This window comes from Oreochromis aureus, linkage group 1, assembly GCF_013358895.1.
Source record: "Oreochromis aureus strain Israel breed Guangdong linkage group 1, ZZ_aureus, whole genome shotgun sequence".
NCBI classification, from domain to species: domain Eukaryota; kingdom Metazoa; phylum Chordata; class Actinopteri; order Cichliformes; family Cichlidae; genus Oreochromis; species Oreochromis aureus.
This window is the reverse complement of record NC_052942.1, coordinates 10,692,677-10,753,624: the sequence shown is the minus strand read 5'-3', so window position 1 is coordinate 10,753,624 and position 60,948 is coordinate 10,692,677. Positions and strand designations below refer to the sequence as shown.

The 60,948-nt window shown below is 41.0% G+C and overlaps 3 protein-coding genes across 4 annotated transcripts; 2 read left to right on the top strand and 1 right to left on the bottom strand.

Moving 5' to 3' along the window:
* Positions 1–1,563: 1,563 nt before the first annotated feature.
* trpm5 (transient receptor potential cation channel, subfamily M, member 5) lies at positions 1,564–20,317 on the top strand. The gene is made up of 26 exons (XM_031751489.2): positions 1,564–1,678; positions 3,352–3,419; positions 4,689–4,845; positions 4,946–5,126; positions 5,475–5,641; positions 5,771–5,948; positions 6,825–6,889; positions 7,317–7,502; positions 7,830–7,929; positions 8,103–8,221; positions 9,390–9,737; positions 10,534–10,677; positions 12,393–12,516; positions 12,733–12,878; positions 13,526–13,638; positions 13,743–13,847; positions 14,590–14,848; positions 16,640–16,758; positions 16,923–17,055; positions 17,175–17,349; positions 17,529–17,697; positions 17,845–18,023; positions 18,237–18,369; positions 18,514–18,586; positions 18,720–18,810; positions 18,919–20,317. The coding sequence occupies exons 1-26, from the start codon at positions 1,652–1,654 to the stop codon at positions 19,062–19,064; spliced, it is 3,705 nt and encodes a 1,234-aa protein (XP_031607349.1). The 5' UTR covers positions 1,564–1,651; the 3' UTR covers positions 19,065–20,317.
* On the bottom strand, positions 20,096–25,535 carry traf6 (TNF receptor-associated factor 6). 2 transcript variants are annotated; one of them, XM_031751490.2, is made up of 8 exons: positions 25,436–25,535; positions 23,896–24,231; positions 23,494–23,644; positions 22,416–22,574; positions 22,235–22,306; positions 21,832–21,909; positions 21,386–21,718; positions 20,096–21,252 (listed from the first exon to the last, which is right to left on the bottom strand). In XM_031751490.2, exons 2-8 carry the CDS (start codon positions 24,210–24,212, stop codon positions 20,647–20,649), a joined length of 1,716 nt encoding a protein of 571 aa, XP_031607350.1. In that variant the 5' UTR covers positions 24,213–24,231; positions 25,436–25,535; the 3' UTR covers positions 20,096–20,646. The 2 variants fall into 2 exon arrangements, with proteins under 2 accessions (XP_031607350.1, XP_031607351.1); XM_031751491.2 differs by having other exon boundaries at positions 25,331–25,468.
* A 22-nt stretch (positions 25,536–25,557) lies between these two features.
* Positions 25,558–43,536, top strand: ttc17 (tetratricopeptide repeat domain 17). The gene is made up of 25 exons (XM_039605230.1): positions 25,558–25,787; positions 26,356–26,445; positions 26,655–26,824; positions 26,944–27,055; positions 29,403–29,534; positions 29,933–30,042; positions 30,138–30,285; positions 30,716–30,855; positions 31,148–31,308; positions 33,134–33,246; positions 34,175–34,327; positions 34,687–34,802; positions 34,972–35,128; positions 35,269–35,340; positions 35,629–35,853; positions 37,090–37,306; positions 39,285–39,413; positions 39,756–40,051; positions 40,173–40,326; positions 40,430–40,550; positions 40,750–40,909; positions 41,311–41,394; positions 41,871–41,990; positions 42,103–42,246; positions 42,402–43,536. The coding sequence occupies exons 1-25, from the start codon at positions 25,617–25,619 to the stop codon at positions 42,531–42,533; spliced, it is 3,627 nt and encodes a 1,208-aa protein (XP_039461164.1). The 5' UTR covers positions 25,558–25,616; the 3' UTR covers positions 42,534–43,536.
* Positions 43,537–60,948: the final 17,412 nt, after the last annotated feature.

The following is a 60,948-nucleotide window of genomic DNA, read 5'->3' as shown; positions in this document are numbered from 1 at the left end:
GGGCTGATCTGACAGTGAAACCTCATGTTGGTATTACTTGTTAGTAACAAGCTTGGCCTACCGTGAATTACACCCTGCCATCATTCGTCAAAAAAAGAGAACATTATGTTGTTATTTCTATAGCTGACATTGGAAAAACAGGAACTTTTCTCTCATGTAATTGTTTATCTAATAGATAATTACTTTAGTGTAGTATGAATGGTTGTGAAGGGTAGCAGGTGAGGGGAGTCTTTATCAATTGGAAAAGTTGGAAAACTTATACAAATACAGTTACATCTCTGAAAACTATGCACTCCTTCACATTTTCTGAAGCTGTCCAGGGTACTGGATTAGAGTCTAAACTGGGGGCAGCATTCTGGCCCCCAGGCCTTGTATTTGACACCCCTGCCTGGGGCTCTGCTTTTCTCATGGACATCATCTCTTCTGCTATCCTGGGTGTTCAGCTACTAGTCTGTTCTGTACATCACTTTCACTTTCCCAGTACTGACATCACTGCCTGCCTTCTTTTGGCCAATCATCCTCCACTCTGTGTGCCTTAAATCTCAGTACTCTTCTGCCATTCTCCCTATCAGACTCTCATTCGTGCAACCATCCTCCTCCCCATCTCCGCCTCATCCGAGTCGCTCAGAGCCACATCAATCTTCAGCCTCCATCTTCATCTTCAGCACCACCAGTGTCTAGACTCGGAAGAGTCCTGTCCTAAATCCTATCACCGCTGGGATTCTGTTCTGCCATGATGGATCATCGGAGTCTGATCACTAAATGTGTTAATTTATTTCTCTTTCTCAATAAATCATGTCCAGTTCTTCCAAATGATCTCTCCTTATTGAACCTCTTTCAGAAGCCTGAGGAGGCACTTCTGTTTTGGCTTTACTTTTCAGACATGGAGCCCATGTTCATTTTTTAATATACAACCTATACTTGAGTTAGTTGTATTGCATTAGTTGTATTTTGGTGAGAAATATTCACAAATACACTTCAAGTGGACCAGTAAGAGAGGACCACACATGTAATTTCCTGTTCACTGAGGAACTCTGCTAGAGAAACTGGGGGTAATGGACCTTGCACAGCAAGATCAGAATAGTAGTGATAAAGAAGGAACGATTCACACTCCTCATATTACTTTTCCTGATCAGTCTGGTGACCTTTGAGCCCTTCTTCTCTAAACTTGAGTCTGCCACTGACTGGTAGGCATTTTGAGTTACACCCCTGATAAACTGAAGAAAGTGAGCGCAACACAGAGCACCAAAATGAAGGAAATTCACTGAACCTTTGTGCCCATTCGTTTCATATACAACACACACCATTCACTGACCATGTCAAACATATGGAAAGTTTCCATATGGAAATGTTAAGCCCATAATTCTTAAGCAGTCCGAGAACACTGCCCTGAAGTGTAGAGAAACTAGACACAAGGCTGTTCCATTTTGCAAGTAAAGGTGTGGTCCAGATGAGGGTGATGTGCAACAGCTGACCAACATGCAAAGTGATGGTGCACGCCAGTGTCTGGGATTGGCTGGAGGGAGAGCCCCACCTTTGCACTACTTCCTAATAGCCCAGGAGGTTCACCTGAGGCTTGTGGAAGGACACCTGCTGAGCTCTCACAGGTGTGGTTCTGCAGGGGAACGAGAGGGGAACGTCTGTTTCAGCCATGCAGGAGGGACAAGACACACCTCTGGTGAGTATCTAAACTGTAGCTCGTTTCTTTTTTCTTCTTCCTTTTGTTGTCTTTTTTTGTCTGAAAAGCATCATCTCACACACCTTAAGACATGTAATGATGACCACTGGATCACCATTGTGTGTCTGTGTGTGTGTGTGTGGAGCTACATTAATATACACTGGTTAATAATAAAGTAGATAATTAAGGTTTTCAAGTCAAACAATAGATCAGAGAACAAAAAGGTGAAATAGCTCAAATTTGAATCTTCACATTTTACATTTTAGTTTTTTTTTTAAACAGAATATATTTATTAGCCATTCACCAAATCACTAAACTTGGTGAAATGGCAAAGTGTGAGGAAAAAAAATTGCTCAAAATATTGCTTTTGGAACATCATTGTTATTTTAAATGACAAAAAATGCATTCAAAAGAGGCCCCACATATGGGCCCTAACAAAGTTCATATAAATGCTAGACTTCAAGCTAGAAGTGCATGTGTGTGCGTGTGCATGGAAGAGTGTGCGTGTCCTTGAGATACGCACTCCAGCACATACACACACAGCTGCTTGTCCTTTCCTCTACCTTTGCATGTAAATCGTCCTGTTTGCATGCCCAGTAGTCTTTTCCCTCCCAGACCCAGACCTGTAGTCAAATAAAAGCCTCCACAACAAGCTGCTCTCTCCCATTAAAACAGATGGCTGAACACAAATTGACTCTCCGCCTGTATATTAACCATTGCACCACAGTTGCGTTAAAATGCGTGTTCTTTACTCAGAGTAAGCGGGGAGGCTACTGCTGTCGGTCACAGGAATTTGCACTACTATTATTTTTTTGTTTGTTTTAATCGTCTTTCACAAAGCTGCTCAAGTGCCCATGCAAATAAGGCTGGCTGATAAAAGTGTCTGTTTACTGAGGCAAATGGGTAATCTTATCAATATTAAATGAGCCTTCTTTCTGAGCTCAGTGTATTTTGGTTCCTATGAAAAGACTCATCCCGAGATAAACTGAACTGTAAAACAATAGCTCCGTATAAAGAAGGTCACGATGTCAAAAGCAGATCCCCTCCCCATTTTTCTCAAGGTTCTTTCCAGGTTAGGTTGTTCCAGGCGCCTTAGAGAATTTGCCACATTTTTTTCTGCTGATTTATGCTGTCTTAGTTGCATCTTCCTCTTCATATAATCCCAGACTGACTCCATGATGCTCAGATCAGGGCTCTGTGTCTGCCATGCCATCTGTCGCAAGACTCCTTGTTCTTCTAGTTGCTCAAAACAGTCTGTTATGAGTCTTTAAGTATGTTTGGTGCTGTTGTAATGCTGCACAATAAATGCTGGTCTGATCTGATGCATTGACTGTTGTACACAGGCCTAAATATCTAAAGCGCCTAAAATTTTGCACAGGGCTAGCAAATGTTCTCATTTCACAACTTATAAGGGAGGCTTACGTTTAGAGGTTCAGATGCATGCCTGTTTCCCTGCTTCGTGTATACCAGCAAAAAAGAGGGTTTTGTGCATTTGTAGTTCAAACATGGGGCAGGAAGCACTTTGCATATGAAGCGAGAATGAAAATTCTGCCAGCTTTGCATTGACCACATGTACTTCTAAGAAGCTTTCCGTCTGTAGAGCCAGCGGTGAGTGAGTCATAATGGATTTAGCGTTAAAGCGACCTAATATCTGGGTATTCATTTGTTTACAGGGGACACTGCAACCACAGACGCGATGCCTGCAATGTGGGGACACGCTGGAGTGGTCAGAGGAACATGGGTGTGTGTTTGTGTGTGCAGCACTCTGAAACAAGAGAAACTTTTTTTTTCTTCTACAGTAGAATTATCAGCTCTGACAGAAGCTTTTATCTCAAACGAGTAGTGTTCAGAAGCATTCATGACGAGGACGTCATCATCAGAGCAGCTGAAAAGGCCAACGCTTAGGAGGCCTCACAGGAAAGAGTGCCACAGGATGAAACCATTTGCACTGGACTAACAAACATTAACTAAATCCAAGTACAGTTTTCTATTTAAATTATTCATGAGAGCCGGTCCATTCCTGGCTGTGGAGAAATGAATGCTTTCTCCAATATTAAATAAGAAGAAAAGCACAGAGCTACATTTTTCATTTAGCTAATACTGGACGAAGCAGATAAACCATAAAGCATTTAAATCATCTAAATGAGTTCATTTAATGAAATAACCTCCGTATTTTTTATTTCATCTATACATCTTGATCAAATTAAAAAAAAAAATGGTACTGCAGGAAGTTTCAACCCAGTCTGGAAATATTAGGCTTTTACTCAAGTGAAAATGAAAGTGAGAGTTGATGGAATAGCATTAATTACTGATTTCAGTTCACTTTAATAAAAGAAAAATGACATGGGAAAGAAAACAAAAAGAGTGTATGTTAGGGATATTTAAAATATCGATAATGATCAATTCAATGTACAAAAAAATAGAAATGAGTGTGGCAGAATTTCCATAATATAATATTATGTCTGATCAGAATTGGAATCATCTTTATTTGGCAAAGTTTGTGCACACAAACAAGGAATGCATACAAAAAGAAATAAATAAATGGGCAATATATAAATACGCACATATACACAAGAAAAACACAAGTTGCAGAAAGTCTTTAGAAAGTATACAAACTGCAACAAACTACAAATGGGCAGCAATGATACATATAAATAGGCTGAACACAGTGCAGCCTGGATGAATCTTAGATATAAATTTTAATCGTGTTTTAATGTAGACATTGAGGTGTTTTCGTTGAACTTTGACAAGCTTTTTTATATAAAAAAATACATAAACACACATGATAATAAGAAGCAAACCAAATCAAATCAGCAAACAGAACAGTGCAACAGCCTTGGCGGGCGAAATTAACTGTCCTTTTGTAATTGCGACAGCACAGAAAAGTGTTGCTGCATGTTTATGAGGAGCTTTGTGGGCAGGATAAAAATTGAATCTGATTCTTTTTCATACCTTTTCTGTGCTGCAGAAGACTGATGCATATAACAATTTCACGCTTTTTTGCTGTCAGTGTCCTGCTGGGCTGTTCCTGCTGCTCTACAGTAGATGAGACTCTGGAGAATGTAGCCAGGGGACTTGCCAGCAGAATGAAGAAAGAGAAGAGCCACTGGGCAGCTGGCAGAGTTGGTGACATTGACTTTCTTGGTCCAACTAAAACGAGAGGAAAGGTGAGACTGGATGTCATAACGAGTGAGGAAGGTAACATAACAAGAGTGTGCAGTTCAAGCGGTATACTGACACATCACTTTTCCCCTTGCCTTCAATCAGTTTGTGAGGGTGCGCAGCAACACAGACCCAGTGCTGATCTACCAGATGCTGACAGAAGAGTGGGGTCTTGCTCCTCCACACCTGGTGGTTGCAGTAGTGGGAGGAGATGAGCTGGCTCAGATGAGACCCTGGCTTAGGGACACACTGAGAAAGGGACTTGTGAAGGCTGCACAAAGCACAGGTTATAATCAAGGGTGCAAACTGGCCCTGGCCCTGGCTTTTGAAATCAAAGAAATGGAATCTTGTTAGGCTGCTATACTGGCAAGAGAGTGCCTTTTATTTGATATATAAAGTGTTGTTTTTTCCTGTGATATTATGTGTTTCTCATTAATAAATTATATGATTAATTTCAGAATAACTAGCTTTATGATTATATTGGCAGCTACATCAGTTTAATATGCAATCTTGGATCCAACTTTCCAGTTTGATACTCATCAGAATTACAACTTTGCAGACAGATCATGTAAAATTAGACATCAAATGTTCAAAACCTCTTATGTACATATACAACTGCATTGCTGTTCTCTAGGGGCATGGATTTTGACTAATGGCCTTCGCTTTGGCATCACCAAGCACTTAGGCCAGGCGGTACGAGATCACTCCTTGGCCAGCACCTCTTCTAAAGTTCGTGTTGTGGCCATTGGCATTGCTCCCTGGAACATGATCCACAACCGAGAGGCACTACTCACAGCCAAGGTTCCTGTTCACACAAAGGCAGCACAAGGCCAATATTAGTATCCTCCATGAACTAATATTTACATCTCTCGTGTTAATGTGTTGTCGCTGTCCTCTTTCCTGCTGAGTATCCCTTCATATTTTCTTAAGGTTGATGAACCCACAGTGTACAAGCCTCAAGACTTGCCCCATGGATCAGTGTATTCCCTGGACAGTCACCACTCTCACTTTGTTCTGGTTGAGGAAGATCCCAACAGACCCGGAGCCACCAGTGAAATGAGGGTGAAGCTGCTCAAGCATATCTCTCTTCAGCGCACAGGTTACGGAGGTAAAAATCTTTTAGGTCATTGCTGGGAACCAATCTTCGACTTAAGCAGTATGCCGTATGTTAAAGTTGCTTCATTAAAAGTTTATATCATTCCTTTACATGTACCTATGTAAAACTGAGTAAAAATGACACTGGAATGTACTTACGAGAATTCATTGTGACAAATGGTAGCTTTTATGGATTTCAATTATGGATGCATTTTGGCATTCTTTCATTGTGGTGTTGCACATAGTACATGTGGCTGTTTCATATATAAATAGCTTCTTTTTTTTAAAAGAAAAAAAGCATATTCATATTTTATGATGTTTATGAATTCTCGAATTACTTCACAAGCACAATAGCAGTGAATCTAGTGGAATCTATTTTTACCATTTTAATTGTAAATTAAAATTTTCATTGTAATTGTAAATTGTAAAGCATTTTGTGACTTTTGTTCTTGAAGAGAACTGTATAAATAAGCCTTACTTAATTGCTTACTTACTACTTTTACTGCATATTCAAATGTAGCCTGTTTCCATAAATAGTATTTCAGTCAGTTGCAGGTCATTTTCCTTTTCGGGTTTCCAAAGCTGTTCAAATTTAATATCAGAGCAAAAACAAAAACAACATTTGGTTCAACTCTCCACAACTTAGAGACAAAGGGAACATATCACAGAGATATTTTTACACATAGAGCATTCACAACCAATGTAGGTAAAATCAGACACTTTAGCTAATGCTCAGCTCATAAGAACACATCCTATTAGTGAACCTCTTATATTTAACTTGCTTTAGCCTGCCCAGAGCTCCTAATGCTACCCCTGTAAGCTTCTTTGCAACCCACCAACACCCCAGTTTCTCCTTTTTATGCATTTCATTCTGTGAATATACTTCTAGGTGCAGGAAGTTTTGAGATCCCTGTTCTGTGTCTCTTGGTCCACGGGGAACCCAGGATCCTAAAAGTAAGCTTTTTTTTGTGCTACATTAGCTTCTCAAGAACTTTAAAGGCGAAACCACGAAGAGACCCTCTGAAAAGCAGATTTGTTTTGTCATTCAAATGTGCACATTCTCAGTTTGAACGCTGGCTAAGGCTTGAAAATTAGGCTCTGAGTCAAATTTTGGTGGTGCCATCTCCTGAGGCAGCAGGCCAAAGCCAGACTGAGAAACAAATTCTTTCTGTTTTCACAAAACTAATCTCTTCAACCAAAAAGCCCATCAAAGTCACCAATGCATTTGCATAAATAGAGCCATTACTGAGGAGATTATAGACTACAGCTTACACCCAGAAATATAATTCTTGTTGATGTTTAGTTGGGAAGTTATCATCTTTAAAAAAAATACAAACATATCAACTGAAAATTCATCAGAGCACTGTGTCCCTTCTTGCAGAGAATGTATAAAGGCATTGCCAATTCGACACCATGGCTGATCCTGGCAGGCTCTGGAGGTGTGGCTGACATCCTTGTCACACTGATGAATAGGGGCTGCTGGGATACGGACAGTGTTCATGAGCTGCTGCTGGACACCTTTCCAAATGCCCACCACAGCACAGACATCAGTAACTGGGTCAAGCTGGTAAGAGCGATGTGCACAGCGTGGAGGCAGGCACATATACAGATATGCACATCACAAGACTTGAACATTGGCAGAAAAATAGGGCACACTGGGGAAGATTGTGAGGGAAGCTAATGTAGGATTTTCATCATTATCGTCAAAATTTGTATGTGATGACCTAATTAAGAACACAAGGAGGGAAGGCAAGACAACAATTTCGTAACATATTTTTTCCGAGCTGATACACATAGTAAAGGTACTGTGTATACAACACATTAAATACTCTGTAATAAATTGCGTCACTCAAATGATATTTCCATAATTACTGACTGTCGCCCTGACAATCAGATTCAGAAGATACTTGATCACGAGCATCTCCTCACTGTCCATGACCCGGAACAAGAGAGCTCTGAGCTGGATACAGTCATTCTCAAAGCTCTAGTCAAAGGTAAAATATTTCCTGTGAGAGATATGTTTAAGAAACTTGCAATTTCCAAAGGCTGCACAATTACAGGTTTCCTGACATGACAGTTGCAATAAGAAAGAGCCTTGACATTTTGAGCGCTTGATAGATTGTAAATCTGTTGACATTTTGTGTGTGTGTGTGTGTGTGTTTATCAGCTTGCAAGAGCCAAAGTCAAGAAGCCCAAGACTTTCTGGATGAGCTGAAGCTGGCAGTGGCCTGGAACAGAGTGGACATTGCAAAGAGTGACATTTTTAATGGAGATGTGGAGTGGAAGGTGAGACAAAAGGATCTGATTGAGGTTTGACAAATTCTGGTAATTAAACCTGGCGTGCCTTCTAAAGCAACATTAAAAGGGAGTAGGAACTTTTTCGAGTACAATCAGTGAGAGTCTGGGCTATTTAAGGTATTGAAAACAAAAGCTAGCCCAGTGTTCAGAGTTACAAGTCATGAATATGCTAGTATTCTAATATGCTCACAATCATATCGATAATATATTTCATCAGATATAATATTTTTCAATATCACTATTATAGCCAAATGTGCTGGTTTTATAGCCTGTATATAAAAGATGGATGCAGCTAGCATGACATTGCCCACTGATTTGTGGACTTCGGTTTTGAAGACTGAAGCCTGACATTTTGGCAGTTGCCATGTTTTGTTGACATGAGATGTCATGACTGAAAAGTGGAGACTGAGTGAGAAGCCAATGATAACTGCACATAGACAGGCAAAGGTATTTTTGTCTAAATAAAAGCAAAATGTACAAACTGAGCACCATTCTCTGCTAGATATGATTTAAAAGTAGTGAATGATAACATGAAATCATCATTAAAATGTTCACTGAGATCATAAATAAAGTGGAAAGTAGGGTTGTTTTTTATACATTTTTATACAATCTGACCTCTTTTGCAACCAGCCCTCATCCTCTATTCGCCATTAAGAAGAAGGAAAGATTTGAAAGAATTTAAGAACAAAAGAAAAAAGTTTTGACACACTTCTATGCTGGAATTCAAACCTAGAGGCTATGTCCACCTTTTTTGTAGAGGCTGTTATCAGTTTGATATATTAGCCTGCTAACATTGCCTAATTAATAGATGTTAGCAATTAACACCAACCTCAAAGCACCAGCTGTGCCAGTAGGATTCACCTTCAGAGGATCATGGATGTGTGTGCAAAATTACACAGCAGACCACCTAATAACTACTCTCTTAGACCTCTACAAAGCATGTTTTTAAAGCTGTTTAGCATGTGCAATTTGCAATATTCACATTTGCATTAAATCTGCAAGAAAGGGATTTATTGAATAGTATTATAGTAATAACAATAAGAGTACCAATCAAGACTGGTGAGGCTCTTCATAATAACAGAAAAGAATATTTTTACAGCTGTGAAGAAGAGAGGTCATGAGTGAGTCATTGTAATAAGTCTACTGATCTTTGCAGGCTTGCGATCTTGAAGAGGTGATGATGGATGCACTGATCAATGACAAGCCAGACTTTGTGCGCCTTTTCGTGGACAATGGCGTGAACCTGGGAGAGTTCCTTACCTACGGCCGTCTTCAGGAGCTTTACTGGTCTGTCTCAGAGAAAAGCCTCCTTCACAACCTGCTCCTCAAAAAGTACGAGGAGAAGCAGCTTCTGCTCGGAGCTGCGAGGACACATGGTCCACCCGGGCACCATCCTTCCGAGCAAGGAGACCGAAAACCCCGCTTCACCCTCTATGAGGTCGCCAAAGTGCTGAAAGACTTTCTCCATGACTCTTGTAAAGGCTTTTACCAGAAGACTCCCACGGTAGGTGATGTACTCTTCTTTGAAAGTTCCAAACAAACAATATGTTGTCTGTGTTAGGTTTCTCATCCCTTTTGGTCTGCCAACTTAAAATGAAGCAGTGTGTCTGTGAAACCACATAAAGGTTTGCATTTATCTATGAGTTGTGAGCAGCGAGTGAGAGAGTTTACCTCTAACCCCCTCAGACAGCTATATTCGCAACATTTAAGCGCCTGAAAGATGCAATGAACCAGAAAATATATAGACTTTGTGGTAAACTGACTTCCCGGAAGACAGTGAATCTTTAATGGCGACTTTAATGGCAACTCATCCTACACTAATAGCAGAAAAAAACATAAAATCTATCCAATAAAGCCAAAGCGCTCTTTTCAGGGCAGCCAGTCCTTTTGTTACTCCTATCACATCATCAGTTTTTTTCCCTCTAACTGCAGCAAAAAAGAGATGGATCATCGTGGAAAATCACACCTGCTGTTGCACTCTAAAAATCCCTATATTTTCTCTAATTATGCTGTCAGGTTTTGTGCCACTCACTGTTGTAAGGCTGGTGGTCTCAAAGAAAACACAGCCACAGTCAAATGTTTTCTTGGCTGAAGGTCTCCTTGGCTAAATTCATTACATATTCCAGTTGACAACCAAGCAGCTATGACTTCTTTACAGCGGAGCGAGGGAAATTGGTTTTGCGGTAAACGGACTGTCGTAGATTGACTTATGTAAGCACTGCCTGTTCTGTAAACTGTGTGCGGCTACCTCATCTACTATACATATTAAATACATTAAGCGTGCTCTCTGTGTGCTCCAGGAGAAGCCAGCAAAGGGTCGACTGTTCCACACCCAGAAGAATCTGGCTGAGTTAGAGGAGCGCTGCGAGCATCCTTGGCGAGATCTCTTCCTCTGGGCGGCCCTTCAGAACCGGCAGCAGATGGCTAACTACTTTTGGGCCATGGTCAGTCTTGTCAGCTTCTTTAGTCGGTTGAGCTACAGCTCGTACTATCTCAGCACTGTGCGGCTCAATAAATAACTAAATGTGCCTGGCTTTGGAAAATTCTACTCAAAGCAAAGTGAAGTGAGCAGAATTATGCTGTGATAGTTTGCGTTCTGCTTTGGGTGGGATGAGCGATGCGGGCCAGCCCAGTGCAGGTGTAGGTCAGTCCTGCCATATGAAAATGTCACTCGAGATAAAAAAAAAAAAAAAAAAAAAAGAGCCCGGCAAACGGCGTATTTATCAAGAACTGAGGTGAACTAAAAAGCTATCTTATCTCCAAGAACATTATTCAAATGAAGGTCAGGCTGCTTGCTGAGGAAGCCAACCAGCGGTGAGCCAGCGCATGCGTGTCTAACGTCCTGATGAAGGTAATGAGAAATATAGGCCGACATGGGATTGATGTCCCACGAATAGTTTAAATGACACTCATCAATGATAATTGCTCTTTGTTTTCAACATCTTTTCAAAGCACCTTTCATTTCTTTATTGCCATTCCCTGAACTGAGGCAACCAATTATTGTAATCTCACAAGCGGTCACCATTATGTGCTCTTTTCCAGCGTCTTATATTTCAAACATTATCTGAAATTATGGTAATTGCGTTCGGTGTGTGCCCATCCCCCACCGCTAGCGCCTCAGCACTCAGACTCTTGCCTGGATATCGGCATTCGTAATTTGATTGTTTGAAGTATTTCCCACGTTGAAGGCCGGGTGACAATTATCCTTGCAGGCTAGCAAAATCTCACATATTTATCATGTGCATATACAGTATGTCGACCCAGGAGTGCGAAAAAAAATGCAGCATAATCAACACAAATCATTGATCCTTTAAACAAAAAAGGGAAGAGCCCTCTGCTGGAGTATGCTGCTCTTCCTCACAGTCCAGCACATTACTGGTGACTTTAAACTGACCATAGATCTGCTTGTAAGTATGAATATCTCATAAATACGTCTTTTCATTAACCCTGGACTGATGTTCCATCCAGCATCTACCCAGCCTTCCACTCGTTGTCAGCCTATTATACTCCAAGCTATCAGAGCCCTAGTTGGATAAGTGGTTAAGAAAAGAGTGAGTTTGGCTGCTATCTATATGTAATACTTGCTTTCCTTGTCTTCCCAAGACCTGTAAGAAGTTAGAAAATGTCAGTTTTTATATGTACAACAGGCAGGTTTATAATGTCAGCTATATATATATGATGTAAAGAATCTTTCAGTTCATGAAACGTTCAGGGGAACTATCTAGCCACACTGTGAAAACAGTCATTCTTTATTTATACTTTACACAATCCATGCAGTTCATATACAACCTAAAGCAAGCAGCTTCCTTCTGGGTTATTCAATAGATCAAACCATAGAGACTGAAAATAAAACAACCATTCAAATATGCCTTACATTCAAGGTCAGATGGTTAAAGCTTTTCAAGAGCCTGCTATCATACCCAAACTGGCTGACTAGTTATTTTGGCTGATAACAACGGTGTCGCGCGACATGTAAGGAAGTGCTTGTGAATACAGGCTTTAGAAACCACAGGGGGAAAAAAACCTACAGGCTGAAATGTATCTGTAGTAGCCCCATGCACACAGTAGAACCATTTAGATGCAAAAGATGCAGCTCTCAAAAATTCAAATCCCCCTTTCAGACCCATTTCTTGGATACAGCTCTCTTTTAATCCTTCAGGGCCCCGAGGCGGTTGCGGCAGCCCTGGCGGGTTGTAAGATTCTGAAAGAGATGGCACGACTGGAATCTGAGGCTGAGTCCGCACGTAGCATGAAGGAGGCCAAGTATGAACAGTTTGCCCTTGGTGAGTACATAAACTGTTTGATGACAGGAGCTGATAATGCAATGGTCAAACATAGCAAGAGGTAAAACCTCTAACCTCAAGCCAGCAGTGTTTTGCTTTGCTTTTTTTTGTTATTCACAAGCACAAGCAGATTCCATTTGAGGGACTAAAATATGAATCTGGATGTAATCTAACCAAGCAGTTGACACTGTGTAACTACTGTTTTTATTGTGGCAGATGTCTTTGGAGAGTGTTACTCCAACAGTGAAGACAGGGCTTATGCTTTGTTAGTGAGGAGAACACACTGCTGGAGCAAATCTACAGTCCTTAACTTGGCAACTGAGGCAGATGCCAAATCCTTCTTTGCCCACGATGGAGTTCAGGTGACAAGAAGACACATGCGGTGCTCCGTTTTAAAATTTATAAGTTTCATCCTACAGATTAAGTATTGGGAAGCCGACAGATAAGTCTGGTTCTTTGCCGCCATCTCTGCTGATGTACTGGGTTTCCACGGCAGTTATTAAACATTTCCCTCTGCACTGTATGCCATTAGATACTTAGAAGCCACTCAGTGCACAGTTTTGTCTAAATATGCCTCCAACAGACGCCCTTGTCATTAGAAAGTCATCAGTGAGAGTTAATTGGTATTCAGTGTCAGTAGGGAAGGTTAGCACATGGGAATGATATATTTTATTCATAGGACACAGTTGGAATTACCTTTTTAATGGGATGCCGTTAATTATGATCCAGTACATGTGTAATGTTTCAAGAGAAAGTGGGTTTCCCTGGTCTCAGGCAAAGTAGTTGCTGGTTAATGAAATGGTTTGACTGGGGGAGAAACATTTTGATTTTGATTTTTTTTTCTGTCTGTCTATCTGAGATAACTCCACATATGTTTCTTCTGTGAATATGGGCTCCAGGCTGCAAAGCAGAAATTTTGTAAGGCCTCTGGTGCCCCCTTGTGGTAACCTGAATTTACACACTCTGCTAGTTTGCCAATGTTGTATGAGAAACTGATTTTGTGCTGCAGGCTCTGCTCACAAAGATTTGGTGGGGGTCTATGACAACAGACACAGCCATCTCCAAACTCGTGGTGTCTTTCTTCTGTCCACCGCTCATATGGACCAACCTCATAAAGTTCAGGTGATCAGTCTGTTGATGAACTCCACCTTTTGTCTTTGCCATGCTGATGAGCTCTGTGTCACTCAGTTGTGTGCATTATCTGGGTTTTCTGGGGGGGTTTTCAGTGATGAAGAACTTGACAATCGTAATGCCGGCAAGCAGTTTGTGGAGCTGGACAGTCTGGACACAGAAAAGGCTTTACTTCTAAGCGATGATGATGATGACCCTCTGTGAGTTTGCTCTCTTGTTTAATTTAGAGTTCATAGACTTCAGCATGAGTGCACACTGATCTGCTTTTTGCCAAAATTATTAAGCTAAAAATATAATTTCATTTGTTGTTTATATTTTCTATTCAGCAAGACTGTTTTTTGTGACAACAAATTAGTTACTTAATGTTTTCTTTCCATTTTTGATTATTTGCTTTTAATTCGATTTACTTTGAGTTAGTTTCCAGAGTGGATTTTCTTTTTTCAGTTTGTTTTTACTGTTTTAAAAATCTTTATTTCTTCAAGCGTTAGGTCTACACTTTTTAATTATTACTATATGAAGGGTAATTTGTCAGAGGCAAAATTTAAGGAAAGTCAGTACAGGTATTGCATTAAAAGCAGTTAACTATTTGAATGCTGTTGACTTACAGACTTGTAAACATCCAGAGTGTCGATACACAGATCCATCAATGCTTCACAATGTTTGGGTTTTTTCACATCTAATTGTGGTTTAGTTTTTAGTTTAGTTTTAGTTATCTATAATAACCTTGGTGCTAAAACCCTATAAACACAAATGAGCTGCAGTGTGAATAATAATGCGAATAAAACACTTCCTGATGCCCGTCATACCATCTCAGACTTATAACATCAGTAAACATGTTTGAATTTTAGAATCCTGGCTGTTAATCTCCATTTACATGATTATATCTATAGTTAGATATAGATTTGTCTTTACATATTAATGTGGTGTCTTTTTTTTTCCTAGGGACTCTTCACCTGGAGGTCAAGCAGATCAGAGCTGCGCCTCTGTTTGGTGGCGTTTCTTACTGCGCCGCTGGCGTCGCTTTTGGAGCGCTCCTGTAACGGTGTTCCTCGGCAATGTCATCATGTATTTTGCTTTCCTCTGCCTCTTCACTTACGTGCTCCTGCTAGACTTCCGCCCGCCGCCGCCTCTTGGCCCTGGAGCGCCAGAGATAATGCTGTACTTCTGGGTCTTCACCTTGGTGCTGGAGGAACTTCGACAGGTGATCATCTAATCATGCTGGCACCTTTATAATGCCAAGAATCAGCATCTTTCTCTCTAGGCAGCGTGACACCTTTTTCAAAGCAGTGGCATTTCTATTAGACGTGTTCAGCTCTGACACAAATGAGTAGGAGGTGATGTGAATCGCTACAGTGAGCTCATTGTCTCAGGGGTTTTAAGCCTTTTGCCTCTTTTTTTGACTCCCTCCTAGTGAGCCAGGTCAGACAAGCATGATCCCTTATTGCGCCGATCCCACTGAGCTCTCTTCCCTTGGGCACAAAAAGGCCCAGATAACAAAGTCCTTCACCACTCTATTTTTCAATGTGTATTTCAGACAGTGCCAGAGCTGACAGAATTATGGTAGAGATTTCCAAAATAAGAACCACACTGCTGCAGGCAACTCTGGCATGCTACCATGCCCAGCAGGGCCCCTGTGCATTCAAAAGGATGGCTCTGAGGTGCATGCCTTTTCCTAAATGAAGATAATGCCACAGGGGCCTTGTTATCATACTTTTTTACAAAAAAAAACTTCAACAGCCTAGTCCTACCAGCTTTTTAATAAATGAGTAGACCCAATCTGCTCGCTCTCATAGAGTTATGCCAGTAGTGCATTTTGCTCATTTTACCATCTTTTACTGCAGATTTATTAAAATGATTAATTGCTGAGTGTAAGCCAGGTCTACCTTAAGTGTTTAAATCTACAGCTTGTACCTGGGGACAGTTGAAAGTATTTGGATGTCATGTAGACATCTGTCAAATGGCACTCAAAGCTTTCGCACAGCAGACTGTGACTTGGTGAAAGCACACATGCTGCCCTCAGCTTATTGACAAACCAACTGCGCCATCAAGGAACCAAGCAGCGGTTCTTAAGGCACCTTCGGGGGTTAAGTCAACCTCACACTCTAAGTGTAAAAGACATTTGACAGGACTCACCATTTGGTTGCACTGAAGGTCCCCTCTAAAGCAGCAGGGCTGTGGGGACTGCTGTGCAATACCACACATTTAGGCATCAAGCTGGTAAAAGACCACTATTAATGATACCAATACCAATGCTTTTAAACTACAAAGGCAGCCTGTGTAGGGGAGAGCAGTGTATCATGATTTATGACATGAATCATCATCAATTTGAAAATTCTGAACACATTTTAATGAGCACTAAATCACTCTGATTAGTATTTTCCACAATAATTAGCTAACACAACAAAACACACCTTTCAGCTTTTCAGAGTGAAGTTCTGATCGTATTCAAGTCAATTCAATTCAATTCCATTTTATTTATATAGCGCCAAATCACAACAAAAGTCACCTCAAGGCGCTTCATAGGTACAGAGAAAAACCCAACAATCATATGACCCCCTATGAGTAAGCACTTTGGCGACAGTGGGAAGGAAAAACTCCCTTTTAACAGGAAGAAACCTCCGGCAGAACCAGGCTCAGGGAGGGGCGGGGCCATCTGCTGCGACCGGTTGGGGTGAGAGAAGGAAAACAGGATGAAAGACATGCTGTGGAAGAGAGACAGAGGTTAATAACAGATATGATATATATATATATCGTATCATGCTAGTATCGATCTGATACCAGTACCAGCGTTGGTATCAGTACTATCGATTTTTGGATCGACCTCTAGCTGTGGGCCCTGGAGGTGTGTTTGAATGTCGTTCTAGTATTTGATCTGAAAGAAGTCAAGACAGCTCAGATTTTCTGATGAACATTTTTACAAAAATATTCAGCTACAAAATATTCACATGTAAAAAAAAAAGATATATCTCTTTATTAATCTTTATGACAACAGAGCTTCTTCACTGATGAAGAGATGAGCATCTTAAAGAAGTTTAAACTCTACGTGGAGGACAACTGGAACAAGTGTGACATGGTTGCCATCTCACTCTTTGTTGTTGGGGTCTCGTGCAGGTAAATCTAAATCTAATGTGAGCACTTAGGCTTTAGTATGTGTCGTGGTGATGATTGTGGCTAAAGCATCAAAATAAGTAAGCAAGTGGTTAAATGAATGAATGGCTGAATGCAAAAAAAAAGTGTTGCTACAGGGTGTGATTTTTTTTGTTTTTTTCTCTCAGGATGGTGAACAACACCTACGAGGCGGGAAGGACAGTTCTAGCCATTGATTTCATGGTGTTTACTCTGCGTCTCATCCATATCTTTGCCATTCATAAGCAGCTGGGACCCAAGATCATCATTGTGGAAAGAATGGTGACCAAAACAAAATCATGACTTACGTATAAATTTAAGTTGTGCTCTTGCTAATAGAAGAAGACCCCTAAAAAGATTAAGACAGAGATCTTTTGCTCTCTCTCTTTTTTTTTAAACAGATGAAGGATGTCTTCTTCTTCCTGTTTTTCTTGAGTGTCTGGCTCATTGCATACGGAGTTGCCACCCAGGCTCTTCTCCACCCCAACGACCAAAGGATTGACTGGGTGTTTCGCAGAGCGCTGTACCGTCCCTACCTGCACATTTTTGGCCAGATCCCTTTGGAGGAGATAGACAGTAGGATACATCCTTTAACTGTTTATCTGTTTGTGACAAATCCAAAATACTTTGCCAAGATGTGTAATTAATGTTTTGCTTATGCGTGCCATTAGGGTTGTAATCTGTTTGCCCTAGATTTTTTTGTTCCCCCCCTTCTAATCTTATTGTATCTTGTTCTTACATTTAATGGTGCGCAGCTGCTCGCATGCCTGAAATGAACTGCACCGATGACTCAGATGAGATTATCGAGGGCCTGCGGCCACCATGTCCCAACATCTATGCCAACTGGCTGGTTATCCTGCTGCTGGTTATCTACCTCCTCGTCACCAATGTCCTGCTGATGAACCTCCTCATTGCCATGTTCAGGTCAGGGGATGAGAATCCAGGAAAACGTGCATACATTTGCCCTTCTGATCACATGAGATGAGCCAGTGGCTTATTGAAATTATAAAATTAAAAAGAAAAACACAAACACACACAAACTGGTTTACTTGCTTCTTCCCCCATTTGCAGCTACACATTCCAGGTAGTGCAAGGCAACACAGACATCTTCTGGAAGTTCCAAAGATATAACCTGATCGTGGAATACCACAGCCGTCCAGCACTGGCCCCACCCTTCATCATCATCAGCCACCTCTCTCAGCTCTTCCTCAGCCTGATTAAGCAGCCTGAGTCCAAGCAGGAACGTCTTGGTATGAAGGCTCTATATGCACATTTCCATTAGGGGCTAGTAAGCCATTATTTGAAACAGACATTGAAAGAGTCCTCTGCGGCCTAGGTGGCTAAACAAAAACCAAATCAAACACAGGCAAACACACGGCTGGCTTATCTTTGTCTCTCACCCACCGCTTGGAATTTCTTTAGGTTAATTGGTTACTCGCTTCCTCGCTTTTGTGTGTTGCCAGAGAGGGAATTGCCGGCGGGGCTGGACCAGAGGCTGATAACATGGGAGACGGTGCAGAAAGAGAATTACCTGGCCAAAGTAGAGCGTCAGCACTGGGAAAGCAGCGAGGAGAGACTCAAGAGCACCTCCTCAAAGTAACGGTCACTTTATAATTCTTTTGCAAAACTTTGCACACTATTCTCAAAGCAATTAAGTTAGAAGCTCATGTACTACCTGCACAGCACCAGCCTGCGTCTCTTAAGGTTAAAATGTTCTAAATGACTTTGTTTGGGATCAAGGGTTCAAAGCTTGCTGAAGATTGTCGGTGGATTTAAGGACCAAGAGAGACGACTGGCATCCATGGAAAGTCAGGTAAACGGTATACTGAGCTCAATAGCACCATCCAGGGATGCATTTTCCCAAATCTATTTCAAGTTTAAAGTCTAGTGCAGAAGTAGTTTGAGTAGTTAAAAACAGTGACCTCTGACTTTTTTTTTTTCTCCAGGTCAGATATTGCGGAGAGGTGCTGTCTTGGATGGCTGAGTGCTTTGCTCAGAGCACACTCAAATGTGGGAAGGACGCGCCGAGAGTTCCGAGTGAGTCAAAAATCAGCAAGAGGAATGACAGTAATTATGCAAAAAGATTCAAACACAGTGCTTTGTGCCTTTTCGATGTAGTCCAAGCAATAATATGTCATTCTCCAGCGTCTCTCGCAGGCGACAAGACAGATGGCGCCGCTGCAGATGCATCTCAAAGTCAAACAGCTAAAGAAGCGAAGCAAGAAGAAGAAACAAGACCGGGTCATCCAGGATACGGGGCCAACAAAAAATTTCCTTACATTGATGAATGAAAGTGATAATGGTAATTGGCTGCATACAGACAGCTGAAGACTATTTTTTAAATCCAATAAGGGGAAAATGGACTTTAAATGAGTGAAATGGTGTTTTATTTATAAAAATATTGGGTCCTTTAGAAGAAAACATTAAATGTTCCACTGTGGTAACTGTGTTTAGGAGGACAGCTTTCATTAGGAATGAATCATTAGCTAAAAACATTAACCCAATCAATTATTAGCATTTCATGGAGTGTGGCAATGTTGCATTCACATTTACACTTCAATTATTTAAGGTTACATTAGTTAGGAGCTTGAGTAAAAGGCACTTTGAATAATTCGTCCATCATTTTTGCTGTTTGTGCCACAGTGACGCCTCAAAAATCAGTACGGGTAGAAGCAGTGACGCTTGAAATGCAGCATTTGGAATGGACAATACGTTTTTGCTCATTCTGTTCCACACGATGACCTTTCTCACAAGATACCCCTGTGGAGCTTTTGTGTTACTGCTGTGTTTCTCATCAAAATTCTCTGCGTGAGATCCTGACGTGCCACAAATGTGGCAAATGCATCACTTTCTTCGTAAAACATCAGAAAGGGAATTTTGAACGTTACCACCCCCAAGTGCCCTTTGTCCTACAGTGGAACAGAGAGATTGTTCCTGATTAAAAAGAAAAATGGCCAGGGTTAGTTCACTGCTTGGAATTCTGTTTCACCTTTTCAGGTTTACTTGTTCATTTGCATCTATTCTAAGATAAATAGCACCTCCAGTGTTTCCAATATATGCTGTTTACCGAGAATATACAAGGAAGGAGGAAGGGGGGGCTCAAGGCTTCCATTGGTTTGGCCTGCCAGGGTGAGTCAGTAGACTAAGCACACATAAGGGGAATGAAAATAACTTTTACAAAGATTGTGTCTATACTATTAATTATAAGTGTTTGACTTTCCATTGTTACCCAGTGACCCTTTTTGTTTTGGTTCATGACTCAATAATAGATAATATATGATCAACTGTGGGTACAACAAATTCCCACAACTGATTCTAGGGATTTAAGTCTGTCCACTTAGGTTTTTATACAATGCTCAATTGTCATTTTCATCCTCTGCTGTCAAGAATATGCAATACATTATCCACACACCCTGTACACACTTGTAGATGACAAGGGAAAAAAACCCAAATAAAAACCAAAAAAAACCCCCCCAAAGTCATCTGCTCTTTAAACAATGATTGAAAAATGACACTAGAGTAAAAAAAACAAACAAAAAAAACCCGAAAGTCCTCATGCTGTGTTCTACAACAATAGCAAGAGAGCCTGTGGTGCTGAGCTGATTAGATACAGTTCACATGGTCTTAACAGCATGGTTTAAAGTATATATCTCTCATAATGATCTCAATGAATTCTGCTGTACATCTATTACAACAAACACTGAGATCTTGGAAAAAAAAAATAAATACTAGCTATTTTAAAAAGTTGTTAATGTCAATTTTTCTTCCACTTGATCACATCAATTAAAAATGAACTTTACTGAATTACTAAAGCACTGGTAGAGGTACCATAAATGTCAGCTTGTGGAAGATCCCACACAAAGGAGTGCGGCTTTAGTCTCTTGAAGCAAATGCCTCAGGTCCTCTTGGCTGTACAGCTGGTCCCTCACGATGAAGGATATTGTCAAAACGTGGCGTCACCTCGCAGCGGATGAGCAGAGTGTCATCTTTAACATAAGCTCTCTGACTCAGCTGAGACAGGTGCATGAAGGTGACATAGCCAAATCCTTTGGGATTGCGCTGAATTGTCGGCTTCTGGAAGGCCTGTAGATCTGGTTTAGTCTCCATTGCCTCCATGTGATGCTGACCCTCAGGGCCCTGGTCTAGGATGGCGAGCCGGATGGTTCCTTGAAATGGCCAGGTAAGCTGCCCATCAAAAGCTCCTTGCATGGTGTGCACAAATAGGGAGATGTAGCTGGAGCAGCGAGGGGCATTGGGGGTCTGCAGGTGTAAGCGCAGGCATAGCTTGTAGCCTGGGCGGCCTGTGTAAAAGCCGGGGCTGTGCTCAACCACTGGCTGGCCCGCTTCTTGGTTCCGCAGGTGGACTGAAAAACCTTTGAGGCGCCAGATGAAGATACCATTGCAATGTTGGGCCTCCAGCTCTTTCACTGTATCCTCCAGCATGGACACTCTACGCCTGAGCTCTGCCAGCTGGCCTGCCTGTGAAAATGAAATGGGAAAATATTTGAGAAAAAAAAAGAAAAGAGGATTTTGGACTAATTTCAAAGTTCTATCCAGAACAAAAACAAAACAAACAAAACAAAACCCCAAAAAACACTTGGACATCACTTACTTGTGTGTCTTTTAAGATGATGAGTTCACGCAGCTGGTGATCCTGCTTCACCAATCGTCCATCCATCTCACGGAGCCTCTGCTGCATCTCTTCACTAGACGGACCTGGAGCACAACTGCTATTGCAGCTCAGAGCTGCAGCCCCTCTGGACCCACTACAGGCCGGTACTGATGCTGCAGCTCCTTGATCCTCAGAGGAAAGTGAAGGTCCTAAAGTCCTCAGGGGTTTGGGTGTGGTACCATTGAGGCTAAGGCCACGCAGAAATTCAGCCATGTAGCGCATATGCATCTGTGTGAACTCCTGCATGTGCTGAGCCAGGTTGTGGCGCTGCATCTGCAAAATCAACCCAGCTTTAAAACATCTGCTTGTGTTGCAAACTACAAAACCTATTAACAATATGCTGTATGAGAGTTGAAAGAATGGAAATGTAGAAAGTGATCACCTACCCTTTCCTTACATCCAAAGATGCTAAAGTTACAGGCAATAGGTGCTTTTGGGCAATCTGTGTCACAGTGAGACTCCATCTGGGGAAATTAGTCATCAGTAAATTAGCTTCAGTCATATTCAGATTGTTGGTTTTTTTTAAGCATTTCAGAGAGATCGCTTATTGCTGAAATTGACAAAGGTAACAAGGCAACAGGAATAACAGACAACAATTAAAACAGAAGTGGTTCCACTTTCTACTGCAGAAATGGTGACTGCCTTTCTGCACTGTAACATGTGACGTGACTGAGTTTGGAATGGTTCCCCATTGCTTAAACAAGAGAGTAGTTCCTGTTTTGATCACCACTTCCTAACCGTTCATTCACCTGAGGCTTCTTCTTCATGGCAGACTCTTAAGAGACTCACCTGGTCTCTGACGAGCTCCAGCTCACAGTACTGACACTTCACACTGGCAAAGGGACACTGTTGCTGATGAAGCTGAAGGAGCAAATGAAAGGAGACTATTAGGAAAATTTCCTCACAGACACACAAAACATCACTATAACTCTGCCATGAGATCTGTTCTTGAAAAGTGATTCAATGGTACCTCTCTCTCTTCATAAAGAAAGCATGCCACACAGTCTGGACATGACATGGGTCTTTTTTGGCACTGAACAGTTATGTGCTCTTCTAGGTGGCTCTTTTTCACAGACTGCTGGCACTGTGGACAAGGCACGGTGGCAAACTCACAATGCACCAAATGATCCTGGAAGTTAAAACAATAAAATGAAAAAAATAAATAAATACAAAAAACATTTCATTTGCCTCTGTAGCAGGAAAGTCAATTCAAGTCATCTTTATTTATATAGCACATTTAAAAGACATCAAGTGTCGGCCAAAGGGCTGAACATAGGGATAATATAATCAAATAAAAAGAATTCAAGTAGATAAGATGAAAACATTATAGAAAACATTGTGAGACATCCATATATGTTTGTAAAAATATTTGTACATGCAAATATGCACATACATATACAAAAATGTACACATTCACACATAAGCACACATTCGTGAACATAAGAAACATGTATACGTATACACATGCAAACATCATCCAATGAGATAAAAGACCAGAATAGCTAAAACAGAATAAAAGTGGTGTCAGGAAAGCTGTAACAATTCCTCTGTCCACACCACAGAAAGACACAAACTGCAACTAGGGATGAACTGATTGTAAAAAACTAGCCTGGTACTGTTGCTTCATCTAACACTTTCAATGACGGCCAAGATTTTTTTTTTCAGTTGTTATTTATGTTCCAAGAAAAATGTGCCAAGACAAAAAAGTGTAGTTGTGGTGGTGTTCTCTGAAGTCATTTTATTGTGTTGACAAACTTGTTCTACAGCAATCTCAAAAATGTCTACAAGCCGCTGACACCTGTCTGTTCATTTTATGAAGTTGGCAGTCAGCAGTAGTGAGACGTTTATAATCAAACTGACAAACAGTTTTTAAAAGCAAAAAGCTTTAAAAAAACAAAACAAAACACAACAACAACAAAGTGATCACAATCATAAATATGTCTTGCAATCCAACTGCATCTTGAAACACCAGCCTGTTAACATCCCTGACTTTGTGTTCTGTGTTGAGTTGTGTTCGGATCAAACATGTCTGTCACAGTTTTTTTTACCTCCAAATGCCGGAGCTCCATCTTCTCGGCACAGCCCGAGTTTGGACAGCGCACAGTTAGCGACAGAATCTCCCTTTTGGCAAAGTTATCAGGGAACAGTTGGTCTTCTGACAACATTTCGTTGTCCACTGGGCACCTCTGTCCCGTATCACTGATTTGCAAGAAGAAGAACAGAAATCATTGGTCCCTTTTGTCTACTTCACTATTAAAACTAGTACCAGTGAATTTTTGGATCATTCAGAAGCCTTTCATTTCTAAATCATTACTCAGTAATTTGCCAGATTGCTCTAATGCTAATAAAGAACTAACAGGGCTTCAAAACTGGCCTGTGAAACTTGTGATGATAAATGAATTAGAAACCTAAGTGTTCATTGCTGATTAAAAAGATGCACAATAGCATACCGGATGGATTTCTCAATGCAGCTCTTGCAGAAGCGGTGACCACAGCGTGTTTGAATGGCGTTCCTCAAAGCCATGAGACAAATGGGGCACTCGTATTTACTCTCCAGCGGTGGATCAAACTCCACATCGTAGCCCTGCAGGGGGGCAGCCTGAAGGCTGCTGCTGCTCATGAAGGCACTAGGGTTCTCTGACGGGCTAAGAATGGACTCCTGTTCTTTTTCCAGCATTGCCAGAGCACAGCCAGACAGCGCTCCACCGACAGGTCCATCATAGCTGTCCTCCTCCAAACTCCCCTTATTGCTTTCACAGCAGGCCATTTGTAGCAAGTGGCAAAGCCTGAAAGAGGTAAGGAAGTGTGAAATAAATTCTAACTGTATTAACTTTAAAATAGACATATGCATTTTTCTGCTTTTAAAATGGGGATATTTGTACTTCAGCAGCACAAAAGACATTTTCTTTTTGTATGACAAGCTAAAAAGGTTTTGTAAAGTTACACAATGATATGATGTTCAAGAAATATCCTACAACCATCTTTATAACTTCCTCCAATCAACTTCCTCCCTTCTATTAGAAAAAAACCCCAAAGCAAATCAGCTCATTTATCATGACAACAGGATCCCTATAGGAAGGTTTTAGGGTTATTTCTAATTATCTTTTTCCTTAATGAGCAATCAGACGATTTATTTTTCACATAACCACATTACCAATTCATTATTTGGCCTTCCCTTACTCTTCCACACCTAGTCTGTGGGTTTCTAAGCAAATCCTATACCAGAAGAGTTAACACACCGCTCCAAAGACACACACACAAGTGGGAATTCACTTCAGAGAAGATTCTTGGATTCTTGCATTCTTGCAACAAACCAAAATAAATAGAGAAATCTTCACAAATCCGAGTATGAACTAATGAAATATGCAGTGTAGTCTTTGGTTGGTTATTAAACTATAATACTGAACAACACATTTTGTAACAACTGGAATCAATCTTAAAGACCTAGTCTTGAACTTAGATTGTAAGATTAGTACCATTTATCGTTACTCTTTATATCCCACCCTAGCTTAACAAACCAAACAAGCTAATCATCCTTGACTATATGCAGCTCTGTACATAAAAACATGCCAACCAGACTGTCAACCTGTACAGTGAGTCATGTACAAGCTATGGGCGTCGTAACCTCCTCCTTGAAGCTACTATAACCCTACATGGGACGTAACTTTTACTTTTCATTACTCAGCATTAGTCAGTCGATAAGGTTCTGCCTAAACACCAACATTAGGTATCAAATCTTTTTATATCAAACACGTTACAGCTAGCTAACGGTCTGCATACAACGACTGGAAGTGTTAGTACTTGACGAACCAGCCATGCCCCTGGATACGGAACTGCAAATGCGAATCTGGTTGCAGTCAAAAGTAGTAAAAAGAAACCACTGACCAAAACAGCGGGCAGCAAAATCACGTCCCCCACATCGGAAAGAAAAACGTTATAAACTCCGAATGTGTCCGTGAACGCAGGTTTTTATTCTCGTAGCACACCCACCTTTGCCTTGAAAACGTCTCGAACTTTTGGTATCTAGAGAATTTCCTGTTTTTTTTCTTTTTCCAAACGTCATCAACGATTACATTTTTTGGCGCCTTGCAGACGCGAGCGCCATCGCCTGGTGGGAGTCTACTGTTGCCGCAGGAAAAAAAAAAAGAAAAAGAAAAAGGGAGACAGAAAAATGGCGGACCTCAGGAAAATCTGCCCGGAGTCTTTGCCCTGCCGTGTCAACTATTCGCGGAAAACGTCGCTACATGGAAAGCTTTTCATCCTCCTGTGTATACTTGCAGTGGACTCCGGAGGGGCTACGACCCACTGGGTTGTCACAGAGGACGGAAAAATTCAGCAGCAAGTATGACAGCTCATTGACGTGCTAACGCTTACGTTTGGCGGCTAGCTTATGAAGCTAACTATTTTTCATAGCACCGACTCTAACGTAACTGTAGTACCTATAATAATTTAACTCGGTGCGACTCATTTGTCAGCTTGAGCAACTGTGGATTTAGAGAGAAAGTTCCCTGGATATTAAAATCCCGCTTGTTTGACCAAGTGGTTTAGCTTTATCAGACTAGTTCCTTTATCTTTTGGTTAACCGGGTCAAGATAAACACTTATATTTTTATGATACTGTGTATGCCTCCCTTGGAAGGCGCTTGCAGATATCCCAGAACGTCAGTGGTGTTTGGTGCCGACTATAGACAGGGACATTACGTATTTATGTTTATGTGTATTAGGAGCGTCTGACAAGACAAGTGTGCGTGTGTGAAATTAACAATCGGGCGCACTAGTTAAATCCATGTCTCCACACTATCGGAATGTTGTCATATCACTTATCAGAGATTAATCGACTGCCCGAGTCTTTTTCGGCCTAATTTAGCGAAGCTAAGCACGTCGGTAACGATCGCGCTGTTTGCTTTTCAGGTGGACTCCCCTTTAAATCTGAAACACCCGCACGATGTTGTAATCTTCATGAGGCAAGAAACTCGTGTTAACTACCTCAAGAAGCTGGAGGTGTGTTTCCCCATTTATTCATTCATTCATTCGTGCTGGTCATTTGCTGTCTTTGCATTTTTTTGAATGGCCTGTTTTGACAAACACTTTGTTAAAACAGGCTGTAGTTTGTGTCACTACATTATTAAATCAAATTCAGTCGTTTAATTGAAGATCCAATTCCAGTTTCTCATGCCTCACTGTTGCCTTCTTTTCTAATTGTTGAGCAGAAGCAGCTAGTGGCACAGAAGATTCATATTGAGGAGAATGAGGACCGAGATACGGGTTTGGAGCAGAGGCATTACAAGGAGGATGCAGACTGTGTAATGGCTAAGGTACCCCTGGGAGACCTGGATCTGTATGATGGCACCTATATCTCATTGGAAAGCAAAGACATCAGGTCTGTGCCATTATTTTGCTTTTAAATATGTATTTATGGTTTCTTCTCCTAAATAACCTCACTGTCTCTGTGTGATTATGATAAAATTGTCATCTTTTATTCTCCTCTCTTCTTTCTAGACCCGAAGACTACATTGATTCCAGGTCTGCTCTACCCCCAGATCTAGAGAAGCCAGACTGTGGAAAAGTGTTTGAACTACCTTATAGTATCCATGCTTTCCAGCACCTCAGGGTGAGTAGATGCCAAGCTCATCATCTGTTGTGAAGATATAGGGCCGCTTGATGACGAGTATTATCTGCATGGCTTTTTTATTACCCAGCAAATATTTTGAAATGTTATCCTGAACCAAACCTCTGGAACTGAATTGTAGAGTTGCATGGAATTACGTGGCAGTTCTTGTTTAATTAGGCTTTAAGCCAATTTTACACTTAATTACTAGAAATGGACCAACTGACCAGCCAGGGACTGGAATCTGTTGTTTTCCGCCATGCTCAGCCCAGACCTGTGATCAGCCAGTCTGTCTCATGTGGGTCTGATTATGAGCCAGTCTGTTACATAGATGCGTAACGTGAGCAAGTAGTCATGCCCACACTTGCAGCCTCGTGCTAACATGTCTTTAACTAGAATTTATTTACTGTGAGTGCAGACGCAGAGTTTGCTAAAATAAACAACAGACCTTATTAGACACTTAAAGCACCCCCACCCAGCTGTACTTAAACATTTTAAAGAAGCTAACAGAGGCAAAGAGGCTAAAGTTAAAGGCATCGAGAGCTCAGAGCCAGCCAGCCTCAGTATGAGCAAAAGATCACAGGAGCTATGAGGGAAACTATGCCGACGAGTAAAAAAGATCAAGGTCCTATTACCTGGTGATTTTCTAAGCACAGTAGAAAACAATGTAAGTAAATGGCATTAGATTTGTTATATATATTTATTGCAGCTGCTTTTGTTTGGCTAGGTCAAGCATGCCAGGTAAAAGTGGGTGTATAGCAGCTCATTTAAGTTAATCATTTATGCCTCTTTACAGTAACAGAGCAACTTTCATTCGTGTCAGTGAGAGACGATCCTGTAACTTGGTCTGGGGAAAATTGTAAAGTTTAATCATGTCTTTTATGATAATAACATTTTTCTGAAGAAGAATTGATTTTTGCTCGTATATGCGGCCACTTTTAGTTCTTAGAAAGAAAATCTAAATCAGCAACAATCGTTTTCGGCAGGCCACGCTTAGAATAAAATTGGTATTGGCCAAGAAAATTGAATCCAGTGCATTTCTGTTAATTACCACTATGCCATCTAATACACTTCAGTATAACATAACGTACCTACAGTTTTGGATTTTGCTAATATGAAAACAGTGATTATTTATCTTTATGTTATAGGAGGTGCTGATGCCACTGTTGTTTTTCTTTTAAACCAACCCTTTGTTGCAGTTTATCTACAAACTTACTTGTATGATGTTTGAATTTTAATTTCTCCTTGAATCCAATATCAAGACGTTTATCATTTTTTCTAGTTCTAGTTTATCACAGTTTTTCTAGTTCCAATACTATTCCCATACCTTGGAAAAGAGGATTTGTACTGATACCAGTGTTAAATTAATAACCTGCACACTGCAAAGAGGAGACTAGGAGTCCTTTTTCATGCGTAAGGAGACAGTAGTAAATTAACAAGAAACAACAGGACCAATTTAAATGACATGGGAAACATGTATTTATATTCCATCTGTCTATTTTCTTAACTACTTTTCCAATTCATTGTCGTGGAGTGGATGTAGGTTATCCCATTTGTGAGAGAGCAAAAGACAGGGTACAGCTTGGCCAGTCCATCACGGGGAGACCGATAATCATTCACATCACATTAATCACCACTGTCCTGTTCAGAGTACCCGAATATGCAAACTTCACACAGAAAGGCCTCACCCGGCCAGTGGATTCGAGCCCGCTTGCTGTAATGTGAAGGTCATAACCAATGCACTGTGTCGAGTTTGTGTTTATGTTATTCGCTTTATTTGTTTTTACTAGTCTCATTTTAGCTCATTGTGAGAGTCTTTACTGCAGACTGCTCCCAAATGGGGTTGCAATAGTTTCTACTTTATCTGCTCCGTCTCAGTTTGAGTGCATGGGACGGAGCAGAGGCAGATGCAGCAAAATAATATTAATCAGGAAGTGTGATAAAAGCTTCCGTCAAAATGTCAGGTCAGTGCATCCTTGCCAAATATGCAACAGCTGTAATCTGTGTCTGGGGATCTCAGGGACACCTTTTTATTCCAGAAATAATTGTTGTTTTTGCTGTTAATTATAATAATTTATTATTAATTTATAAATTATATGTGAAATTTGAAAAGCCAAGATACATTCACCAATTTTGTTTGTTTTGTTTTCCAGGCACACATATTAGTGAGCGAGCGTGTACTTTGAAAATTGGCAGTCTCTCTGTCTAGCTGTAAAATCACTTGGTTAGGCCTGCTATCACATGAGATGATTGGTGTGCGACACCAAGGAGAGTTCAGCCTTTGTGCTTGTTTGATCACCTGCTAAAATATGATCTAATTGTCTTCCCCTTCCCCTTCTCTCTCCTCTAGGGTATACAGGAGAGGGCAAACCTGACCTCCCCACTTCTTTCTAAGGAGGATCCTATTTTTAGTTCATTGTCTCCTAAACTGGGTCGGAGTGCTGACGAGGTGGGTCATCGCATCCATCAAGGCTTACTGAGGGTAAGGGTCTCTATGTAAAACATTTACTCAGTATACTTAAAAACAAAAAAAAGTGACTGTTTTTGTTTTTTCCTTTGGAGTTGGTGTAGGAGTATGATATAAGTACTGGTAAATGGTCCAAATATCCTTTTTGCATGTCTGCTCATCTAAATTTGTTCTGTTCAGATGATTGGTTTATGACACCCAAATATTGAAGCAATAGTCATTCTGAGTACAAGGCCAGACACATTCTGAAGCACAGATTATCAGTGAGTCTTATTAAGGCTACTGAGCTCTGCTGTCCAACGCAACAATATGAAGGAGGAAAAGCTAAAATTCTGCAGAACCTTAAAAGTTGGCAGTTTGTGTATTTCGTAAGGCATAAAAAAGACGCATAACTTTAGGATTGTGTGTTTCAGAATTCATCGTCCTGGGTGCTGTACAACATGGCGTCATTTTATTGGCGTATGAAGAATGAGCCTCAGAAGGCCGTGGACTGCGTTGTGCGCGCTCTGCATTTCTCCCCAAGGTACTGTGAGGCTCGTCAGACGAGTTTTGCGGTAATATTTAGTTTATTGCGTGCGAGTGGTCACAGGTGTATCTGTGTGTTTGTTGTTCCTGTAGGCAGCACAAGGATATAGCCCTGGTTAACATGGCCAACATCCTACATCGTGCCCATTTTTCAGCGGATGCTGCTATCCTCGCCCATGCTGCCCTCGACCTTACCTCAGACCTCTTCACCAGTCACTACACTTTAGGCAACATTTATGCTGTAAGTTAAAGGGAAAGCATTTCATTCAAGCCACAGTGAATGCTCAAGTCTTTAAATCTTGTTTTATCACAGCATTTCCTGAATTTGACTGCAGTTAGGTTTCAGAGAGAATCAAAATCCAGCTATCAAAATCCTGTTTTCTTACTGACTAGTATTTTAGAAAATTTCTGACTATCAGTGGATTTACAACCAAGGCCTGTAAAACAGTTTTCATATTTACAGGGAGTACCAGTATTTTACAAAACGTATTTTTATATAACACTTCTCTTTGTGTCCACCACACTTTCTATCAGTGTACTAGTCCATACATATTTTTAGTCTGTTTATCGTTCTGTTGTGCTCGCAAAGAGTCACTACATGAAATAGGTAAGTCTGACCTCTGCTGTATCTGTCATGCTTTATGTGTCCTCTTCTGTTGCTGTCTGACTAGATGCTTGGGGAATACAACCACTCGGTGCTGTGTTACGAGCAGGCACTGCAGGCCCAGCCAGGCTTTGAACAGGCCCTAAGGAGGAAGCATGCTGTGTTGTGTCAGCAAAAACTGGAGCAACGCCTGGAAGCCCAGCACAGGTACACAAGCATTTTAACACACTCTCTAAGTGTTTTTGGTTGTGTTTTTGTTTTTACTGACATTTCTATTACTGATAATGCCAAAGAAAAGCCTTGCAATGAAAATATATTGTAATTTGCTGTATGTCGAGGTTGTTCAGCGATTACAAGAAATGCGCATAGACCTATCTGTAGGGAAGTCAGAATATGTGATTAAAATAAATGCAGAGCTGGCAGCCAATGGACTATTTTTACACTTATCCATGTCTACCAACTGTCCTGTTTTTCCCCTCTTTGTTTTCCATATTTGTAGGTCCCTACAGCGGACACTGAATGAGCTGAAGGAGTACCAAAAGCAGCATGACCACTACCTTCGCCAGCAGGAGGCGCTGGACAAACACAAGCTGCTGCAGGAAGAACAAATCCTGCACAACATTATCCATGAAACCCAGATGGCCAAAGAAGCCCAACTTGGTGAGATGCCACATACAGGAATTAAACAAGAACAGAACAGGAAAGAGAACGTTTAGAATAGTCATGAGATTATTGCAAAGTATTGTAATCACACAGTTCAGTTAATGAGTTTTGCAGCAAATTACGTTCTACTTTGGAGAAAGCTAATTGCTTTACCAGGTCAAAAGATAATATGAGGAGCCTGTGCTGGCTGTGGTTTAGCTTGTTACATACTAAATTAATGTGCATTTTTGTAATTGTGAAAAAGAAGCGACTTGTTCAGCTAGTTGTTTTACTGCAAACTGATGTGTATCAGTTTTGAGGAGGACAAGGTGTATTACTTGGTTTCACATAACAGAAGTGGTAAAGCTGTCAAGGTGCAGTAGAGATGATTGTAAAGTTGTGAAACTCATAAATGAACTCATGCATGAATAAGCAACTTCACAATATGAGCAACTCAACAAGATGTCAAGTCACATTATTCTGGTTTACACATGGTCCCTTTAAAAAAACAAAAGTAGGGTTTAGTTGGGGTTAGGTGCAAAAACAGGTTTGGCTGTAACGTAGACTACGAGGAAACAAATTAAACAAAACTTTATCTCGATCAAAATTTTGGCTCCACACAATTATTTGAATACGATCGAACGACATTAAAAGTGTGTTCTCCGTCAGTAGAACACCAAGAAAAAGCAAATTAAGCACTTGCTAAATCGTCTTGATGCATTCTCCATCATCCAGGTAAGTAAATCTCCAAAGGTTGATTCTAGTCATCTGGACGTAGCGTTTTCAGTGGGAGAAACGTTTCGTCACTCATCCAAGTGACTACGTCCAGATGAACAGAATCAACCTTTGGACACTTGCTAAATCAGTGTCTTACTATTTACCTGCATGTGCCACAGCTGTTTACTGCAGCTGACAGCTTGAAGTTTCCTGGACTATTCAGGAGAATATTAAACAACATCAAAATACAGATTTAAAGCACCATGGAAATATCTGACACTGCAGAAGCTGAAGAGCTTGTTCCTTAAAGCTGATCATCATCCAACTGCTCGGAAATACTTTGGATTTGGTGCCAGTCTGAACAAACGATTTGCCAAGAGAGCACTAGGGTTGTCTATGAACCACAAAGCAACATAGTCATTTGCTGTATGTCGAGTTATCCGGCCACCTGCAGTATAATGAATGCATGTAGACCAAAAAAAATTGTGCAATTGTGAATCTTCCAAAATCAACTCAGATGTCCATAAAAGCGAGCCTTGCAGCGCATCAGCGTATCCAACCAGATCATAAAGACATTTGGTCAAAAAGTATATTTCCAATAAACACGGTGATTAATAAAGGCAGACAGATGTTTTTCTACAATGACAAAACCTGTGTTCTATGTAGAATGTCGCAGAGGAATCTCACAGCTGTCGATTTTACTTGAGTTTTACTAGAGTTATTTTACGTGTTATTCACACCCACCACACAATATGAATATGAAAATAAGATTTTGTTTACATGACAGCAAAAAAAGATTTCTGTCACTAAAATCAATGAATAATCATGACAAATAATTGTGATCTCAATTTTTAACAGCATTTTGGTCATAGTCATACAGCCCTAAAACAGTCCTTAGGCTCCTCTGAGCTGTGACTTCAAATAAATAGTTTTCTGATAAGTTCATATTCTAAATTGCTAGTTACAAGTCATTTATTGACATTGTTGGGTTCAACACACAAAAATGCTTAGCTTTAGGTTCTAAGATGGGACTACGCTAACTCACTTCCCAGTGGCTCAGTCCCTCTTTTATAATCTCTGAGTGTTTAGAATAGCATCTGAGAATTTTCCATCATGTGTGTTTCAGGGAACCATCAGATGTGTCGGCTGGGTCAGCAGCAGCGCAGCCTCTACTGCCCGTTTGACCTGCCTGTGCGCTACCACCGGGGTGATCTGTTTGAACATGTTCAGTATGTCCAAGTGAGTCTTTGGAAAAACTGTTTATAAGAAAAAGTAGACATCAAAATGATAAACGCTGATTGCCTTCTTGGCAGATGTGCACACTATTGAAAGTATGTTTAACAAGTTCATCACGAGAGGTTATTCTAGTCTAAAAGCAATGGCATAATCTCTTCTTTTCTGAATGACTTTAGGGATATCACTTTTTTGCTATGAAAAATCAATTCTAGTGTACACAAATTGTTCTATTCAGTTGCAGTTAGTGTCCTTGCCAAAGTGACTGTTAGATGTGACAAAGAGAACAGATAGTCTGTTAATATGTTAAGAACTGGTGGATCAGTCAGTCTGCCTTTTTTTAACAGTTTTATTTTTTTTTTTTATTTTTTTTTTTTTTCAAGTTAGGTCACAAAAACCATCAAACAGTAATGAAACTGGCTCTCGGGTTCTCATTTCCTCTGAAAGGAAAGACTAAGAATTACCTCTGCTGTACAGGAGACGTTCTCAGTCTCAGAAATTAACGGCACACTGTAATGGCTGCACACGACTACATCCCCCCGATGATAAATTTACATCAGTCACTCTGTAGAGAGCTCTTGCATACGGGTAGATGTGAACACTCTTAACACTGGCGAATGCATGTAAAATTCACAACATAATTTGCATTTAAAATATTTTTTCACTTACTACATAAAATATGTCAGAGTTTGAATGTCATCAGTATTTTTTTACAGTGTAGAGAATATCAAAACCAATGAACAATCCACGAATGAGCAGGTGTGTTCAAACAGAAGGACAATGTTTCTTAGCCCAGGGTTTTTGTTTGTGACAAACAATTTAAATGCAACGACACTGCTGTGTTTTTTCTACAAGAATAAAACAAACATTTATTTATTGAGTCATTATTTATGAAGAACCTTGTTTTACTTTGTGTTTCTGTCTTTGTTCGTAGTTTGGAGAAGAGGTGTCAGTGGCATCCAGTGTGGCACTTGTGTCAGAACGCAACTCAAACCAGACGGAAGCCAGCCCCCAGCTCCACCCCACTGTGTCTGGGGGCCAGGATCCCGCTGCCGCCCTCTGGGGCAGCCATCAGGATTACACAAAGGCAGGCTAAACCAATTACATGTTTTCTTTTTCTTTTTTCTTTTAATTTTTTTTTTTTTTTCCACAGGTGAAGTCTGTGACTATAAATAAAATAAAACTAAATAAATAAAACTAAATAAAACTCTTGCAGTGCTTAAACAAACTTTAAACAAATTGCTCGAAATGAACTTAAACAAACTCACCATAGTACTTACAGCAATGTGTGGGAACTGGTGGTTTACATTTGGCAGAAAAATTTAAATGCTGAAGAGAAAATATTAGACTTGTAAAATAGTCACGTATAGCCTTGATAAACTGGATAACTAGAGCGTGATCGTGTTTTGAGTTATTAGAGTTACAGGAAGTGTGTTTGTGCTGTAGGACTTGCAGAGGATGTTGTGGCCTCAAAGGTCTGACTGTGCCCATGAGTATCCAAGTGTCCCCCCTGCTCACCTGCTGCCAACCTACTACCTTTCACCTGAATCACAGGGCATCAGGTCAGTACAGATTCCTGGATAGACACAGTTCCAGTGGTAGCAGCATAGATGGATTAGTTTCACATTCCTCAGAAGGATCCACAGGAATGCAAAAGAAACACATGTGTTCAAAGAGCTTTGCAAAAAAAAAAGAATAATGAGTGAAATATGTCTGCATATGTTTATTCAGCCCAGTGGCAACTCTTCTTTATGGGACCAGCAGTCTTTCTGGGACAGTAGGTCTGCCAGACTGTGGTCCTGTCCCCCAACCATACCCAGCCCTTCTGCCTGCCTCACTAGAGTGGCCCCTGGAAGAAAAGGAGCTGCCAGATCCTTTTGCCTCTGAGGTATCTGTCTGTCTGTTTGTACACGTGCAAGACATCTTGTTTGTGCATGTGTGTGTGTGTGTGTGTGTGTGTGTGTGTGTGTGTGAGTATTTTTGTGGCAAAGACTATCCCTATACACATATTTCTGTCTATGTATACAGATACTGCAGTTACGTAGTGGAGGATGGACGCTGGACCAAATTGGCCATAGAATTGCTCAAGCCATGAAACAAGTAAGGGAGCTCCTCACACCCACACAAGTTCTGATCGTTACCACCTGGTGTATAAGCCTAAATCTGTATAGAGTGCTACAGAATATGTTTATTTTTCTTTAAATATAGTTTAGATGAACCCTTTACTGACTCAGTGCTCCTGCAGTCCAACTTAAGTTGTTGAGTTCACAAGAAGTTTCCATTATATCTGAAGTCTGATTATGAATCACTCTAGTCACTCCAAATAGCTCCCAGCTCAAATTGTCTGAGGCCACCTTAAGCTAACCTAAGTTTGTTTTGTATGTATAGGCCACTATACCCCGCTGGCAGGTTCACAATGAGGCAGCTCTATTTTGGCGAGCCAAAGGCAATGGCAGCCGTGCCCTGCAGTGCCTGCGCCAAGCCTTGAGCTCAACTCCGCCTTCCCATCGCCACCTGCCTCTCGCCAATGCTGCAAACCTGCTGCTACACCACGGCCTAAGCACCCACGCACAAACACTGCTGGAGTATGCATTGGCGCTTAATGCGTCAGAGGTAAATAACCTGCTGGGTTATGCTATTTCAGTATGCTGTACAAGTAGTTTGTTTAGGTGTGCTTTATATTTTGGTTCGTGTTGGAGAAACGCATTTGTTAACACAAACGGTATTCATCACATCGCCTTGCGTCAAAGGAAACAAAAGTACGCCTGTTATCGTCTTTACAGCACGCTGCATTGTACTAGACTGAAAATCCCAAATCAGCAGTAGTGTGTTTTTTATTGACTGTGCTGAATGCGACTTCACGAACAAACTTCTGATTAACTGCATCTTTGATGGCTTCACAGAGCACCACTTTTCAATTACTGGGATCAGTAGTGTTATTGTGCCATGTCCGAGCACTCATCTCAAGGTGGTTCTAGGAACAAATGTCCCGACCATTTCAACATGGCAGAGGAACCTAGGAAAATTTAAAACCTGGGTGTTTGCCTTAAAAATGCGCAGCATCTAGATGTTAGACTAATTTTACATTGTGGGCCACATATAGCACGCTTCGATCTTAAGTGGGCCGGACCAGCAAAACTCGCCTTTCTGATAGTCTAAAGAAGTTTAATCACACATTTAATCCTTTATTATATAAGAAGAAAATGCAGTTTCAAAAATAAATCTCGGGTTTTATATATGATAAATAAATGCTGCTTTAAATTTCTTACATTGTAAGAAATCGGTATGAAAAAACAGAAAAAGTAGTTGTTTAGTTGTTTTAGTGTAGTATGAATGGTTACAGTGGAGGTGTTTATTAGAAGGAAAAGCTGCAAAAATTTGAAAATACAGTTAAAAGTCAGATATTTTGTGCCCTTATTCCCATTTTCCAAAGCTGCCAGTGGGCCAGAGTGGAGTCTTTGTCTTTGGCAGAGCTTATTTTAGCCCCTGAGCGTTATGTTTTGACACACCCGATCGAGAAAATGCTATAGAGAAACCACAGACTAAATTCGATAAGGAAAATTTCCAATATCATTCTAAATCAAGCTTTGCGGGTAAAAACTGGTTTATGCGTGCAGAGAATTCTCATGCTATAATAATTCAGGAACCGCAGGTTAATTGTGTTATATGCAAGCTGGAAACTGCAGAAGTGCTGTTTTACATGCATGATTTAAAAAAATAAAAAATAAAAAATAAAAAAAAAGCAGATACATCCTCCACAGATAACAGAAACAACGTTCATTATCACGCACATCATCCACCATCTAATTTCACCCATCTTGTCTTGTTTTTGTTTTTTTCCTCCCCCAGCCTCACACTCTGCTCAGCCTGGTGAGTGTGCACTTGGCCCAGGGCAATGTGACAGGTGCCCTGGCCCTGTTCCGCCACATCCTGGTCACAGCCCTTTCCTCCTCGTCCTTCACGTCCTTTTCTGGCTGTGAGCAGTGCCGCAACAGTCTACCTCTGCTGCGTTGTCTTCAGTTCTACCCCTCCCTTTACAGTCTCTCAAACCGACAGTCCTGCTCAAGTGAGTAACTTGGGGGGTGGGGAAAAAATACCGCCTAGTTTTGTTGTTTTTTTTGTGGGTGGTTCTTTTTGTTTGGTTGGTTCTGGGGTTTTTGTAAAAAAAAAATTTTTTTAGTAGAATTTTCTGTTTTACTTTTTAGTTACGGAGTGTGTCTAAAATGATGAATTACAGTACAGATTCAGATGATCAGCAGTGACCTAGTTGAAAGTTTTGCATGACAAAATTCAAGAGGGACTATTTTAAAGAAATCTTTGCATACTAAAAACAAGATAAATATTTATTCAAAGCTAATAGTTGCAAAATGATAATGTTCTTAAGTTGCTGAAACCCTGAAATATCTTAAGTTTTGTAAAATGAAGAACTGTTGGGTAATCTCTTTTAAAAGCAGAGCTTTATTGGGCGACCGGAAAAACTCATTTTCTGCCCACTGGCTGTTGTTTTTTTTTTTTTTTTTTTGTTTTTTTTCCTATGTTGGTTCACAGCACGCTGAAATGCTGTAACAGCCACTTGAGCAGAATCTGTCACATCTAACTTAAGGGTTTTAGTTTTATTCGGTTGAATACAGGATTAAACATTCCCAGTAGTGTTTAATGCGGGAATGTTTGAATTAATCAGCAAATATAATAGCATTTATGAAGAGCTGGTGAGTCTAAATGCATTTATTAGAGCTTTACAAATATTTATTTTTCTGTATCTATGAGCTGAAGTGAAATTTAACCTCGGACTCCTCTGCTTTGGGCCTAACACTCACAAACCACCTCGTGTTGCTCTGCCTGAAGCTGCAAGAGTCGCTGTGAAAAACTGCTTGTATGTTGGGTTTCTCTCCTGTATTCATATCAGTGGGAGTGGAGAGAACAGTGCTTTGAAGTGGAGAAATTCTTCCACTCAATAATTTAAGCTGCAGAAAATAGCTGATGCCAGATTTAGAAGGGACTATATTTTGCGCTCTGAAGTTGAAGGTTGCGTCCATAAAGCGCACACCAAATGTCTGAGGTTGCTTGAGCCGTTACAAAGCACATATATCTACCATTTAGATTTTTCAATAAAAATCAAATATACTAAAAAAAAAAATAGACTTATGGTAAAAGTTTGGTGATGACTGCTGTCCTGACTGTTTCAGATCTTGTCAGGGGAAGAACTACAGTGAGCTAGAAAATAGTGGTGCAGAAACAGCTGAGGTCTCAAACTGGTGTCCCTGATAGATAAGATCCATCAGTTCTTCTGGCTCCCTGTTCTGGCTGTTGTCCATGCAAGGCCAGCCCAATGTGTACATGTTTTGTCATGTACGCACTTAAACACCTAATGAAAAAATAACATTTGAATTATGTGAAAGATTTGAGGTAAAATTCATAGCCAAACATTACATTAGTCAGTTTACAGTAGTTAACGAACAGCTGCCAAAGACCTGCTAGTACAAGAAAGAGAACCGAATAACATGCGGGAAAACATGTAGGCTTCTTCAGAGGACAGTGAGACAGTAAATGGAGTCGGCATATGTAGATTTTGAACTGACTGATTTGTTTAAAACCCAAAAACAAACACAGTAGCTGTGTTTTCACTGTTTGAAGTAAGTACAACAGAAAATTGTTTCCAGTGAGCTGCAGTGCAAAATCTGTAAGGCTGTGAGCTAAGGTTGAACAATTATCACATGATATTCTGGATAAATGTTAAAAGAATAGCAAAAAATACCCCAAATGATTTCATAGTTCTTCACCTAAGTGGGGGAAAATACTTTTTAAAAAGTTGTATTAGCTAAAATTACTGAAGCATAATGTCTAAATTGATAAAAAAAAATTGCAAATATGCGAAACCCTTACACAATAATCCGTTCATCATTGTTTAATTAGTCTTTTTTTGTGTGTGTGCATTTGTGTCAGTTTGTGTCAGTCAACCATATCAGAATAATTTTGTAGTTTCATTTTAACTGCATGCTTTTTGTGGTAGTGTTTGAAGTAATAAGTGAACCTCCCATTTATAGTTGATCCGGAGGGCACTGCCTGCATGGCTGAGGACGACCTCGGCCTGCAGCTGGAAGACTGGGAGGGCAGTGAAGAGAAGCAGGACGCACCGACCATTTCTGCCATGGAAGACACTCTGCTCTTTGAGAGTAAGAATTTGATATGTGGCGTCTTCACTGGCACAATGAAGCGGTAAAGAGATTATGTCTGTGGCACTTCAGCAAGGATGTCTAAATAATTCAGAACTTGAGATTCCGTCTAGTGCAGTTTGGCATGTGGCAAAAATGTGTAGTGTAAGTGTCACAGACAAGTGAGATTTAACAGCAGTGGAATACTTTACTACATTTTACTGGCTTTCAGGTTCCCATAGTCTACGTTGGGGTGTCCTATCGTTTTTTTCTTGTTTGTTTGTTTTGGGGTTTACATGCTCTTTCTTTCCTGTTGAGCTAATTTTTCTTAATCCTATTCATTCCTTTCTCCACACCATGCAGAGGTCATAGTGGACAGTAACGGTTCAGATGAGGCAGCCGGACAGCAGCAGGCTTCTCCTTCTGCATCGGCAGCGGCAAAAATGAGCGCTTCTTTTGGAGATGGAGGAGAAAAGGAGGAGGAGGACTGGCAGCTGAAGGAGGATCTGATGGGAGCCTTTGAGGGTGCACTGGATGTCGGTGGGAAGCGAGGTGACCTGCGAGGTATCCGGGTGCTAAAGAACGACCGTGTCATGGGTGCGCGTCCTGGTAGTGGGCCCTGTTTTGGAAACTGTGAGGATGATGAGGGAGCAGAGTGGGTAAGTGTGGAAGTTCACTAGTTTTTAAATGGCAGAACTGAGTTTGAGTAATCCTTGCCAACATCTGTCAGATATTTGTGAGTACCTTAATTGAATATTACTACTACTTATTGGTCTTCAGATCACTTTCCAAGTAAAGCGGGTCAGAAAGGCTAAAGTGGATGGGTCAGAAAGTGTTTCCACCTCTGATGACAGCCAGAATGGGGACTCACTGCCTGGGGGTCACTCTGTTTTGGAGATCAGCGGTCCAACTATCCCATCGCCCGGTCCTTCAGGTAACACATAAACCTTTAGTATTAACTGACAACATCACGCACAGAGAAAAAGCCTCTCAGAGAGGTGTCACTGTATTTTTCTTTTTCTTTATTCTTTGGACAGGTCGTTGGAGAGACTACACAAGTCTTGGCTGGCCAGGGCCAGAGGAGTGCCAGCGGATACGGAGGGTGGACCTCACCACTGTAGCTAGCACTTGGTTGGCTGTTTCTGCCAAGAACATTGAGTAAGGCTTTCACTGTCCTGAATATGTTGTTATCCTGTATTTATGAAGTTCTAAACAGATTCAAAGAGGATTTATTTTATTGCCATATGGCTGTGAAAGCAGGTGGCAATTTCATTTTTAACAGAACTTAGAAATGCGTTTATAAGAAATAGACAGCTGGATAATTTATTTTTATTTTCTCTCCACTCCCTCCCGTCAGCATCACAGAGCACATAGACTTTGCCACTCCACTCCAGGAGCCAGCTGTTGAACCTTTATGCAACGCCAACCTAGCTGCTAGTATGCACACCCTTGACCACCTGGCAGGGGTAGCCAATCGTGCCGCCATCCATTACACTGGGGAGAGCCAACTGCGTGAGGTATGCTGAGGCAGAAGCTGCAGATAACAAGAGCCAACATATAAAATAAATGCAAACAGCACAAGACTGGAAAAAAGTTCCATGCTAAGGTTTCCTTTACAGAAGGATTTTTCTAAGAGCAAACAAGATGAACTTAATCACATCAAAACTAATGTCACTACATTCTAGTCTTCTCATCCAAATTGTTGACAAGCTTGTATATCACTATTAATAAACTTAAAAGTTTCAAATTACCCTTAGGTGGGGGAAAACACACAACATTTAATAACAATCTCAGAACCTTCTTAAGAAATAAAAAACACAATTTTGTTGTTTAACTTGATTGACAGAATTTGTTTAAACCCATCTTTCTTACAGTAGCTAATGGTGTGATTTATGTCTCTTCTTTTCCAAACCCAAAGGTCCTGCAGAACCTCGGCAAAGACAAGTTTTCCCCACAGTCCTTTGAGCAGGTGGGCACCCGCATCGCTAAAGTCCTGGAGAAGGTAAGGACTCACTGATGGTCCAAGGCAATTTAAAAAGAAGTTTTTGCTTTAGAATAATAGATTTTTCTACCTACTATGACTTGAATGTACAGCAAGTCATGTTCATAAATAAGGAGAATACTCTTTTACTGTGATTAATATTAGACTAGTATTTTAATAAAGGAAAAATGTCTAAAAATATATTCAGCTGTATAAACATCTGATCACTGGTCGTCTCCTTGGCGCTACAGCATGTTATTCAGAATATCCTTCGCTTTAAGTCAAAACTGAATCTAGCAAATATAAACACCCCACTGTGAAAGTCAGTACTGTGGTTTATTCACTTCTGGTGGTTTGTTTGTCCAGTCGGGCTTTATGATTAAACTCTCCAAAGTTTTTCTCTGAATATTATTGTATTTCTTTTGATAGCTGTACCATGCAACTCCAGTGCGACGGTTTCATTGAGTTTTTCTCTTCTCTAATCCCTAAAACGGCAGAATCAGACTTCCTGGGTTTTATCCAGCATGGCTGCACTATACTGGAGAGTGAAAGGTCAAGGCAAGAGAGCCATCGACTGTCTACGACAAGCACTCAACTATGCTCCCCATCATATGAAGGCAAGTTAGGCAAAAGTTGTTCCTAACAGTGGTTTTCTTGTGAACATGAAAAATAAATCTCTTTATATGTTTTTGTTTTTTGTTTTTCTCCCTCTCGTGACTTTTAAACCAGGATGTGCCACTTATCAGCCTGGCCAACATCTTCCAGAACGCCCGGCTATGGGAGGACGCGCTTACAGTGGCTCGCATGGCAGTAGAAATTGCTCCGCACTTCGTCGTGAACCACTTTACCCTTGCCAATGTCTATATAGCAATGGTAACAGCCACAGTCACATTTTTTTCTAATAATCCATCAATATTTACTGAGAGCTGCTCACCAGTATCATAGGTTGAAGCAGTGCTACAACACAATGTCAGGACATTTATCAAGCAGTGAACCACATCAAGTGTCTTTGCTTTCCTCGTCACCAGGAGGAGTTTGAGAAAGCCATGCGCTGGTACGAGTCTACTTTGAAGCTGCAGCCAGAGTTCGCTCCTGCCAAAGATCGACTGAGAACCATTCAGTGTTACCTGCTCACCAAGAGGGAACGTCGTCAGCCCTAAACCACTCAGCCAGTTTAATCCCAGTAGTACCCACTGGCCATGCACACATCAGATAAACACTCACACACATACACGCAGACAGAATACACATCAGAAGACCGCAACAAACTTGGACAAAGTAAAAGTGTAAGAAATATGAACTAAGTCAAACATGAGGTGTCGAGCTTTATATTCGGGTGAATCTAAGTCCTTGTTTGTTTTTGTTTTTTGGGTGTTTTTTTGTGGGGTGGGGATTGTTTTATGTTTTTTTAAAAAAAAGGTCTAACCAATACCACGAATTAAGTTTGAACTGTCATACAGTAAAACTGTAGATAATCTTGGCCCACTACTTGCAGGATTCAAAATCAAAAGGCTCAGACTCATTTTTGCAAATCAATTTTCGCTTGATTTGCAATAAAGGTTGGACAAAACTAACTAATGACCACAGAATCCACCTAATTCTCTTACATTATTTTATTTAAATTGAAGAAAAGCTTAAACTGTCTTTCTTGAAGACATTTTACTGCTGTTTAATATCAGGAAGTGGGATCTATAACAAAAACAAAAAAAAGTATATTGCTCTATTATGCTGAAGGATAATGAGATACTACTGCCTGAAGATGGTACATTTTAATCTAAAGTAATTGGAGATGATACAGTATTTGCTTTTGCTGAGACGGTATGGAATGTGCTTTTCAACTTGAGTTTAAATGAGGTTGACTCGATTAATATATTCCCTCACTATTTCTGCTTCTTAAAATGGATGGGGACATTCAGTTCTTTTGCACTTTTTTTTTTTTCTTATAGCATTCCTATTTATATGGGACCTAAACGATTAGATTTTTGCGCCAAGCTACAAAAGACAGAAAATAAACTCTGCTATTACATTTGCTTCTTAACTTATGGAAATCATCTGGCAGAAAAATTATATCTCATTGCCCATCTATAAAAATAAAAAATAATGATTAAAAAAAACTGGAATCTGTATTAAATGTACAGTATTAAAGGCAGTGTGTGGATTTCACTTTGTTTCTCTGTGTCATTTCTTTGTTTCACTGGAAAATAAAAGCATAGGGGAGATTTCATGATTGAAAACTATGATCATAAAGACAACCTCAGCATTCTTTTTTTCCACTCATGTAATCTTAAAAAATTGCCAAGTGGTGGCACTGTTTGACTTTTTTTTAACCAACTTTATTTCCCAACAGTGTCTCTCTCTTTGCAAATCCCATTAGGACAAAGTTAAAGGTGTATCTTGCAGTCAAAAAGAAGTTGTATTAGCAGTCATTCATTGTGTATTGCCAGATCCACTGCTCAAATACCCAAACCTGTTCCTTGGTTATCGTACCAAAACATGAAAATACATGAAAAATAATAAATTAAAGTTAAATACCTCTTGTATTCCAAAGGCTGTTATCAGCAGAGACTGACAAATACTTCCGACCCACCCTTAGCTTTTTCAGATGATGTGGTTATTATGCAACATTCACCTGTTTTACTACTACTATGAAGAATGAACCTCTTTCAAAGGACTTGGCATTGTGTGAGTTGAAGGTAATAACAGATTTCCACGTGTTAGGACAGCAGAGCTGTACAATAAGTGTTATAGCAAAAATAAAAATAAGATTGCCACAACATCACATCAATATTACCAAACGTAAGTTATTTTTTAAACAATATATCTGTGTTTTAATTGTTTTGTGTGTGTATAAAAAGTGCCTATCATTGAAAAACAAGTGCAAAAACAAAACTGTTGAGTTTGCTCCCACTGAAAAGCACCAATTGTTTATGTGATGTGAATATGAGCTTTAACAGTATTTAAATGAATAAAGCTGCCAGCAGTGATAAGGACGCCAAGCAGGTCAGCAGAGCACAGCTGTCACATTAGAAGCATGGTTGTATGTACTGTATGCACTGACAGGAAAACCCTGCTTCTGCTTACAGCACCCCTGTGGTCAAGCAACAGATTTTCAGCCTGACCCAGTGGAGTCCATACACCACATTTGGTGCAAATACAATCAAGGATTGCTGGTGTACGGTGCTTAGCAAATTCATTAGACCACATGTCATGAAAACAGAAATAGTCTGGACAGAAATCTGTCCATAAATAAATTCATCTGGACTTTTCTGAGAAGTCAGTAATGAATCAAGCATAGGATATATAAACTGATTTTTCTGCAGAGCAAATAACTATTCTGTCACCTTAATCAAAAACAAAGTGTTTGAATATTATTTTCTGCTTTTTTTGTAAAACAATACATTTGAACATTCATGGCTAACAACAATAATATTATTTTAGCATTAAAAATATAAAGAGCTTGCACATACTGACAGATTAACCATTACAGAAACCTAAAAAAATAATAATTCTGGTAATTACCAATACTGTTAATTTAGGTCAGCTGCAGCAGAAACCTCATATTGGGTGATGCTCTAATACATTTGTTAAGCATCGTAGCTATGATCTCACTTCCTGTTTGGTGGCTTTGCTATCTGATAACATGAGACTAGGTCTGACAATCATCTGTCCCAATTCTAATTGAGACTGAGAGGAAAAAAGGTGACCTGTGAAAATGCTTAAACTTTTTCAGAGCAGCAGCAGACATCACAGTTCACTTTGAATGTGTCTTAATCCAAGAAGCCAAATGTCCTGCATGTGGTTTAAAAGTTTTTTGTGCAAAAACGCAGCTCTAGCTTGACCCATGGTGGCGCTAGAACCCTCTGGGCACAGACGTGACACTGGATGCAGTTTTCTTCTTCTCCAGTGAAAGAAGAAACAGATGATGCACTGTAAGAAACGCTAGAAAATAACTGGATTTATAAAGCTTTACATGTGTGAAACAATTCATATAGGCCTCATGAATTGAAACCTGGCTGTGTTAAGCATTGTTTACTTGTACACAATGTTGCCAGTGCAGCATGGAGTGCCTTAGAACAAATTTGGAACAGTATGTTCATTCACATAAACAACAGTATCTTTTTCTGCCACCTTATTCTTTTTTTTTCCATTTCAATTCCAGGATCTAAAAATGGCACACACACACACACACAATGCAGCCTGCTATTTTTAGAACCCTGTAAAGGAACAAGATGGTTGCAGAGGAGCTGAAGTGTATGCACAGACTCCTATAAATACAAACACAACACATGGGAGGGGAAATTTGCAGCTGCACATTTGCTGCCCTTTGGATTCAGCACCACTGAGGACAAATGAGCTGCTGCATTGCTAATGGATGTTTATTGTTAGCCCCCCCCCCCAACACCCCCACACCCCCCAGCCTGTGCAGACGAACTCATTCTCCTCTGTGTTTTGGAATGTTTCTCAATGAATAATTGACTGGAGTGGTATTTTTGACCATTCCTGTCTTGGGTGCTGTATATAAATAGTTCATGTGCAGCAAAGCGTGCATGTATTTGTCAGGGGCGTCAGGCCTGGGAGTAGGAGCCCTGTTATGTAATAGGCATGTGAGTTGGCACACCACAGAGACACTGCATTGAATGGGTGTGTGTGATGCTCTGTTCCCATTGAGTGTTTTCAGAGTGATAGTATACTCACTGGGAGTCCTTTGTCAAGTTTGCTGCAGCTGAGGCAGCTAATTTTGTTACTGCGATTGGTAAACATGAACTCGCATGCACCATGGCGTTTAAATAATGCACTTTGTTTGATGCATACGTTTATGCATTATAAATCAGCTCTAGCTCACTTATCCATGTTAGGTATTGATTTGGCCTTTTCACAGTATCCACACTGACCTTGTAAGTATAATAACATGCAGCTGCTGTTGTTTTTTTAATAGTGGGGATGGAGCTATATATTTTGTGCAACACTGTGTTGCATTTCTACTGATGCAAATTTGAAAATTAACATTCAGAATAATTTTTGCAACTCTCTGTTTAGATTCTGCCAAAATTGTCTGCTATATAGATGCAAAAAGGCACTTGAGGTTGAGAAACAGTGGAACAAGTGGCCAATGTTCTAAGATTCTAATTTGTTCTCATGCAAAACTTTTTGATGCCACGCTGAAATTTGTTATCACAGCTGATGGTATGTAGTTATATTTAGCTCGCCACTGGTGAACATAGTAACAGTGAATGGATGTTGCTGTAAGATATTACATAATAATAGTGAGGTTCCTACATGGACATGAAAGGAGATGACTGTTTTAAAGGCACAGAGATGACGAGGGGATGGAGATTTCAACATGCGAGGAAGAATGCTGTTTTATTTGAATGTCCTTTCTGTAGCTGTTGTCCAGTGTGTGCACTGATTTCCAACAGAGCCTGTAGATACAGTCATTTTTATTTCATATATTGATTCAACATTTAAAATTGTTTTAAAAAAATAGAACCACACAACTGGATTATAGTGTGATTCCAATATACCAATAAATATGTGCATTACATTCACATAAAAGTGAATGGGCAATGTTTGCTTTGGTACACTATGCACATAGAGTCCACACATCATAGTACACACCATTGACCTTTTATTTCACAAAAAACTCCAAACATCAGTTGTGAGTCTGCTTACAGACAGAGGAATGGTTTATTTGAAGAGTTTCAGCCAGGATTTAGAGTGCATCATGACACTTCTTATGGCCTCTTGATGATGGACTCATCTTTGTGCTTGTCCTTCTAGACCTCAGTGCAGGATTTAACACGGGGAATAGCAGAATTTTTCTCCAGAGACTGCAAAGACTATTAAACTGTATTAAAATGTCCTTCATTGGTTTGAGTTGTATTTATCTGATATATTCCAATTTGTCCTTGAAAATGAGGAGTGTCTCTAACACAATTGGAGGTAAAGTATCTGAATTTCAGGAGCGGGACCCCACCTCCAAACACGTTACTTCCGGTTCTTATCTATATGTGTTCCCTCAGTTCTACAAGCTGTTCGTTCTCGTTTACGTCCCCCACCCTCCCTCCCCTTTTCAATTTTTCACTTCTATTTAGTACATGGGGATCTGCCAGGCCCGGGAGCTGCTGCCAGTCCCCTTCGAGGCCTTCCCCAAACCGCAGCTCAATTCATTTCTAATCCATTCACCTTTTCAGGGGGTGAAAAGTTAGTTAGAGAGAGTCCAATACTTTCTGGGGGACTCTTTTTTAGTCTTTATTATGACAAAACAGCAGACAGTGGACAGGAAAGCTGTGAGAGAGCAGTGGAAGACACACAGTAAAACGCACAGGTTGGCCTCTGGATAGCCACATAGTACCCTGGGGCAATGCTTTTTATACATGCTTCCCTCAGGCAATACGCATACATTTCCATTATCCCTTTTATTGGAATGGCCATTATTCCAGGCTGTACCATGCCTTTCACCCAGTGATACCTGAGATAGGTTCCAGCCCTCGCCATGAACCTGAAGTGAATAAGTAGTTAATAAAATGCATGGATGGATGCATACATTTCCTTTGCTATGCAGATGATAAACAGCTATATTTATCCATGAACCAGATGACCCTGGATAGGTCGCCAGTCTCTCGCAGGGTTAACACATAGACAGAGACAACCAGTCGCACTCACATCCACAGGCAATTTAGTGTTTCCAATTAACCTATCCCCACTAACTGCATGTCTTTGAAGCCAGAGTACCCAGGGAGAGCCCACGCAAACACGGGGAGAACATGCAAACTCCACACAGAAAGACCCCGGCCTGTTGCTGTGAGGCAACAGTGCTAACCACCATGCCACCATGCTGCCCTACTTAAAGGCTAGACTATTGTAATTCGCTAGCATTAATGAAAAGCATTAATCTAAAATGCGGCAGCAAGAGTCCTGACAATGACCAGAAGAAGAGCTAATATTTCCTGTATTAGCTTCTCTTCACGGGCTCCCTGTAAAATCCTAATTGATTGTAAAATCCTTCTTTCCATATACAAATTCCTGAAATATCAGGCCACATCATATATAAAAACTTCATAGAATCATATTATCCCAGTAGAGCACTTTGCTCTCAGACTGCAAGCTTACTCGAGGTTTTCAGAGTTTTTGAAAGTAGAATGCGGGGACAGGACATCCATCTATCAGGCCCCTCTCTTGTGCAACCAACTCTCAATTTGGTTTCAAGATGAGAAAACCTCCTCTATTTTTAAGGTTGAGCTTAAATGTTTCCTTCTTAATAAAGGTTATAATTAGGGCTAGATCAGGTAGTCCTGTGTGCACTCTCAACTGGTCGCAGCAGATGGCTGCCCCTCCATGAACCTGGTTCTGCTGGAGGTTTCTTCTTGTTAAAAGGGAGTTTTTTCCCATTGTTGCCAGAGCACTTTGGGAGGGGTTGTCATATGATAGTTGGGGCTTTCTCCTTGTTTTCTTTGTATAGTTGTATGGTCTTTACTTTACAAAATAAAGCACCTTGAGGCAATTGTTCTGGTGATTTGGCGCTATACAAATAAAACTGAATTGAATTAAATTGGATCATAGGGCACTTTCCATGATGAATTGAGCATTTCTTCTCCATTTGTTTACATAATATAACCAAAAGCATTTACTCATATGCCCTCACATGAATATGAACTTCAGTGACATCCCATTCTTAGTCTATAAGGTTTAATATGATGTCAGTCATCCTTTGCAGCCTTTACACAAGGTTTAGGAGTGTATTTATGGGAATTTGTGACCATTTGTTACGTTCCGCTAAAAGGGTCCAGACAAAGAGGGAAAGTAACAAAAAGTGTCCGGGTCGGAAAAAGGAGACAGGGAGGCAAAAGGGTTAAATTAAGGAGTTTTATTAAAGTTTCTATTAATAACTCAACTAAAAGAGACGGACAAGCTGCTATCACCATTTAAAGACAAACAAAAACTCAGGCATCGGTCAGTAAACTGAAAAGTAAGTAAAAAAAAAAAAAAAGTTTAGTCACCAAACGCTCCTCTCCGCAGAGCAGGATTAAACAATCACCGAACACAGCTCACTAGCTGCACCCAGCAACATGTCTCTCTGGCACCAGAGCTCACCTTTCTCTGGCCTTAAATACCTTTAATTGCCGATGGGAGTCAGCTGTACAAAAGAAAAAGGTGACCCCTAAGGCAGGAGAGATGGTAGGACACGCCCACACAGGCAACTTCAGGAGGAGGCCCTGCTAGGGCCGTAACACCCTCTCCCATAAATACAAACCTGTGGTTTGTCAAATGGTTCTACCTGTTGCGATAACCAAAACAATTAATCAAGTCTGTAATCGTTGCATAACCAAATTGGAGGCTTTCCACCTACCAAACCCCTTAGCAACGGTTAGGCATCGCCTGCAGAAGCTGCCATCCCCATCTCAATGGGTTCACAGCACTGACTGAGGTTGGCCCCAGACCCTCGAAACAGTGTCCCATGTGATAGCCCAGAATTTTTTTAGCCATCACATGTGGAGAACCAGCGGGCAGCCAGAAGACCTTACTGGAGCAGTTTTCAGATGATTCCTCAGGTCAGGGCTACAGGCATGTTTGTTAGCCAGGGGTGCGGGTCTGAGTGGTGGTGTATACAGAATCTGTCCCCCTGCAGGTCATTTTGAAGACCTGAGAAATGGTCAACCAGCGGCAGCTAAGGGTTAGTTGACCTCTGACCACAGGACCCCATTAGGCAACCTTGTCGGTTTGAGAACAACAGCTTATTGTTTTCAAATCAGGCCTTCTTCCCTTTGGATGCGTTTTCTGCTTGAGTGCCAGTTTCATACAATTAGCAACCACATGGCCAGGCTTGTGGCAGAACAAACACAGTTTGGCCCTAGATCTTAAAACCACAACTGCATTAAGTCCTCCACCAGCACTAGTTCACGTAACAACCCCAAATCGTTAACCTGGCTTGCAGAGCACCACCTATCAAAGAGGTTTGCCTTCTCCCTAGCGAATTCAAGTTAGGACTGACCCTGTGCCAACTTCAATCCCCTAAAATGCTGCATATAGGCTTCAGGTATGAGTTCATAGGCTTTGAGGACAGCACCTTTAATCTTTTCATAAGCTACGCAGTCCTCCCTAGACAGACCAGAACAAGGTTCCTGAGCCTTACCCATCAATTTACACAGCAACACCACCCCCCACACGTCTTGAGGCCACTGCAATGCAGTTGCTATGCTTTCATACAAACTGAAGAAGCTTTGAACACTGGATTCACAGAAAACTGTAACCAGGTGGATGTTATTACTTACAAACAAGCCTCTGGACACCTGTGCACTAATAGCTGTAGGCCCAGTGCTCGTCAGCTACAGCTGATGCTGCTCGATAGCCGTTTCAGTTTCAAGTTCCATTTTAGGGGCGGAGAAGGGTTAGCAAATACAACTTAAGTAGGACACCACCACAACCCTGTGCCAGCTCAGTCAGAGGTTACCCAACAATTAATGGTAACTAAACAACTTACTCTTGTTGACCAACTTATCTCTTGCAATATATACATTAACAAATAAATACAACTTACCCAGTTCTTAAGCACACCAAACTTTACCTACCTATCTTCTGGAGCGTGCTGGGCTTGAGGTGACTTGAAAGGCAGAACTTCAGTGACTGGAGCACTGAATTGCCTACCCCCAACAGGGAAGTAATCCCCACCCAGGATTACTCCAAAAACAAGAAAGGCAAAATAATAAACGAGTGCCTGAAGGAAAAACTTAAAAAGCTCAGCTGGACACTCATCTAACTTAACTGGGAAGGTGTATTTCCTTTCTTCTTAAAAGGCAACACGACAGCGCTACATAAAAGCAAAAAAAAAACAAAAAACAAAAAACAAAAACGCCAAACGCCAAACGCCACTAATTCCAAACTCCATTCTCAACGATCCCGGACGAGCCCCCACTTGTTACGGGTCCAGGTGATGAGGGAAAGTAACAAAAAGTGTCCGGGTCGGAAAAAGGAGACAGGGAGGCAAAAGGGTTAAATTAAAGGGTTTTATTAAAGTTTCTATTAATAACTCAACTAAAAGAGACGGACAAGCCGCTATCACCATTTAAAGAAATAAACAAAAACTAAGGCATCGGTCAGTAAACTGAAAAGTAAGTAAAAAAAAAAAAAGTTTAGTCACCAAACACTCCTCTCCGTAGAGCAGGATTAAACAATCATCGAACACACACACAGCTCACGGTCATAGCTGGACTGGCCATCGGGCATACCGGGCATTTGCCTGGTGGGCCGACTGTGATTTTTCGTTTTTATGGGCCGATGTTTTTTTGTTTTTTTTGTTTTTTTGGTAACGGTATAAACAGTGAAAGGTGGTGGTGTAAAAATAACTCAGTTTTTTGGTGGTGGCTATGGCGGAGCTGCCACAGAGGCCCGCAGGTGGATGAGGGAAAGGGAGGCAGGAGGAGGAGAGACCTGAGGCGGCTGCCAGTCCGAGTGTCAGGTGAACTGAACTTCAGATAAGAAATTATGACCTGCAATCTATCTGGGTCAGATATAAACCAAGTTTAGGTGTAGTTTTTTTTTTCGTTGTGCTGACTTTTTACAGTCAGTTACAATAGCTCGTACTGCATGCTAGCTAGCATGACAGAGTTTCTATACAGCTGGGTGGGTGCTATGATGTTACTGATAGTGAACTTTATTTTATTCACAAGGTTAGTTAGTAGAGTTGCCAACCATCCCGTAAAAACGGAATTGTCCCATATTCAAAGAAAATATTACGTGTTTTGTATTGAGCTGAAAAGGAACACAGTTTGTCCCGGACTTCAGCTAGAATGGAAAAAGACACAAAGCTGGAGTTATTCTGTCTTTACGCTGCAGAGCTGCCTCTTCTTCTCTCATTCTCACCCCTCCCTCTCCTGTTGCTACTTCAATCATGAAACTGATCAATGATCAGCTGATCGGATTTTCTCTCTTGTTTGTTTATCGCCCACTTTACGCCAGAAAGAGGAAACCAGCGGATGTCGCGTTAAACAACGGCAGCACATTTAAGCTTGATCAGCTGTTGTTAGAATTTATTTAATACTAATTTCTAGTATCAGCTGATGTTTGCTGGAGCCACAGCTGTAAAAGCTGCTGGTCATGATATCGGTTTGGATATTTGGTGAGAGGGAAACATGAAGATGAAACCAGGAGATGTCCTTACTGAATCATCAGAGCTGAACAGGTGATGGAGAAACAGGTTTACCTTTTAGGTGACATAAATGAGCTGAAGTGAAGTTATGAACTGTTTCTGAGAGACAAATAACAGCAGGATCCTTTTCTGTGTAGCTGACAGCTGGTAACTGTGCAGGGGCGGGTCTAGCAAAGTTTTGCCAGGGGCCAGGTAGGGCATTAACAGGGAAAGGGGGGCACAAAGAAACACTTTTCTTTCTTATTCTCATTTAAAATGTCTAGCTTTTGATAAATAATTATCTGAATCTTACAAAGTTTTTATCTGACGTAAAATGTATAGAAATCATACATATACCAACAAGACAGTGTACATCACTGTCACAACAGCGTCTGTTTTCATTTAAAGGCTTTATCGCTTTTCCTGTAATACCTGGTGGGCCGGTCTCTAGTCAAAATGCCCGGGCCGATTTTTTGTCCCAGTCCAGCCCTGGCGGGAATAAACAATCACTGAACTGAACACAGCTCACTAGCTGCACCCACCAACATGGCTTGCTGATGGGAGTCAGCTGTACAAAAGAAAAAGGTGGAACCTAAGGCAGGAGAGATGGTAGGACACGCCCACACAGGCAACTTCAGGAGGAGGCCCTGTTAGGGCCGTAACACCATTACTCCAGAAACGTATTTGTGAGGTCACACACAGATGTTGGATGGAGAAGGCGTGGCTCAGAGTCTCTGCTAGTCTCTGATCGGGTTGAAGTCAGGCCAGTGAAGTTCTTCGGCACGAAACTCGCTCATCCATGTCTTTATGGACCTTGTTTTGTGCACTGGTGCGCAGTCTTGTTGGAACTAGAAGGGGCCATCCCAAAATTGTTACCACAAAGTTGGGAGCATAAAATTGTCCAAAATGTCCTGGCATGTTGAAGCATTACAAATACCAAGACATCCTTCATGGGCGCTGGTTTAGCTCAGTGCGTTGAGTGGGCGACCACATGCAATACGGCTGAGAGCGGCCAGCCCGGGTTTGAGTCACACCCGCGGCCCTTTGCCTCATGTTTTCCCTCTCTCTCTGTCCCCACTTTCCTGTCCTCTCTGCACTGTGACTATCGAATAAAGTTGAAAAAGTATAAAAAAATTTCTTTTTTGAAAAGACATCATTTCACTGGAACAGAGAGGCTGAGCCCAACTCCTAAAAAAACAACCTGACATCACTAGAAACTGTAAGCTGAACCTCCCACCCCTGTTTGTTTTAATACCATGGACAGCTCCTGAGAAACCTTGTCACGGTCTTTCCTTGGTATGCTGCTGTTCCCCTACAGATCTATTCGTCGAGGTAGTCAAAAAAGGAGCAGAAAACAAGTGTTTTATTCAAATCACAATTAAAGAAGAATAATTTACACTGAGCTATTTTCTGTCTTCTCTCTCAGAAGAGCTTTCTGGAACTGTTTTTCAGATTATACTTTAGGTTCTGGATTCAACATCCTGAACTTTTTGTCTGTTCTGTTACACTAATAGCTTAGTCCCATTGCCACTTTGTCAGAGCTAGCTCTGTATATTTTGTGATGTGAGAACTGAATATTACTGGATTTGGACTGTGTTAAGCAACTTTATTGTGTTCCTTTTTTCTTTTTTTTTTTAAACAAAACTATATCTAGGTTGGGTAACTATCTGGAAAAGTATGAGATTGAATTTCATCTTTTCCTAGTTGAAAGTCTTTTTTTCTTATCTTGATATTCCAATAAATGCGACCCATCTGTCCATCAATATACTGTAATGCTGCTGTATGATCCAACTTGTGATATTGCAATTAACATTTTAGACGATGCCAGACTTAAGTGTTGTCAAAGTCTTCTCATGTATGTTAGACTTTAACCTGCATCAGAAGCTTAAATTCATATTTGGAGACTAACACGAGATTTGTCTGTGAGCTCAGCTATCATTTGAAGGTATCCGCATTCAAATTTGATGAAGTGTTTAGGAGTTCCCGCTTCTTAACGTGTGCCACCTTCTTTTTAAAGGGAGCCAAAGTAATTGGACTGTTGACTCAAAGGCTATTTTATGGGCAGGTGTGAGCAATTCCTTCGTTATGTCATTATCAGTTAAGCAGTAAAAGGCCTGGAGTTTATCTGAGGTGTGGTGAACTCAGCAATGCAAAAAGACCTGAATTTCCATGGAAGACAACAGTGGTGGATAATTGTAGAATCATTTCCATGGTGAAGAGAACCCCCTTCACAACAGCCAACCAAGTGAACAACACTCTCCAGGAGGTAGGCCCATAAATATCCAAGTCTACCATAAAGAGAAGACTGGCTGAGTTCAATGCAAGGTACAAACCACTCATAAGCCTCAAGAATAGAAAGTCTAGTCTAGACTATCCAAAAAAAAAAGATGTGACACAGGACAGAAGCAGCCGAATGAATTCTGAGGTGTTCAGAGACATCCAGCTAAATGCAGTCAAATTGTTTGGGTGGTGTTTCATAATACAGATGGACAATGATCCAGAACATACAGTCAAAGTAACCCAGGAGTTTATTAAAGCAAAGAAGTTGAATATTCTTTACTGGCCACCTGGTCTTAGCAGCAGATTTGTATTTTACTTGGTGAAGACTAAACTTCAGACAGAAAGGCCCACAAACAAACAGCAACTGAAAGTCGCTGCAGTAAAGGTCTGGCAGAGCATTGAAAAGAAGGAAACCCAGCATCTGGTGATGTCCATGACTTAAGGACTTCAGGCTGTCATTGGCAGCAAAGGGTTTTCAACTAAGTATTAGAAATGAACATTTTATTTTCACTTATTTAATTTGTCCAATTACTTTTGAGCCTCTGAAATGAAGATGGTGTTTAAAAAATGCTTCAGTTCCTCACATTTTTATGCAATCTTTTTGTTCAAGCCACTGAATTAAAGCTGAAAGTCTGCATGTCAACTGCATCTGAGTTGTTGCATTTAAAATTCAATGTGGTAATGTACAGAACCAAAATTAGAAAAAAAAAGTTGTCTCTGTCCAAATATTTGTGGACATAACTGTAGATGCCTTAGTTATGCAAAAAAGAAAAGCATTTTTGTTTTGACGCATCAAGTTTGCATATAATGAAATCCTACAGGTTGCAGCTTTAATGAATAACAAGGTGCTTCATTCATAAAGGGATAAATTGATAATCCGAAAAAACCCTATAATTTGCTTAGGAGTCCCCCCCCCCCCCAAAGAAACCAACCACATCTCGCCCGCTTTCCTTTCCCGTGTTTATATTTTGCCTCTCATACAGTATAGTAAGTTACCTTGAGCAGAGAAACCCGCAGCGCCAGGCATGTTGAGTATGGGAGTTAAAAATAGCATCATCGGTCGGCCAAGCGCCGCTCCGTTACTACGCGTTTCAGCATTCTGCCCTGTGCAGTGGGAATCTGCAGGACTCAGACCGCGGCAGCAGGCTTCCACCGTGTGTGTGTGTGTGTGTGTGTGTGTCTGTGTGTAGTCCAGCTCCGCATCATCACACTGAGGGCCACTTGTAGTTCTGCTGAAAGCGTAAAACCAACCCACCGTCGTTTTAAGGACCTTTACCACCTTCACGGGCCTTGTGCTGTAAAATAAGAGCCGCCGAGACACATCTGACGGCTGGTGTTGTCTCAAGTTGACCAACCGAGCTCATGTTTTAGGCAACTCACCGTTTTTATTCTCGTGCAGCTGGCTTTTACTCCCAGTGACACGACACAGAGCTCTGACATCACATTAGACCGTGGCCTTTCCGTATCACCCGCTGGTATTTTACATTTGCAGAGCTTCGCTGGTTTTTAGGCTCAACGTAGGCAATGGAGGCTCCTGCTTCCACCTTCAAAGTGGGAGATTCTCCACCTGACGTCAATGCCGAGTGACTGACGCAGCCCACAGGAGAAGGAAGTCTGCTATATAACTCAATTTGTTATTGGCAATAAACATAAAGCGGGCTGCATAAAAAATGACCTCTTGTGCTAAAACTAAAGCCTGGTTAGCGCGTTTTTAACCACATTTGATAGGCTGCGGGGCGTCCGCGCGCGTGTGTTGTGGATGGCGGGGCGCGAGGGGGGTTACAGGAACCGTGCTTCCAGCGGCAAAACCATGAATTAATAAAAAATAAATAAATAAAATCAAAAGCCTATTTCTGCCTTCTTTCGCCATTCGGTTTAAATCAAATCGCATCTTTTCCCCCCATGTCTTCTTTTTCTTTTCTTTCCGTTTTCCTCCACAGTGTATATTAGGGAAGACATGAGGGCGTGCACGCGCGCGTGCAGTGCAACAAGGAGGGAGAAGCGGGAGCTCGCGCCAGTTCTCAAACAGCCCGCACGCGCTCGAAATTCCTCCAAGGAACCTCTGCGAGCTTTTCTTTTTTCATCACGCGCGAGCTAAAAATAGAAACGGGGTTGGATCGTGATCCAGAAATAGATAGGGGGCATCACTCCTATAAAAGGCACACCATTCAAGAGTACAGTGAAGAAGCGGAAAGCCGGGGCACATTTTATGGTTAATAAAAAGAAGAAAAAGAAGAAAAGAGGCGTTTTATTTAGGGGGTCCTCTTTTTGTGCCACTTTTCGTGTTTTTAAAGGAGTCTCCGCTGCTACAATGGTGAGTTGTAGGCTATATACCTTTCTGTACCTGCCTGATCTTTTTTTTCTTTTTCTCTTTTTTAAATGCTTTGCTAAAAAAAAAGCTGTTTGCTATAGTGCTTCTGTTCACAGTGCTGTAAAAGACGAGGAAACCGCAAATGTTTGAAAAACCAAACAAACAAAAAACGCCGTGTCACGAGTGTTTTGTGTGGATTTCTGCTATTTTTGCCGCATGCTTGAAGGGATATCAAGCAGTCCGCGTTTGTAGCTACCCGGGGATCACCCTCAGCTATGCTTAAAAAAGGGGGGTGGATGTGTCTTTTTGTCGGTCTGCTCGAAATAATGTTGCCATTGTTGCTCTTATTAGCGGCACTTCGTGACGTTAATCTCAAGCCTTTCGCTGTAGACGAAGGCTGTTAGAGCGAGTGGGGAGCTGTCCCCTTGTTGGTGGTGCTGAAGTGTTTTAAGACTGGCTTTTGCTTCTTTTTACACTCTAGTTGTAGCTTGGTGCACTACGTTTTTCACAGTGGGCTTTTTGGGCGATTACTTCTCTCTGCTTGCTTTTTTCCTCTTTTTTGTCTTTAATTAGTAGTGGAAAGCTCTATTATCTTTTCGATATTTTTTCTCCACCCCTCCATTCCTATTGCTTACGCTGCAGGGTGAGCAGCTCAAGCAGCAATCCGCCTCAGATACTCAAATATAGCGCAACCTTTACAATTTGATCCTTCTTTGCAGATTCCCCCCCTCTTCCGTGCACGATGAGTCTCGAGTCGTGACTGCTGAAAGTGAGTAAGGCGCGTGCTGCGTCAGTGGCGTCTGGCTTCGGTGCGCTCGAGACAGATGGGGGGAATCGTGACCGGCTGGGAGAGGCGTCCACGAATGAACGGCTGGACGGCCCAATGAAAACGAAGCGAGGGTAGGGCCCCTTGGTTCGGCAGCTGGAAGTCTGGAGCCAAATTAAGCGTTTGCAAATAAAGAAAACTTTATTATTAATGGGACTGAATAGGAGGGGGGTATGGTAGTTTTTCTTTTTTCTTTTTTTTTGCAGCATCACTAAAAGGGATCCACAAGTGGTGCAATCACATCACGACGTTTTCTCGCGCGCTTTCAGCTGATGTGATGGATTAAAAAAATAATAATAATATTTATGTTTTTTGGACTGAGTGTCACACTAATGTCCGTAGTGAACGTTGTTTGGGAGGGGGTGTTTCGGAGGCGGTGGGGTGGGGGGTGGTCATGAAAAACTGTCAGGTGCTTCGGCCTCCTGCTTAGGTGCTCCTTTCCTTTGCGTTGCTATTGGTCGATGGCGACTCGTCCCGTCCAATCAGCTCGCTGCCATCCTCTGCTGCGTGTTAAAGTCTATAACGGCAATGAGATGCCGCCTCTCTTCGTCGCCGCTCTTTTTTAATAACAAGGATTCGCGCTGTTGCGAAGCTATGCCAATCCAGCGGATTCGAGCTCAATTTTGCTAGGTACATCTTCGCTGGGAAGTCATCTAAGCTCGTGATCATGTGCAAAAATCGCCCTAATGAGCAACGTTTCTTTTCTTCTCCATTTTTTCTTTCTTTCTGAAATCTGAAAACACTTTGAGGATGAAGACCCCGAGGAATCGGTGACTGGAGTTTTTTTTTTTCTTTTTCTTTCTTTCTTCTTTTTTCTGAAGCTGTTGCAGTTGTCCGTCACGAATCTTTTTGCGGTCTGGGCTTGCTGTGCATACATGAATCTGGGAAGCCCTTACCCCAAAAAGCATTTGTGGAGGATCCAAACATCGTTCGTGTTGTTGAGACTGAGAAGTCACATTGCTGCTGTCAGGCTCTGTGGTGTGTTGGAAGAATGAGATTTGGGATCACAAAGTGTACAAGTGTGACCCATGCTTTTATTAGACCCCCCAACACACACACACACACACACACACACACACACACACACACACACACACACACACACACACACACACACACACACACACACACAGGGTGCTCAGTTGTAACAAGGTGTTTTTACACATTTCATTTAGATTTTTATTTTAACACATGAATCTCTTGCACCTCCTGCTTTGATGCAGCACTGAGTGAACAGAGGGAAGGAAAACAAAACAATAAGGAGTGCTGTCTTGCACCTCAGAACCCACTATCCAAACTCACACACAGTATAATTATGCACAGTTTTTTCTATTGTGCTATAAATAAACATTTTATCCTCTACTAATAGTTTTTTTTAAATTAATGATTTAGTTATTCTGCATAAACATTACAACACCATGTGAATGCATTTCCTTGTAATCATATACTTATATTTGGAAGAGTTTTTGAGCTCACTGGAATTGCTCCAATCTCTGTCTTGATGTTTCCCAAAGCCACGTCTGACGCTCGTTTAAAAGACAGTTCCAGAAAAACAAAAGTGGTCTAATCTAACAACACACAGACACACACATTTTTGTGTCTCCTTTAAACACTGTGAGTTTTGGTTTACGTGCGTGACTTTGCCAAAACTTACTTGGAGTCCTGTGTTTAAGATAGCAAGATGAGATTTACAGTGTGGGTTACAGAGGCACCCCTTCCTATTAAGAACACATGCATTCTGCTCATTTATAAAAGAACTATCTTCTCAAAAAGAACGTGCTGGTGTGAAATACATTCACATGTCATTAGAAATAGAATTATAAATATACACGAAGGCTAGAAAAGCAGTTCTAAAGACTACAGACAAAAAATAAGATAAGATCAAGCACATTCAGGATTGGTGCTGCTCTCTGTAGGACCTCAAATGAACCCTCAGTGTCATTAAAACACCTCCACCTTAAGTTTGGCTGTTCCACGACATGAATGTACAGGAGGGGAAAAAAAGTCACAGCACACAAAGCAGTAAAACCTCATCCAATCTCATATGAGTTACTAAATTCAATTCAAATTCAAAAATTGCAGCCTGCGCTGTGAGGTATTACTCGGTGGGTTCCATAAAGACATAAAGAGAAAACCCCCACAAATAAGCATCTTGTATATAAACTGAAAACTGGACAGACACATGTCCGGATGAAGGAGGTAAAAATGAGCTCAAAATTCTGTGGGTAATGAATATATGGAAGAAATTTTTCAACATTTCTGCAGCTGGAAAAAGTCACGTAAATCTGCCGCCTTAAATAAAGTGTCCGGGGTTGTGAGGTGTGCGCATAGATGTCAAAGGGAAAACCAGAAGATGTCCAGTGTGTGCTTCGTTTCTCATTTTATTTCTTTGTTGAATAGTTTGCTTGTTTAAAACATCTTCTCTCTATTCCTTGCTTATGGTTCTGTGAACTAAACTGGCTGCTGTAAACTGCATCACAGGGCACTTCCCACGACATGCTGAGCATTTCATTTTCCACTCCCCTGTTTTGACTTCTGATGCATTTTCCTTTTTACAATTACAGCTTACTGGGCATGGATATTCATACTAGTATCACCCTGTGTGCTTCTACTCCTTTATATCTGTATATATCTGTACATTTACCCCGTTACTCTTCACAAGCACCTGTTCGCCATTGTGTCAATTCTGGCACAAAGAATGAAAGAAAAACTCTTTATTATGGCAATAATGTTGCCTCAGCATACTAATATTATTACTATTATTATCATTAATTCACTTTTTGTCATTGTTCTTGGGTTTTTTTTTTTTGTTTTTTTTTTTGCCTTTTGTACTCACAGGTTCTTCACATCACACATTTGACGATGAGACACAGCAGCAGTGACCAAAGCGCAGTGAGGTCAGCCGGTGGAACCAAGTGAGGGAATCTGTAAAAGGGAAGTAAAGTCATTTTATTTATTTTTTATTTTGCAAAATCAGCTGGTAATATTCTCATGGTGTGAGGATGTAATCCTCACCTTCGACACGTACACAGACAG

Bases quoted from the DNA above. Each gene is read 5' to 3' on its own strand.
- traf6 (XM_031751490.2), bottom strand. From the start codon at position 24,212: ATGGCCTGCTGTGAAAGCAATAAGGGGAGTTTGGAGGAGGACAGCTAT. The intron at 22,575-23,493 runs GTAAAAAAAACT...TTTAACTTCCAG, and splicing joins TGGAGCTCCGGCATTTGGAG to GATCATTTGGTGCATTGTGA. The intron at 21,719-21,831 runs GTAGGTGATCAC...TTGATTTTGCAG, and splicing joins TCTTTGGATGTAAGGAAAGG to ATGCAGCGCCACAACCTGGC.
- ttc17 (XM_039605230.1), top strand. From the start codon at position 25,617: ATGGCGGACCTCAGGAAAATCTGCCCGGAGTCTTTGCCCTGCCGTGTC. The intron at 34,803-34,971 runs GTCAGTACAGAT...ATGTTTATTCAG, and splicing joins CCTGAATCACAGGGCATCAG to CCCAGTGGCAACTCTTCTTT. The intron at 40,327-40,429 runs GTAACACATAAA...TTCTTTGGACAG, and splicing joins CCCATCGCCCGGTCCTTCAG to GTCGTTGGAGAGACTACACA.
- trpm5 (XM_031751489.2), top strand. From the start codon at position 1,652: ATGCAGGAGGGACAAGACACACCTCTG. The intron at 12,879-13,525 runs GTGACAAGAAGA...TTTGTGCTGCAG, and splicing joins TTGCCCACGATGGAGTTCAG to GCTCTGCTCACAAAGATTTG. The intron at 17,056-17,174 runs GTGACCAAAACA...TTTTTTAAACAG, and splicing joins TCATCATTGTGGAAAGAATG to ATGAAGGATGTCTTCTTCTT.